Here is a 65293-nt window from a genome sequence, read left to right on the forward strand (position 1 = left end):
GTGAGTGAATCTCGCGCTATCAAGACAACTCCGAGGAGAGTTACATGCTTCCTATTTGTAAAATCGCGAATGGAAAATTTCTAAAACATAGCGTATCGATTAACTTTCTCTCTCTTTTTCTCTCTCTCTCTCTCTCTCTCTCTCTCTCTCTCACTCTCTTTTCTGGTCAGCGTTCACGTTTGCGCCGCGTGACCAGTCGAGGTTTCGAGAGGATTTGGGCATTAGGGAAAGAGTTCGGTTGCATTAATAAGAATTCTAATTGAAAATAGACAAATGAAGATTTTCTAGTCGAAAACATTACGATTCTGGTTGAGATAACCAGAATTCGATGATCGCTATGACAGGAATCTCTGATTTGTCCATGATGTTTAATTAGACAATTTCCTCGATGTGGGAAAAGAGTCTCGTTGCATTAATAAGAATTCTGGTTGAAAGTTGGACAAATCAGAATTTTCTAATTGAACCTATTATAATCTGTAGTAAAGATAATCAGAGAGAAGATTCTGATTGATATAATCTGGTCCATTTTCAACCAGAAGACTTTTCTCAGTGGAGAAGCACAAGGGTGCTTGATCGTTCGTCGCTCGCATCTCAAACGTAAGGAGATCTTGAAATTCACGAAACGAGCTCCGGAGTTATCCGAGCTAGACGACATTACGTTATACGTCGAGAATCGCGGAGTGTGTGTCGCGGGCCAATTTTCCGCGAGTCCGTAGACTCGAGCGGTCGCCAGCGGCGAGTCTCGTGGCACCGACCGGTTTACGTCCCGAGGCGCACGTATTATGGAATTCGTTCGGAATGGATTCCGATCGGAATTATTCCGTTCACCCAGGGGGGGAGCACAATAGAAATCTAGGGAATAATTGAGCAGTTCCTACCGGAATCTATTCCGAATAATTCCATAATACGTACCCTGATCGAAAGTCGGTTTTCCCCGACAATGCGCTTGCCCGATCCCGGGGCACGCGTCATGCAGGAGACTCTTTCTCCCTCTTTCTCCCCATCTGCCTCACCATATCTCTCTCTCTATCTTGCTCGCTCTCAGGGTCCGCTGGCAGGTCTGCTGGCACTCCCGAAATAATGTTCGGAAGAACGGTACAACGCAGGGGAGAGGAACAGCGAGGTGGCGGGCGAGAGCGGGGGAGAGAGATGGGCGCCGAGGGGGAGCAGACTGTGATATCCAGAGGAGGAAGATGAGAAAGGAGAGCGGAACAAGAAACGCCCGGATCGAGCGCGTTACATAATTTTCGTAACCCACGGCGAAGCGGAGAGGGCGACGCGAGGCTGGTGGGGATGTGGGGAGTGGACGATGGTCTACGACGACGAGGAGCTTGCTGCCCCGAGGTGCCCTATGCAAGAGCAAAAGAGAGAGAGAGAGAGAGAGAGGGTGAAAAGATGAAAAAGAGAAAAAGGGAAAAGCGCGACGGAGCAAGAAGAGTGTACATGTGCGCGAATATAGGGAATAGGTAGATGGATGGGTGGATAAATGTTACGGAGGAGACATAGCAAAGAGGGGAGAAGCGCGCAAAGAAAAAGGAGGAGAGAGAAGAGTAAACATAGCTAAATAGACAGATTGTGAGGGAGAAATAAATATATATATTTAAATGGGGAAAAGAAAACACAAAAGGGAGAGCGAGAGAAAAAGGGAGAGGGATATGGGAAGAGAGAAGGGGTGGAAATAGTGGAGGCTCGTGTCCTGGTGGGCGGAATGGCGAATCAATCCTCGACGAGGGGTAGGGGCGCATGAGGGTGAGAGAGGAGGTGGAGACGGAAGAGGGAGAGGGGGTTGATGACGAAGAGGAGGAGGAGAGTGGGTGGGGGGGGGGGAGGCAGTGTGGCGACATACTACTCACCGTGGACGGTGGCAGCAAGATGTCTGCGAGGTGTCTCTTCTTCCTCGACGGTGGCAAGAGAGAGGAAAATCCGATGTCACATACGCCGCTTCATCGGGCCACTGTGCTGCCGCTTAATACCACTCCGCGCGGTGCTCTTCGCCCGCCTTCTTCACCTTCTGCCACTAAAAATAAACTCGCTCGCTGTGTACCGTGCGCTCCTCTCTCTGGCTGCCCCCGCGCGCGCGCTCGCGAATCCTCTCCCTCCCTCCCCCTCACTCACGCACACTCTCGCTCTCTTTCTCTCGTTGTCGTTCGCGTCTCACGTCTGGTAAACGCGACCGACACATTTAAACCGCGAGCTTTCGAGCCGCTCTCTCGGACATTCTCGCGCACCTCTCGCGCTCTCACCGCGACCGACCGACACCGCTCGATTCCCTAGAATCGAGGAGGTGGCACTGTGTCGCCACTCGCCGCCGCTTGTCGCCGCTGCTACCACCACCGCCGCCTCCACCACCGTCGCCACCTCCTCGAGACTCGATCGTAGCCGCGCTGGATGGCGACGATGGTGAGGAACGGCGCGCGGCGCCGATGGCGATATTCGATGATAACGGAGCGACAAGCTCTGCTGGAACAGAGAGATGTCGACCTGTCACGGTCGAGGTCACGGAGACCCCCAAGCTAGATCTTTCTCGCTCCGGAGCGGAGAAAGCGCGAACGGATAGAAAATCGGAGCACGCGCGCGAATCCGCGAGAATTAGAAAGAATTAAGAGAAGAAGATTGAGCACGAGGCGAAGACAATCCAGGCAGCCGACAGAGAGGAGAGAGAGAGAGAGAGAGAGGAAACACGCACGCATGCACTCGCGGTGATGCGGTCGATTGATTCGTTTTGTATTCCGCGCGCCGCAGGGACGGACAGACGCACGCACGCACGTTCTTACCCCCGAGAGAGGGGTGCCACTGCCGTCGTACCGAGAGCGCGGGACTGTCGCGCTCGCGGCGCTCTTCAGTTCCTCGTGGTCTCGTCGGACCTTCCTCCCACCCTACTGGTGGTATCGACTGCGCCGGCGGCAGCGGCGGCGGCGACGACGACGGCGACGGTGCGGGGCGGCCTTTTCTCCTTGATGCCTCTTTTCATATAGGCAAGGCCGCAGCACCGATTACCGCTACCTGGTAGCTCACGTCGGTGGTAGCGCGCGTTACCGCTGGTAGCGACCGGCGAACCGCGACGACGGCATCCGCGCATCGACGACGATGATTACGACGAACGTCGGGGACACGACTACACCGCGACGACGACAACGATTATACTCCGGCTCTAGCTCGCTTCCCGCTGCTACCGCTGGCCTCTGTCTGCTGCTGCTGCTGCTGTGCTGCTGCTCTGCCTCTGTGCGCCGATTGTGCGCGCGCACCTTCGACGTACAGTACACGTATGTACGTGTACAATGGCTCTGCTGTCCGTCCGTCTGTCTTCGGTCTATTTCTCTCTCTCTCCTTCACTGTCTCGCGTGTGTCACGCGCGCTCGTGCGCGCCGTCGCGTGTCCAAAGGCGAACGACGAGGAGCGCGAGTATGGGAGAAGGAAAGAGAGGGAGAGACCGGCGAGGAACGAATGGAAGATAGAGTGGGACGGTAGGAGACAGGAAAAAGAAGAGGGAAAAGGAAAGGAAGGAGAAAGAGAGGAAACGCGGATAGAAAAGCGCGTGTAAGCCGGGAAAGGGTTCGGGGGGTCTTGGTCTATTCAAGATAGGATGCGAATTTGGTGCACTGTCAACGGTACCGCGGTTGCCGTTGGACTATCGTGTGCCTAAATCGAGGAGAGCGCGCGCACACGCACACAAACACACGAACGCAGTGCCGCGTTAAACTGTCGTGCGCCCACCAGCTAAAAGTATTGCGGACGCCCTTTTACGAAACATTGTGATGTCACCTATGGAATACACAATACATACCTTTGGTTCGATTTCTGGGTGTAAATATTTTTTCAATATTTTCTAATTTTTTCGAACATATTTCAGCGCACCCTGAATTGAAATTTTTTTGTATAAACTTTTTTGTTTTCAATTTTTTAAAATATTTTTCAATGTGTGTGTGTGTGTGTGTGCGTGTTTGACTAAAAAAACGTTCTTTCTAGCAACCCCTAGACATTTTTGTCGCCCTGGGCTCAGCCCATGTCTTAATATGGCACTACATACATATACATACACACGGGAATCAAATGGTGCACCCTCCCCGCGGTTTGCGCGCGCTTGTTCTTTCTCCCTTCCACCCCAACTGCTCTCAACCTTGTGACCCACTACCCCCGTCGTCGCGTCCACCACCCTGCGGGACCAGTTTCAAGAACGCGGTTTCGCGGTTTCTCCGTCCAACACCTGAATCCGGTTAACGGCTCGACAACAATGAATCCCGGCGCTTCGTCGAAATAGCCGTACTTCATTCAGTCACGATACCATACTTCGACTCCATTCAGCGACGTGGAGCTTCGAACTAACTTCGAGATCGTCGATCGCGGTTCAGAGTACAATATCGTATCTTCCATTATTAAAACGTAGTTTCATTTCCACGCATACGTGTACTGTTTTTCACGCGACTCGTCTAAAATAGAAATTTTTCATCAGTTAATAACACAGTTCTTTTACGATAATTATATAATTCTTTAATTTGAAAATATCTTTCAACCTCCTCCCATTTTTCTTTTTCTTCCTCTTTCTCTTAATTTATCCATACAGCACACTTTACTAATTACTTAATAGCGAACTCACTTGCATTACCCTAGATTAGTGTATACTGAAAGGTGCTATGTAAAATTAACAAAGTTGAATGCAAAAGCATATAAATATTTTAAAGGATTAAATATTTAATAATGATACCTTCATGTTATCTAATAACATTTTAAAACAACCTGGTTTGGATTAACAACATTACATACTCTATCAATAGTAGCAGCGTGACTCTAGAAATGATTAAAAATATTTTAAATTGGTATAATTTGACATTATGAATTTAATAGTGTAGAATGTTTAGAGGATATATTATAAAATACAAAGATGTCCTTTGAACATCTTTAGGATGTTCCTTGGACATTGTGCTGTAAATCTTTCCGAAGACAAAAGCAAGTCTCATCAATTTCGATTAACTTGATTAGTCGATTAAATTTCAGTATTGCCAACTGCAAAACTGAAAACATAATTTTTTAACATTTGAAGAAGCAAAAACGATTTAATAATTATTATTAATGCCACTATGATATTAAAATATGTAAAATTAATTAATTTAATTACTTTAATATTTTAATTATTTTAATATCATACATTTTCACAGCTGTTAGAAAATAATGTTTTCTGAAATTTAATCGGCCGATTATGTTAATCGGAGTTGGTGAGACCGATCTGAGGTTTGTTTTATTATTGCACTGAATTGTATTAAAACTTGCCTTCTCTCTTTCACCAAACGTCAAACATATTTCACTTTAAAAGAATTTATTCATAAAGAATATATTAAGAGATCTTATGGAGAATTTCAATTGGAATTATTCCATTTCCCTAGAAAACATAATAGAACTCTAGGGAATAATTAACAATTTCGATCGGAATCCACATTTCAAATAATTTCATAATACGTAACTTCCATAATACGTAACATAATACGTAAGTTCCATAATGTGTGTACTTAGTTTAGTTGAAAAAAAAGACCTTGTGACATAACGACAACTTAATATAATTACTTACTGCGTCGCTTTTTATCGCGGCGTTTAAAATCCAAGAAAACGTTACGTCGATAATTGAACGCCTTGTCGGAAGAACGTATGCATTTCGATAACAGGTAAATATTGGACTAAAGTACGCACTCACGAATTCAAATTTCAAAAGTCGACCACCGAACGCCGCGATAGGCCGGTCCGCCATTACGCGAGCGCGATTCGACGGTAGGAGGTGGAAGGGGGAAACGCGTCGGCTGCGAGATGCGATTGGCTCGCGCGCAACTGACGTCCGCGATGCGTGAACGTCACTTCTGTAGTTCAGTAAGCGATCGGTGGTTCGAGAATGTGAGTGTTCGACTACCTGCTCTCGCAATCTATGTCCAAAGACTCCAAACAGTCCGAATGTTGTTATTATGAGGTTATGGCAAACCCTCCAGTTCATGGACTTAAGATAATTGGATGCGTATGAATTCCGAAAAGAAAAGAGACAACGCGCGATAAAACAAAAAATCCCTTGTTCAATCGACTGTATTAACAATCATTGTTGTGTTGTCTTTTTTTCTCTGGGTTAGTAGATTAAACGCTGTATACTAAAGTGTCTGATATCTCCAAAGTGATAAAACACTAGTTGCAGTTTACCTGCTTTTCTTCCTGTGAAACCCTCGTATTAGATCTATTTTTTGTTAAATGAATTAGTGTACATTTTTTGAACTTAAAGTGAAGTAAATAATATATATATATATATATATATATATATGTTTGATATCTGGTGAAAGCAAAAAAAATTTTAGGGTAGTTTATTCCAAGGATAAAAAAAAACAATCTTTTTGCAGATAGTGTCTTCGTGGATTTTTTTTGTTAATGGACTTCGATCGTCTTATCAGTTGCCTGATAATGTTGTCCAAGGTGTGAGAGTGACTATTCTTTGAACAGTGATTGATAGATTTATGATCCTCCTACGTGGATAGCTGTGACGTTTATGAAACGATAAAAATGGTTTCAGTGCAAGAAATCGGTTTGCAACTTACGAAGCCAGTGAGAGAATTGGCACATTGGAATTTTCCTTTTGCTCAGGTATGTCTGCAATAAAATCTTATGTCATTGTGATAGTAATGCGATCTCTGTTGAAATAACATCTTTTTTATCGTTGCAGACTTTGGAACAGTATTGCTCCTTGTTCAATACAGCATGTAATAAAAGTTTCGGCGATGCTGGACTTGTTCTACAAAATTCTACAGCTGTCTATGTTCATAGACTTGATTCTCTCTGGACTGAAGTTGATTATTGTAGAAATGCATTATCAACTCATGAGTAAGTGATTTATTTTAATGTTACTCTCAATTGGTATTTCAGGATATAGAATGGACATTTTTTTAAATTACGTTTTAAAAAGTTGTTTATAACAAATGTTTTCTATAATTTTACTTTTTAGATTACAAAATATTCATTAAATTTTAATCTTTAAATTAAAAAAACATTGTTTAATTATGTTAACTTGAAGCAAAGGTTTAAAGTATTAATTTAAAATATATATAATTCTCTAGTGAAAAAATTTTTCTCAGAATTTTTATATGAACAATTTTTTCAGAACATGCTATATATAATAAATACTCAGAAGATCTATGTATTTTTTTAGAATTTTTTATATATGTAAATTCTGAAATATTTTAAAATTTCTAAAATTTTTTATTGTATGATTTCTGAAAATAATTTTAAAATACGTTTAATGTTTTCAGATTTTATAAGATTTCATCAGAAATTAAAGTCTGAGAAATCTTAAAAATCTTAGAATATTTTAGAATTCATATATGAAGAATCTAGAAAGATATGTATATAGAGAGAGAAGTTTTCTTTATGCTTATAAGAAGTATTCCAATTTATAAAAAAAAATCCGAATAATTTTTTAAAATGTTATAAGTTATTCAGTAATTCTGACAAATTATATAAAAAATTTTTGCCAGGGCAATCTATCCCTAAATACCAGCCAAGATGCCAGTTAAGAAAATTTCAAAATAAGTACTAATTAGGATTTAAAAAATTGTAACAGGAAGAGAAAGGATCTTTTATTTTTTTTGTTAATATTGATTAAAAATTACTAGTTTGAAATAATCCATATAAAACTGTCTTTTAGGCAAGAAGAGGCGACAAAAAGTTCTACTAAAAAGAGAGATAGAAAGACTGACATATGTTTTCACAACTTCAAAACTGTCAACTTTGCGGAAGATGTAGACAAACATATCGATATTAAGAAGAATCATGTTAAACATGAGTCTATCCAATCAAAAAGCCGTCGATTTACTCAATTGGAAAACAGTATCGCACATGTATCTATTGACATTTATGATGTAAATGGGGAGATTATCGGCAAAAAATATGATTTCCGGTGAGTACCATTTTCCCTTTACATTTATTTAAATTTTTTTATTACACTTGGATAAGTTGACTATGCCTAATATCTCGTAGGTGCAATCAAAATTTAAGTCTGGATGATACATTGGTTGATGAGTTTGCGCCTCAAGGTATGTGATTGGTTGTACAGATAAATTTGTAATAATAAATGGAAAATGAATCAATAAATATTAAATAAAAATTTGTGATTTAGTCAAATATTTTTTTAGAATTACTTGCGTTTCAGATTTTTATTGTGGCGACATTTCTGTTAACGAAAAATCTTCGTCCACACTTTTGTTCGATGCTTCGACATTGGATTCCTCTATACACGATAATGGTGATGAAAATGTTAACACATTCTCCGAGTTCGAGAGAGACAATAATTCGACAGAAGAAGAGATCTCTGATTTGACCATGTCTTTGGGCTTGAGCCAACAAAATCTCTCTTTATCTAGAAATACTGCGACTGACAACACGCTTGTCAAAACGCCAACGAATATTTCAAGCGATAATTGCCATGACGTGACTCTCGTGAATACTCTGAATCAGATATTCTCAAATACACGATCCCATACAAGTTCACCGATACTAACTAATATTGATAATACTATTTCATCGAACAATGATTTGGAAGATCAATGCTTGAATAATAATATTAGGGAAAGTATAGACGTTGGCAGTGTATTAGATAGCCCACCTGAATCGGTGAATTCGAAAGAGAGAAGGTATATTTTTGTTATTTTTAGCGCTACTTAATCCTTTTGTTATTACAGGTAGTCGCTTGACGCTTATATTTTGAGATAATATAAATATAAATACAACATACATTTTATCGGCATTGCGGCTTAAGACTTATTTACTTCATGTCCAATGCTCTTTTCTTATCATTAAAATTATAAAAGTAATATATTACATTGTCAAATATGATTTAGGCGTAATATCATTTTGAACGAGCGCGCACGATTCGTATAGCCGTATCGTATAATATGTTTCACAACAGACGACTGTAATGAAACGGTTAGTGTAATAAATCTGTTAAAATTTTGAAATTGCTGGTATTTTAGAATTTCGTCAACAGACGATTTAGCAATGTTAAATGATACAAATGGGTCTCTAGCGCAAACAAATTCATGTATCGATTCTGTGCAAAATACTTTTCTGAAAGAAAATAAACAAATTAAAATGCGGCTACGTTTAAAGTCTACTCCGAAATTGGTATGTTATGTTGCGATTTTATTAATAATTAGTGATATTTCTTCCTGATAATATCCTGGTGATATCCTGTTTACTTGCAGTTGAGACAAAATCCACGCATATTGTCTAAAAAACCACGAAGTATAATAAAGAAAGATCTACATGCTTTGAAAGATTCGCCTTCTTCACGAAGAGGTAAATCTGTTACATTTTGTTAATTGAAATCGTCCAATATAATTTTATCAATTTATACTAAATTACTTGTCTTTCAGATAGGTCAAGTATGTTCAATAAAAGCTCGCTTTCTTATATAAAGAAGTATATACGAGAGTATTATTCTTTGCGATACGAAGAAGTGACGAACGCAGAGTCGAATCTTTTAGGATTTCGAAGAGGTAAATCTGTTACATTTTGTTAATTAAAATCGTCTAATATAATTTTATCAATTTGTACTAAATTACTTGTTTTTCAGATAGATCAAGTATGTTCAATAAAAGCTCGCTTTCTTGTATAAAGAAGTATATACGAGAGTATTATTCTTTGCGATACAAAGAAGTGACGAACGCAGAGTCGAATTTTTTAGGATTTCGATTACTTGCCGATACTGAATCGGACACATATATCAATGCTGATGTAACGACGAATGACAACCGTAACAGAACACCTTCGATCGATACAGAGATTTCAGAACGTCACAGTCCTATGGACATATCACCGAATTCACCACACAAAAATTTCTGTGACGATTGGTTTCATTCAAGTTCGCATTTTTCATCAGTAAGTTAACCGACGGTCAATAAGAGCGGTAATGTACTGGTTGTAGATTATCAGAACGGATTGTAATTTTAGGAAACTGTCGACCAATGGCACGAGATAATGGAGCCTAAATTATGCGATGCCGAAAAAAGATCGATGTTTTGTATTCGCGATTACACTTCGCGAATTATGAACATTCTGGAGACGAATAACCAACAAAGAATCAACTTCAACGACGTTGTTCAACAGGAAAGCCCTTATGAGGTGGCTAGATACTTTTTAGCATCGTTGGACTTGGTGAGAAAGATTATTAAAAGACAAAAAAAAATCAGAATTAATCCATTCACTTTTAACGAAGCTTATTGTCAACAGGCTGCGAAGCAAAATATAGACATAAACGAGAATGAGGATCCTGAGCATAATATAGAAATTACTCTACATACAAAAGGTGGGCAAGGTTCTAACAGCCAAGCGGATTCTCACGATTAACGATCAAAAGTTATTTAGTTCTAATAATCTGTACAAAAATGTACATTGATGAAAAATGAAGTTACGTACCTTTTTCAATTTCGGGAAGGTCCTATACTGTGATATTCTGCTGCTTTTTTAAGAAAATGTTCTTTATTATTATTATCCGATTCTTTCAAAAGAAAAAGACCTTACATATAATGTATATACATATGTACATATAAGGTAGGGCGGGGCTATTCCGTCAGTTTTAACTTTAAAGTAATACGATATCTCTTTCCAGTGACGTGCTTATGGTTATACAGCCATGATTGCTCCTTGAGAGCACAAGCACTACCTTTAAATAATCGACATGTGCTACTTAGAAACATTATCGTGAGAAATGGACAAAAAAAAGCCCCACTCTACTGCGTGCGTGTGTGTTTGAGCGTGTATGTGTGTATTGTATGTATATATACATGTATATTTGTATATTAAATTTTTTTGCTGGATATTAACTCGTTTCTCTTCTATCTTTCGTTTCCGTCCTGATCGTTGAATTACAATTATAGATGCATATGGAATAATAATTATACGATTCATTGGAAATCTATACATCTCCACCAGGCGTGAAGTTCCAATTTAACTACCGTCGAGAGTGGTAATTCGCCGCCGGGCGGTTTATAACGAGCAGTTACGCGAAAGAGACTGTTACAGCGACTGCAGCGTGAAATCGATTTTTTTTCTCTCTTCCCCCCCCTTTTTTTTTTTTAATTAAGACTGGAACGTATCCCATTGACACGCGCTCGGGTGTGCCTGTGGCCGTTGAACAAAACGGAGCGTGCATTCACGAACGTTGCGGTTATCCCGGCTCGTCGGCGCACACCACGACGCAACGCACGTCTCACACGTGCAATGTATGACAATTGGCCGTGGTGTAATACACAGAGAAATGCTCACGCATGCGTCTCGTCGGATACCGAGCCGACGACGGCACCGGCTCACAGTTTATATATTAGTTTACATTAGGACCACACGGACGGACACCGCAAACCGCCGTGTAAACTGCGTTCTCGTTAACGCATCTCGCGCGAGCGTTCCCCTCACGCGCGCCGACGAAGTAAAATACCGCGTGTGAGAGATCAAAAATTGATATTAAACTAAACAGTAAGTATTTTTTTTTTTTTCAGTGACGAGTGCCATAAAAATATGGTCGTCGTTTGGAAAAGTTTGTAGAATGAAAAGGTAGCGTTAAGGATTAACGTTACGGCGAACGGGAGAACGGCGAGGAGGACGTATAGGAGACGGAAGCGTGAAACGCGCGGATGTTGCAGAAATTTAATACACAGTCAATTCCGCTTGATAGTAACCAATCAGACGACACAGATCTATGTGCTTCTCTCCCCCGATCTCTCTTTCCTGCGGCGTGCCAGAGATATCCAATTGAAATAGTTGCGTTCTGCCGCGCGTCGCGTCTTCGCGCTATACACGTCGCCGTGTTATCGTTCGCACGTTTGTGTAACACATCGATTACGTTAAATTAATTAACAATAACAATTCGGCGGAAGCGATCCAATAATATTTAATCGAAATGATTGTTTAAGAAAATGTTCTTTGCCATCTCATCTTATAATTAGAAAATCTGGCACTGAAAAAAATTGTTCTGATTAAATTAACAGAGGGGTACTTTTATTCTTTCACAAGAATAAAATTTTTATGAGAACAAACAAAATTTTTGGTCAGATGATAACCAGAAATTTTCTGTTTATATAATTTCACCAAAATGCTATTTTTGTTGAGTTCTGTTGACTTTAATCGGAATATTTTTTTTCGATGAGAGGATTTTATTTGTTATTTTTCGTTAATTTTTAAAAATACATCAGCGATAATTTTTCGCAATGTAGGGGGCTTTTTCAAACGCCACTTTTCACTGGAGTTAAAACTACGTCAGCATGAACAGCAAGAGTGCATTACTGGTCCAACGCTGGATGCTCCAGCCGCGCGTGTTGCTCGTTCTCGTTTTGCTACAATTTATCATTCACTTTTTCACGTCCGTCTATCTGTATAAGTACATCACGAGCGTGGAAAGTGATTTTCGTCGGGTAAAGAGCCTGTATCCGCCGGAGGCTGTGGCAATTCCACGGCGAAGACGCAGCAGCTCGTTGCCGACCTCCGAGGACAATGCCGTTTCGGATATAGCCAGTCGGGTATGTAAAATATATAGGAAGAATTTATTTTCAAAAATCTAAGGAATATTTATGGAAATCCAATCCTGCGTGAAGCAAAAATTGTAATTCTTTAAATGAAGAGGGAGAGAAACGACTGTAAGGTTTGAAATTTCCTTTTATTACCCTTTACGTGGAAATCTAATTTAATTCCACTAATTCAGTACTGAGAACTAGTGATTGATTACTTATTTTAAATATTAAATGTACTGAATAATGGTATTTTTACTAAAAATAAACAGTTAATAACTACTTTCCGGTATTAAATAATGTTTATAAGGGTAACGAAAAACACAGAAAGCGTATCTGAATTAAAACTTTACGCAGTTGCACTATTTACACGAAATAAAGAAAAATATATGTGAAAAGAGAAAATTATTCTAAAAATTGTGCTGGAAGAGAGAGATTTCGTGTCTTAATTCCCCAGCGTTTAATTTTCCCGAGATCTCTCAACACAGCGGGGCTTGCCAATTTAATTTCTCGAAGATATCTCGGATCTTTCCCTTAATATCGCGGGATTGCTCGGGTCGCTCGGTTACAGATCCGAGATGACAAGGAGATACAAGGTACAAAGAAGGTAACCGCCTCCCCGATGGTATCCGGCTCCGCGTCCTCGCCAACGGTAGCCGGTGGTCAGGATTGGGTCTGGTTGAACGCCGACACACGAATACAAGTCAGTTCTGTGTGATTGTTAGAACTAGTTACCTGTTTCGCGATACATATCCTTGTGAATACTCTCCTCAAACTTGCCGAGTTGTCGCGATGTTCCTCGACGAGTTCCGTCATCTATATAGAACACGTTGCGTGTGTAGAAGATACTTGGAGATAGCGGCTAAGTATCCGCTACACCTATTTTCCGCATTAAAATAATGATGCTAAAATAACGCCGTTAAAATAACACTCTACTAAACTAACAATAATATTCGTGCAAACATGAACTCTTGTCATTATATTATATTGATTTTAATACATATAAGAATAAGAATTTCGATTAGAAAACTAAATATCGCTTGTGTATATAATATAATACATATAAGATCATACTTTAACTAACGTTTAAATAAAAATGTATTCATATGGAAATAATTTGTTTTTAGTTTGAATATTTCAAATGTATTATTTATATGAGAAAGAAATAGCTATATAAAAGATTCTGAAAACTTCAAGACGCTTGCAGAATCAGGCCACGAAAATATTTCAATATATAAAAATAGAAATAACTACAGTTTGAAATAATACGCAAGAAGATTTTATTTGTTCGTTTTACATATGCATATCATATAAAATCGAGCATTCTACGTGCCTGTTTACCTGCATTTCAGTTTGACGCGATCGAGAATTTTTGTCGTTCGTCCGCAAAATATTGTCCACCGGGCCTCCCCGGCGCTCCCGGAAATCCGGGTCCTCCTGGCGAACAGGGTCTGCCGGGTGTCCCGGGAATGGAAGGTCTGAAAGGACCGCCAGGACAGCCCGGTCATCCTGGTGCCAGAGGATCTAAGGGTGACATCGGTCCGCCGGGCTTTGACGGGAGAGATGGGGTGCCGGGTGAGCCTGGTTTGGACGGCATTCCCGGTAGAAGTGGTCTGGACGGTATACCTGGGAGCAACGGTAAGCCAGGTGCAAATGGATTGCCTGGGTCGCCTGGAAGAAACGGAACAGACGGTAAGTTTGAATATAGAATTACTTGACAAAATGTATAAGTTTCAACCGCAACGTTGATGTGAGAAAATGCACTTTGCTGAAGTACCTCAAAGTTTAGGTGTACAGATCCGATCATAATTTAATTGGATCATTAAAATAATTATATAGGAAACTCGCGAGTATAATGAGCAATATGTTACAAGAAGTAACATGTTTGTTTTACAAAAAATTGACATTTAACCAGCTTGAGCGTCCTACATAATTATTTTGATAGTTCAACGAAATTATTTTCAGATCTGTATTTAATTAAATTTTTTAATATTTTAGCAAAGTAATTTTTTCCGTGTACGAATACCAAAATAAAAATTCAACATTAAAAAAATTTTTTCTACAATGCGTATCAATATTTAACAATTATAAACCAAATATTTTGTTACTTTTTAATATAATACAGTTTTTAATTAAAAAAATGTATGTTAATTATTGCGCGTGAGAAATATTTAATTTAATTTAATTTGTTGAATTAAATTGTTTCTATGATCCTTTAAATAGAAGATTTAATTTTCTAACTTAAATTTATAAGAAACGTTATGTTAAAATTTATACTCTTCAATTAAGTAATTATGTAATATTAATAATAGTAAATTATGTAATATTATTAATATAGCAGAATACAAATATTTTTTGTAATACCTCACAAATGAAAGATTGATTAGACAATTCGTATTTATTTAGGAAGATCAGGGCAAATGGGACTTCAAGGACCACCAGGACCTCGCGGTAAGTAACGTCACTAGACCACTATCACCGTTTCTTTATTTTACAAATATTTCACTAAACAGCTCGTTTATTTTTTAGGAGATATAGGCCCACCTGGTCATCCAGGAGCATCCGGAAAGGATGGCAAATCAGGCATACAGGCATACAAAGTGAACATGAACGATTATAACGAGAATGACATATTAATACCGCCATCCATCGTGGGTAAGGACTGCTGTCTTTACTATTTTAGCAAAATCGTTGCTTTTGCCTTTTTTATAAGGTATTGAATGAAAAACACAAAACAATTTTTTTACATATTAACTTATATTTTTACATATTCTTTATTACATTTATTACATTATTATATTTTATACTGTTTATTATATATTTTATATTATCGTAAGGCAGATTAAATAATTCTCCATCACATTGACCATCTCCGATCGTGCGTATCTCCGATCTGCATTTCTTACAGAAGATTTTACAATCTTCGAAAATTGTGATGTTTTACAGAGATTACACCATTGTTAAACTCAAGTAGCGTGATTTCCGTGCAAGAAGGCAACAAAATACGTCTGAGATGTGCCGCGAGTGGGAAACCGCAGCCTGTTATACAATGGACGAAAATAGACGGTTCCATGATACCCATGGGCCCTTGGCATGGTATAAACGGACTCTTTAATTCAATCATACGTAACGAGCAGATAGAGCGGAACTAACAAACCTTCCTATAAATCTTGCGACTCTAGTGAGCTCAGTTACGGGCCATACGTTTAACATCAGCGTGGTGAATCGGGAACACATGGGTGACTATATGTGCAATGCTGATAACGGAATACCTCCAGCACGATCTAAGAGGTTCAAGCTTCAAGTCAAATGTAAGTATATTTCAATCTCAATTAAAAGGAACATACATTTTTTTTTATATTCGATAATATTGTTTTGAAATATGAAATTGTAAAATAAAGTATTTATGACAATATATATATTGACAATAAAGTTTCTTTATTATAACAATTTAAAAGGAATAATATATATAAATATACTATAAATAATGATATAATTATATATTATAATATCACATGAAATAAATATAAATGTATATTTTATACATTAAAAAAAATTGTTTATGTAAAACTTTAGATCTTCATTAATTAGGACTTCATTCTGATTCTGTAATTTCATATTTTAAAACTTTTATTTTTTATTTAATATATGTATATATTTTCTATTGTAAATGCGAAAAATGCGCGATAGAAATGCCTTTAAAAATTCTGAAAAATTTCGCACGTGTCCGCGGGATAATACGCATAAATATTTCCTGGGTTTTGGCATTATATTAGGGTAACTTGGAAAGAAAACCATGTTTTGCTCGAATCAATAGGCACAGATGTGGGTAAAATTGATAATCGATCGCGTTCCAGTTGCGCCGTTCATTCGTATACGCAACCAAGTGGTACTTGTGCGAAACCAAAATCCTGCGACATTGGAATGCGAGGTGGAAGGCTTTCCCGAGCCGGTGGTATACTGGGAACGCAGTGACGGTCGCCGTCTGAAAATGTCGGATAAGTACAGAACGGAGGTTTACGACAGGCGTGATAATTACAAGGTAACCCGTCGAACTCGTATCCGCGGACTTTCGCCAAATCGCTTTCTACGCAATTTTCTTAGAGACTTCTTTTTCATTTTAATAAATAACTTGCACATTTTATCGTATAAATCTCGATAATAAATCGTTTCTGCTACACGTTAGCAACAAATGAGGTGTCTTACAATACGTGAAACTATTCTGAAAAGCTGAAGATGAAGCTGAGAATCGCGAGGGTGACCACGTCGGATCATGGGACTTACCACTGCGTGGCAAAAAACGATTTTGACACTGTCAAGGGATCCTTTATAGTAGACGGTTCGTTTTACCTTATATTACCTCGTATTTCTCCTTGCATTAATAATAGAATTCTAAAGAGCCATTACGGAATTACTAATTAATTACAACATGAAGGATATAGAAGGAAGCCTCTCTGAGTTTGTGAGGATGTGTGCGCTATTATTTTGTATTATATCTCTCAGCGTAATGTGTTTCCAGGCAAAAATATAATACTACTACTTCGATTTTCGATTCAATCTTTAAATGAGAAACAAGAAAATAAATACAAACTATTAATAAATAATTATAAATAAAAATGTTAACAGAATATTACAAATTCTGAAAACAAATGTGAAAAGCACGTTCTATATTCGTCGTATAATTTCACAGATTTTCTTGCGATTGGAAATTTGATTTTTTCCAGCATAATTCTTTTAAGATTGATTCCAATGCTTATTCCTAGGAAATAATTCTGCTAATTGAATTTTTTAATTGACGGTAATAAATAACGCTAGATGATATAAAAGACGTCGAGAAATACAAGTCAAGAAAGGAGGAGCACGTAACATACGGTCATCCTATGCCCATGAGCGTCGATCAGGAGCAAGAATTGTGCATCCCTACACAAGAAACCTGTACGACGTGCCCAAAGTGCACGTACACAGATATAATAGACCATCTGCATGTTCAACCGTTGAGCGATATTAATATTACGCGGCCGCCACCGCGGTCAACCGGTACGTTTAATCAATTCTAACTAATGTATTCCAACGGCGTTCTTGCGCAAGGTAGATCAATTAATTCTAGAGGTGCAAAGCTTCGGTGTAAACGCATATGTAACGTAATATACATTTCCCGACGTAACATAGTTTCAGTATATATATGCATTATGTGTACATATTTTACAAAACGGATGATATTTATCAAGAATTCTTGTTGATCGATGCGATAAAGAAAATAAAATAAGAAAATAATAATGTAAAACAAACAGAGGGTATATCTCTTCAATGATTTTCTACAAATTTATTAGTCACATACATTTTAATAAAATAAATAGAGATCAGGAACTAGCAAACTCGGAATGCAGCTGCCATCTAATCACTTAAATCATTCTTTATCATCTTTTTTCCTGAGTTGACATGAAATTTGTGTAAAATGTAAATGTTTTATTTATGTTATTATATTTTTGCTGCTTCATCTGAAAACAATTGCTATTCAATCATTGTTGCTAACTGAGTACTAATCCAATGTTAAGTTTGTTTTCTTTAAATTTTAAATAGCTTGAACTAAAAAGCAAATATAACTTTCGTAGACTACAAATATTTTTTAAACATTTAAAGAACACGTTTTTGTTTTCTGTTGCAGTTTAAAAAACTTTATCTATTTTTTTATTATCTAATGAATATGTTTATCTCTTTGCTTTGTTTAGATTTTTAAATAATAAATATGTTGCTATATAACTGCATTGGCGTTTACAGCATTTGTATTTGTCTTTGTTTAATAATTGATAAACAAGGATGAAATGAAGCTTATAAAGCGTTGAGCATCAAAGTGAATGTAATTATTCGTTTGATCTAGACAGACCAAAGATAAACTAGTGAAAATAAGAATATGTACTATTTTTATTTTATTTAAATGTTCTTAATTAGTCTGAAACTTTAATAAAGTGTCATTTTTAGTTATTGTATTAGCCTGAAAAGTCTCTTTTCCACGTAGAATTTTGCTGAAGTATTAAAAAATTTAGCTTGATACACACATCTAAAAATAAATTTAAAGAATTATCAAAATAATCGTGTAAAAAATTCAAGCATGGTGATCAATGCTACAAATCTGCAATTTTGACATTTTAGCAACCAGCTTAAGTTTCTCACATAAACGTGTTTGGCGTTTAATAAAACTTTTCAAATCTATATTTAGATTTTTAAAATACTTTAGCACTGTTCTTTCTATGCATAAAGAGTAGTCACAATTTCATTTCTTTTATCCGATGACTGGATAGCCGCGCTGGAAAAAAAGTCATATTTAAGATATTTGTTTTAATCAATTTTACCTGACTGATCGAAATCGATTTTCGATTTAACTTTTAATTTATCTACCTTCGTATGAGCGCGTACATGTGGCAGTACACAGCGGAGAACTCCTTCTTCTCCCGTGAATTAATGACTAAAGGGTCGCAATATCGCGAAAGTTTACGTAATTAACGAACTGACGGCACTCTCGTCAAACACGAGTGTCCGTAATATCGCGAACTAAAAAACGATCTCTTTCCACGTGAACTCTTCCGACTTGAGGACATGAAAGTTAATAAACGACGTTGGTAAATTCGCAGAGGGTTTTATAGAGGCTATAGGAAAACCTGTACTGAAAGGAAACATGGACGACCACTACGGAAGTTGGATGCACGACGCGTCCAACGATATCATGCCCGACAGACTTTGGGTTACTCGCCACAACGAGACGTCCTACATCTATGAATACAAATCGAAGGAGGACTTTAAGAACAATACAGCGCTAAACGAGATAAAATTACCCCATCCTTTTCAGGTCGGCAACTTTAGAATAACAGACAGTGAGATACCTTTAATTATATATGGAAAGGACGGTTTTGCTGCAGAATTAAAAAATTTAACTAGATGTCGATTTGGAAATAATTTTTAAATTATCAAAATATTTAAGTAGGCCACTCGAGCTGATTACTATTATAGAATATTGAAATTTTTTGCAGCTCATCGTGCTTAAGAGTCCTACATTATTTCTGACGATCCAAAATTATGTTCAGATTTTTATTTGTATATAAAAGACCTTTCTCTGATAAAAATTTTTCTCAAAATTATTCATATAATTTTTCAGTATTTATAAACTTTTATGTAAAAATTTCAGACTCTTTTTAAAAATTTCTCAGACTTTTTATACAAATTGGAACGTTTTTCAAAAGTGCCGAGAAAAGCCTACAGCTTTTCTAGACTTTGCATCTTTTTTTGTGTACGTGGAAACAAAGTTATTCCACGGAAACCTAATTTCCTATATAATCATTGCAGAATTTTTTTAGATACTTAAGTAAATCGTTATGTTGTGCGGAAAGAATAATTTTGCTGAAGAATCTAAAAAATTAGCTAGGTACTGATGTAAAAATAATTTTGTTCGACCATTAAAATAATTAGATAGTATACTCAAGTTGATTGCTAAAATGTAGAAACTTTCTACAACATTACTTATCATGCTTCAGAGTTCTACATAATTATTTTGATGACGTAACAAATTATTTTTAAATTGTGTCTAACTAAATACAATTTTAAATACTTCAGCAAAATCGTGTTGTTACACATTCCTAGAATTTTAAAAGTAACTATAATATTACGATATAATAAGGACATGTACATATTTTCTTTAGAAAATTTAACGTTTAACAAGGAAAATGCTTGAAGCAAAAATTGAGTTTGCGGTCGACATTTTCTTCTAGGGTAACGGACATGTAGTTTACGACAAATCGTTTTTCTACAATCCCATTAATCGACCGTCAGTCCTCCGATACGATCTCTATGCGTCCTCGGATCATCAGCGGTGCAAGCAGCTTTCTCCCGAATGCGAGATGCATCTTCCGTGCTTAGAGGTCAACGGCCAGAACTACCTTTACACGCGCAATTTTACCTACACGGATTTCAACGTAGACGAAAACGGTAAAACGAGCAGTACATACAAATATTCGAGCTCTACATATAAAGTGGATATAATTGAATGATTGAAAATATTTATTTCCACGTAAAATGGAATATTATAAATACGAGTAATATTAATGGAACCACATTGTGGTACGAAAATACAATGTGTAATATGCGGCGTTTCTGCAGGTTTGTGGGTCATTTACCCATTATCCCCTAATTGTAGTGGTAAAAATACAGTGGTAGTGAAAATGGATCCCACTAAAATGATCATTCAATACGCGTGGAATATCAGTATCGATCACCGTCGCTTCGGAGAGATGTTTATCGCAGGAGGTGTACTTTACGCTATACGCAGTGTCACCGATGATACTATGGAGATACGGTAACGCGAGTGACGAATTGCTCTTAAAGCTACAATATAAAGTACAAATATCTCAAAAAACTTTTGGATACTTGGGTTTTCAATATTTTCTATTATCTTTAATATCACTTTTAGTCTTTATCCTCAGTAAATGTAGGTAACTATAATAATTTAGAATGTGAGATTGTATCTTATCTTTATTACATTCAAAATATCATTCCTTTATTTCAACAATTACATAATTATAACGTGATTTTCGAGTTAGATAAATGTTATCTTAAGACTTTAGAAACAAGACCGTTTGCAAGATATGAATAAATCAAACTGTAATATGAAACAGCCAATTAAATACAATATTATTCTATTAATCATTAAAAACAAATTAACTTAATAACTTAATTTTATAAAAAATTGTCAGAATATCAAAACTTAAGAAGAATAGTTTAAAAATATTTTAAACTCTTAAAACACCATCAAAAAGGATTATGAAATGAAAATGATAAAAATTTCGATTATGTTAAGAATCCTCTATTCTTTTTTACCTTTTTTATTATTTGATTAGTCAATAATTTTCTGTCAAGTTAAAAAATATTTTTTCTTTTTTTGGAAAAATTTTATTTTTTTTAAATTCGATTACTTTTAAAATAAGAGAGTGATATATCCACGAGTAATTTCATAAAATATTTGTACTTGCTTCTTTTGCGATCTAAAAATTATCATTATTTGTAATTTGATTGATTTGACCTTAGATTTGCCTTCGATCTCTACAAAAATACGACGTTGGATGTAAACTTATCGTTTACGAATCCGTATCACAAGACCACGGCAGTTAGTTATAATCATAAGACTAAGGTACGTGTTTAATCGAAATAAAGTATTTTACTATTTTATCGTTTCGCGATCATGTAATTCGTTTTGTTTTAGGAACTGTACACGTGGAACAAAGGCAACCGATTAGCCTATCCCTTAAAATGGCAGGAGGTAACTGAGAGGGAACCATCTTCACGATACACGCACGTACCTCGAAGAAACGCACGTAGGAGCGTCGCTAATCGTCACGAGAACGTTAATTAAACAAGTTTGACGTGTAACGAGTTTTCTTCCTTCGAACCTTCTCGCGAGCGTATTTATCTTGTAACACGTGCCAAAAATAAAACAGTTTAAATGAGATTAATCAGTGTGTATAATTATTGCTTGTTAAATTCGGAAATTATAATAATGCTAAGAATCATCGGATTTACATTTAAATATATGTATGGTCGTGCAAAATAATACAGAATCATGTATAATCGTAACATAATTTTAAAAATTGTACTTTTAAGAGAATATGCAATAAGAGCATAAAAATATATATAAGAATTAAAAAATGACATATAAGCTTCTTTTTTAAAACGATTAGTTATCGTTATCGATATCCTTATTCTAATAACGTATATGCTATTTATATATAACGTCCTTTCACTTAGTTAATAATAGAAAATTTAAATTTTTTAAATAAATATTCATTATAACTGCGTTGAATAAATGAAAGGAGAATGGAATTATGGCACTTAGTCGGACCGATCACATAAAATATTCTTCTTCTTACGTTAGGTCTCTAGTTACACCTGCAGTGTTACATCTCATATGCTTATGGTGCGCTCGCTGGTTATTCAATCACCATATAACAAGTACATAAAATATATTAATAAATTTTCTTGAATGATCGTCACCCTATTTTTCCCTATATATATTTTCATTTTTAAAATTAACAATGTTAAACAAGTTAAACTTTGCTCTAAAATAAAAATAAAGAAGAATAAAAATTTACTGAACTAAAATATACATTAAATATTGTTAAATAAATTTTTTCCCGAATTTATTAAATTAGTACGCGACATATATTCGCAAAACAAATAATTATCAGTGTTATAATTTCCTACTCAATAATATATAACATAACACATGTTGTACGTAACAGTTTTACATTATTGAATGAGAAAATATATCATTAATGCTAATTATATAACGTAAGAAACTACAACATTATTGATAACGCTACTGAGAATAATGATAATTGTTAGTTTATATTTTACGGATATATTTATGTGAATAGATAATGATATCAAAGATTATCTAAGATAGGCTTTGATATTACGTGTAGTTACGTTACAAGATAATACTTTTCTATATTACTTAACGATTGAATTACTTAAGTGTAGATGATATATTCAACGGTATATAACAGAAGAAGAGGTCAATTGATTGCAACATCTGTGAATTAACACTTTGTGACTCATCTTCGATTGGATGTTCACAGTTACAGTATCATCAAACGCATCTATAATATGCACGCGAGATGCAATTGCAGAGATAAAACCGTTGACGCGTTCTTCCCTTGCGGAGATGCGACTCTTTGGGCTTCCGACCCTTTTGGTACATGATAGATGCGATAAGGTTTCGAAACGCGACGATAATAAGGCATGGATATCCGGTATGATTGAAGTATGACAAGTTAACCATTACTCTCCTACTATTTCTAAGCAATATGGAAGGGGAGCATGGTGACGATATTATATGCAGCACGGTTATAAATACGACCGCGGTAGAATTGACAAATAAGTCCCGTCGACTTAACATTCGCTCGGTTACGGTAGAACTATACGTACAGTCCTTGTTAACCAAGTTGGCCTAGGCTCATCTCTACGGAAAGTCGGAGACGTGACTTCATTGCATCTCGGTTATCGGTACCAGCTCGCGACTCGATTATGGGTGCTACTGTCAGTAATTTGGGGTAGGTTAACAAGAGTGATAAGTAAAAATTATTTCAACGCTTTCCCTATTATACAACTTTATTACGCTCGATTGCCTTGTTCAGATCGTTATAACGTCATGACTGGGAATAGAGATCGCTATCTTGATAAGAACTGGTGTCTACATTGAATCAATGTATTTTATGTAATAATGCTTCTCTAAGACTTTAATAGATAATTAACTTTAAAAATATTAGAAGGTTTTCGGGTTATCGCTGTGTTTTTATTCATCGCTAATGTCAATGTTTCGCGCACTGATACGTGTGCGCTCCTCGCCCTGACGAAGTGAACTACAAGGTTCATGAAACATTAGAAATAGTTAAAGACTCGGCGATAACCCGTAAATCCTCTAGTATCTTTAAATATTTTACATGAATTAAGTGGATAAAAATTTATTGACATCTATCTATGCAAATGTAATAAATGACAAATCATCATATTTAAATTTTAACGTGGATTTCATAGAATAAAAATTGATGTGAATTTATTCATATGAATTTGATATTACTATCTTCTATATTTTATATTTCATCTTCTCGTTAAACATCATTAATTCTACGTGGATAATACGTATTAAATCTATATGAAAGTGTTTATGTATATAAAATAAAATTTTTTATGTTGAATTAATTTTGAAGAAAATTTATTTAATGAAATTACACTAAGAAAAAAATTTTCTTGGATTTAATATTCATATTTGTTTGACTAAAATTTTTTTAGAACCACATATGGGTATACAAAACATTATTTATTTAAATAAAAATTTTGTTGTTTCATTCGAAAAACCTTTATTGTTTGACAAAAGTAATGTTATTATTTGAAGTATATCTTTTAATCAAATATGTATTATTTAGTTATAATGAGTACGAACAATGAAACACATTATTTATTAAAAAATGGCAAAATACAGAGGTTGCTCCATGCAAATAATTGTTTTCTTAGGACAACCATTTTATGACCGAAATTACAGCTTATACACTTATAACAACAAAATTAAACGAGTAGTGTTGTGTGTATCAAATGTATTCAAGCAAATACATACATTGTTTCAAAATCAAACAATCGTATATACTTATTAAGATTCAAACATTAGGTTGTTTGGACTATTCTAAAAATAATATTTGAATATACACAATAAAATTTATGAAATAAATTAAATCTTAAAAAATGTTTTTCTCTGTGTACAATTATATTAATTTATGTGCATATATATCACAACGATGAATTTTTTGTCCACTATCTTTTTTGTAAAATAAATAGATTCAATAAGATACCATAAACCTACTTTTATGATCGGTAATAATTTCGTCAACTTTACAAAAAAATCATGATTTATATTTATAAGAACTTAACAATGTTACAAAGCTATAATAATGTCGGACTATGCGAGATTTATAATTCGAGATTTGCTATTCATATGAGATTTGCGAATAAATGTATAAATATATGTGTCAAATTAATAACTTCAAGTTTTTGATAAAATTGAACAAAATATGTAAATTACTACGACTAATGGTCGATCAATTAAGATCTCGATTACCACATTACTAATTAATCAATTAAAAGATTGATGGTACATTAAAAAATTTTCAGGTATCGATCAGGGTGAGTGAATATGTGCAATCAGTCAATTTACATGTACCTATACTTAATGTTCCATTATACATTAAAACTCGTAGAGTCGATAAATATTATTGCATAATATTTATATGCGTTTAACTTTTTAATTTTTTCAGCTATCATTGACATTATATTTTTCGTATTATTATAATAAATTATTACATTAAATAACAAATTATGAATTAATCGTAAATTCGAAATCATATGAAAGATCTACACTACATGAATGACGAATCTCCGTGAATCTTATACAAATAGTGAATGACAAATTATAAATTGCGCATTTCGACGTTGATTTTACAATTTTAATGCAAGATTGCGATTACAAGTTTATTTAAAACATCACTTTTTGTAGATTTAAATCGTAATCCGATCTACGCTCGCAACATTTATTTTATCCTTGCATTAATAAAATGCTAAATGATGTTCACAAGTATTGTTAGCATAAATGGGACTATGGCTTTGATAAGATACGATGATTTGGAAAGAATTTGCAAGCAATCTACTTTGCTGCAGCAACCGGTTTTAAAACAGTTTGTACTTGAGCCTCATTGTGACAACGGTCTTATATTGTGAAATTTTAATGTGTTATTAAAAATATTCTTTCTTTGTTCATTCTTATTTCTTCTTTTCTATTATATTTCTTTGCAAGAATTGCTTATGTAATGAGATGCAAAAACAGATGAACTTCCATTTGCAAAATAAAGTTCGTAATCAACAGTGACATATAAACTGCCTCGTAACGTTCAATTGCTCTGCGACTGTTTTTATCTTGCATATCTATGTGTGCTTGTGCTTTATCATGAAATTTGCTTGTGTTAGAAATGTAAAAAATAAATGCAGTTACGCCTTCACGATTCCTACGATCTGTTGCATAATATAATGACAGCGATTTCTAACTTTTGTTGTAACATTGTTAAATGGATAAAAACATCTTGCAATTCCTCACTTCTTATGCAATATTTGCACTTTTCATCAAACGATCTTTAAACGATGGCGCTTGAAAAAATATGCAAGTCACTTTCGAAGATACGCAGTGAATGTTTACAAATTCAATTAAATATTTTATATTAATATTCTCTCAATAAGATGTTTAAAATAATGTTGATATTCCTCGAGAAAAACGTTTAACTTTGTCAATAATAAAATAATATATTTTATAAAATATAATAATGTTTTAAGTTTAAACGACTGGACTCCTGTATTCTTTAAAATAATAATAAAAACATATATCAGTGAAAAATAAAACAATTCCACGTATTTCTCTCATTAATATTTAATTCGTCTCTACTGCAATTCATTTTTGCTTTTATGATCATATTATTAATCTTATTTTTTTCTGTTATATAACATTAAGCTTCATAAAAAAACTTTAGAATAATCGCAAGCAATGATACTTCACATCTTGCTAAAATTACTCGAAACTTGGTACTATCGACTTTCAGTTTACAATAATGGAATCAACGAATAACAAAGTCATAAGCGAAATCGACTGCTCGGCTCGAGTGTAATTCAGGACAAAAACGTCGATATATCTATTCGCCACGAGACATGCAACATGCATCGGAAATATGAACATTTAATAATCTCAACAAGAGTTTTACGATAACATATATAAGAAGTGCACTTTTTATATTAAATATAATCTTCTTTTAAAAAGTTAAAGTTTAGATTCCGATAAAAAAAATTATCATAAATAATCGTAGTCTCTAGTTTTTATACTAGTATACTAGTATATAATTATGTAGAATTATGTATAATTATATATCATTATTTACATATGTTTTTACATCATTTACATCGTTTTTATATTGTTTTTATTGGAATTATAAATATCACGATTTGTTATAAAATAATCCATGATGTGCGTGTCATTGTTTTAATTATCTATCTCCTGCCTTTTTGACAGTTTTCTGATATGCTTTTGAAGTTTTTAAGGGTATTATCTTCAACGATATCAGAGGGTTTGCTGAGTGTTTTTATCCATTATTAATGCCACCGTTTCATGAACATTCACTTTATCAGGACGAGAAGCGTACTAATACAAAGAATTCCCTTTATATAGACAAAATGCCCTCCCCCCTTCACACATACCCTCGTCCTCAACAGTTTTCTGATATTTTTATATCTTCCTTTATATCACTGTAGCATTTATAGTATCGGAATTGCAGTTATCAAAAACTGCAATTGATATAATTTCAGTGAACTCATATATTTCGAGATATGGAAAAGTTATTTATACACATATTCGTATGTCTATACGTTTTCCCTATATTTTCAATATTGAACATAGAAATGGAATCGATATATAGGTATCAATTTTTTATTTAGTTTAATTATTTAACGCTCTCATCTGTGTATGCATCTAGTTCGTACAACAAAAAAATTGATTCAATGTTGAGCAAATGCAACGAGAATATTTCATGTATTTTTGTAGGAAACGTAATGGAAAAAAGGTATCAAGGGGAATAAGTGCATGCAATATAAAAGACAAATCTGTTATAATTTTTTTATTCTTAAGCTAAATAATAGAAAACAAGTAATTAATTGTTTTTCAATCTTCCTAGAGTGAACTCTTCTTGTTTATCTTTGTTGTTCCATATACAGAACAACAGACGGATTAAAGTAAATGGCGTGGTGAAGTTAATTAAATGAATATCTCGCTGAATATAGTATAAATTTTCAAAGACTGTAAACAAAAATTTGTACTGAATGTTTTAATAATACATAACTAAAATAAAATTAATAATAATGGTAATTTTATACGTATGTATATATGTGTATATATCTTTTTCACACATAATAATTACGAAGTGTAATCCTAAGTCTCTTTTTTTAGTTAAAAAGAGAAAACAAATTATTGAATACAAATTTCATAGTCTAAAACTTATTTTTATCATAATGTTCAACAAGAAATGGACAAAAAATAATACGTTGTAAAATCAATTGCCATTTGAAATTTTTAAGACTAAGACTGCGTAATAAAGATTTACAAAATTTAAGCTTGTACAGATTCTTTTAAAATTGTGCTTCTTGCACAGCTTAGTTAGCATATTATATTGCAAAATTGCGCAATTGAGATTAGGCACCTTTTGTACGGATGTGAGTTATCATCATATGTCAGCGTTATGATCTTTAGTTATTTCCGCATAACAATCAAGTTATTTATGAAGCTGAATACATAGGTACTACAAAGTATGAGTTTATGCTACGAGTTAACCATACGATCCAAAACAAGTTTCTTACAAGGTGAATACTGATTCGCAAATGACAAAATTGATTGTTGAATTATAGCTTAGAGAAGAAAAAAAACGAGTATTATATGGTTACTCTTAGGAAAGAAAAATTATCCTATTATTTGTTAATGACATTGGCAACCATTAATCATGCGATTGCAGTACATAAATGCTTTCGTGACGAATTACGCATCTCACGAATGATGGAATATTGTAACAAGTATATGATTACGTAAACTCGTTAGATCGCATGTTTTATCATGCCACTATACGTACATTATAGATTCGAGATCGAGAAAATCACTCGAACTTTGTTATGCTTGCATATGCTATGCAATTTTTTTTACTTCAAATATCTATTGTTTTTAAACAAAATGATGTCAAGGGCGATTAAAGAGTCAAAAAGAATTTTCGTTAAACAATAAAATATATAATTAGTCATTTTCAATAAAATTAAAACATTGTTTTTACACAAATCTTTTCTTTAATCTTTGGTTCTAGTTTCTAAAAATTCTTATACTTATATAACATCAGCGAATACTCGGTCTTGTTATGATATTATTTAGTTTCCAAGTTTTTTCATTTCGTATTATTCCTCGTTTCTATTAAAAAACCTATTACACACATTACTGAACTACACTGTAAGACACTATGTTTATTGAAAACTAAAACCTGATTTTTTGTTATTGATCTTGAGTTTAGTATCACGCGGTTTCATATTTCGGATCTTCGCCCTTTTTTCTATTGCATCTTATACTTAATTTTATTATACACAATTAATCGATTAATTTCTCTCCCTTCTCTTCTTATATTCGTATATTATTCTGTATTTATATACATATATATATAGGACGTTCTTCGTTAACGGGGACAAGCGTCTGGGCAAAATTTGTGAAGTCAAAATAAGACGTTCAAGAGCTTGAAATTTTTGATTATTAGTTTAAGAAAAAACGTGGCGTTTTTTAAAATTCAAAACGGTTGTTCTAATATAACGGTTAGAATGAATAAAAATCGATATTTGTGGATTTTTCGAATCACTAAATCACTCATAAACAATCCGTAGTCATATTTCCAAAATTCGAATTAATAGATTCAGTATATTAACTGTACTAAATGAAGAACTGATCGGAATTTTAGTCCAAAATTTATTCAATCTTAAAAATTGAAATCTGAAAGTTTTTCGGATTACTCATAAATAATCCACAATCAGATTTCCCAAATTTAAAATGGCATATGATGACTGCAGTGGAAGAAGAATTGACTGAAACGCTTAGATTCTTAATCATGTGATTAAAAATTGATTTTTCTCGGATCTTTATTCCGAAGAATAACAGTTTTCGGGTAAAAAAAAAGATATCGATTTTTAGGATTGAATAAATTTTGTACTACTAAATTAATGATTTTAGAATTCCAGTCAGTTCTTCATTCAGTACAGTCACTATACTGGATCCGTCATTTCGAAATATGACTACGGATTGTTCATGAGTAATTTGAAAAACCCACAAATATCGATTTTCATGGAAATTGAATGAATTTTAAACCACCTGATCAATGAAATAAACGTTTTCAATAATTTCCATAAGTTTTTTATTTATTCTAACTGCAATATTTTGGAGCATGTAGCCGCTTTGAATTTTTGAAACGTTTTTCCTTAAATTATAATATAATACATATAAAAATTATATATAAAAAAGAAAATTTTAAGCCTTTTTGAACGTCTTAATTCGACTTCACAAATTTTGCTCAGACACTTATTCCCATTGACATGGAACGTCCTATATATATCATTATTCCATGTATAAAAGTGCGTTTACAAAAAAATAAGTATACGAGATATTTTTTAGATAAAAAGTTAGAATCAAGACCACATATATGAATAGATCAATTAATTGTAAGCAAGAAAAACCGTTGTTATGATATACGGTCAACGTTAGCTGTTGGAATAATAATTTCTCTTTTTGTATGAAAAACTCGAATTGTGTGTAAGATAATTACATAATGATCTACAGATTACTCCACAGCATTAAATTATATTTATAATTGCATATAATCTTAAAGAATCTTTTTATGTTTCTGTTGCAAATTAATGTTACATTGTGCTGAGTAAGCCTATGGCTCGAGGCAACAACTCCTTTTCTTGTATGTTGAGTTAATGTCGCGTGTTGATTTGTAGTTTGCGGCAATAAATTATGATTAAGAGTCTTTCCGTCTCATATATTTGTATATATATAAGGCTGCCACATCCGTCCTTTTTTCCCCGGACATCGTCCTGTTTTTAGGGGGATTTGCCGAAGGTATTCGAGATAATTACGAGCGGTAATTCCTCCAAACGTTCCCGGATGCTCTATAAGAAGATAGTATTCAGAGAAAAAAGAGGACAGATATGGCAATTCTAGTTTTAATGCAATTTTATCTTTATAATAGAAAGATGTAAAAATACATACAATTACAAAAAATATAAATATTCCTATATCGTAATATTTGTTACACTTAAAAAACAATAAATAAATAGTCGCTTGAATACGTGAGATGAATTACCTTACATGCAACGTGTTCGTATAAACAGCAGTATTATATCATACTTATTTGAATATTCATAAATCTTACAATTTACCTCGAAACATTAATAAATCTTATAATAATTGGTAGATGAAAAATACTTTCCCAAAATGGCGAGACTTTAGCAATGGGATTATGTCAAAGCAAAATATACGATTCATGCTAAATGTTATATCGTTTTTTAATAAATTTGCATTTAAATGACTAATATCAGCTAAATATCAGTTGCTAGTTCAAACTTTGGGGTTTTGTCAGTTAAAAGCGTACTTTAATTCAAGTAGCTGAGTAAGTGGTAACTATATATTCCTCACTATATTTTAGTTGTACTCCATTTGCAATTGTTTCTGGAATGTTGCCGGCTGCTTGCGCGTAAATCGTATTAGTAACATTGTGTGTCAACTATTAAATAATATATCAGCTATTAAATAATTTTTTTGGTCTTGAAATACAAACTGAGTTATTGCAGTAATTTCATACAAGATAAATTGACTAGCAATTTAATAGTTTATAAGCACTTTAAAATGATCTTAATAATGTTGAATGACCGAAAAATTACTTTGGCGTATAGTTTAAACATACATACTATAGAAATTACACACCGAATTATTTGAGCATGAAAGATCTAACTTCGACTATTATGAGCTCTATTTCCTATTAGTTATTTTTTAATGTATGATTCAATAAAATTCTTATGCTAGATTAACAGCATTAGCCGACACTACCGACAGCATCTAATTAGAAATAATCTTGTTAATTTGTAGTATTAATAAAATAAGTACGCCATTGTGCAATACTCTTAAAAAATTATTTAGTAATACTCTGTTATTGAATAAAAACAGGACTTTTGATTAGATTACTGTTGGCAAATGCTGTCAATACATTTTTTTCTTGAGTAACAATACATTTTTCAACGTAATAGCCAATACAAAACTCTACTATCAAATTTAATAGTTGAAGTGGCTAAAATTTAGCACTAACAACAAAACATATATATGTATAATTTCAACTAAAATTCCCAATTTTGCTACAAATATTATTAGTTTCTATTGTTAAAAGAAATTACCTTAACATGTTCAGCTAAACATTATTTTACTCTAGCAGTGAGTGTTTTTTTGCTGTAGTACTTAAATTTTAGTATTTAATAAATTGAGCTTTAGCAGTATATAACGACACTATAGCTATCCTTATTATAAAGACACATTTTAATTACTACGGCTGTATTTTAGCCGCATTAGCTAATCTTTTCTCTGCTTGTACTTATTGTATTCGATAATTCATGCTTGTTTAAGTGATGGTTTTAATTTTTTATTCATCACACGTGCACAATGCATAATTTTCAAAATATTTTTATTCAATAGCTATGAAAAAATCATTTTGCGTTATTTTGCACACCTGCGCTAAAGACTCAAATAAATATGATATACTACATAAACTTATTTGCAATTAATTCCAAGAATAATGCATCAACATGTTTTCCTTGCACACGCTTATCATCTTTGTTACTATAATTATTGATTGACACAAATTGAGAAAAACAAGAATGTTAAAAGAATGCTAATTTTTGCTCCCGGAGTAGCAATTAAAAGTGATATGTTTTTCATTTAATTTTATTTAACATTTTATGTTTTTTATTTAGTTTTTAAGCTACAAAATTTGACCTTCAAAAAATTTAATTTTGTCGGGTAAATATTAAAATCAGTATAGCTATTATTAGCTTTAATAAAGTTATTAAAGTTATTAAAGATCTATATATTATTGTAAATTATAATTACATTTGTTACTAGCAGGTATAAATATATTAATATAAACATATAGTTTGTGTTTTTCTACTAAAAACATGAACTATTAGAGATAAAAACATTTTCATGTTTTATCTCTAATAGTTCATGTTTTGCTTGATAAAGAACGTAAAAAAATTATTAATATCTATGAAAAATAAGGGTAAAATCAACAGAAATTATTTTAAATCTTGAATCTGAGAGCGTTGTCGTTTATAGCGCTCAATTTTTCAAGATTTTCTTTCTGCTCACATACTTAGCAATAAATAACGCTATCAGATGCTATTATGATTTTAAATCAAGATTTATATATAAAATGTTTTTATTAATAATGCTTTTATTGTTAAATATTAATAAATTTTATTCACTTTTTTAAAAAATTAATATATTAAAAGTTTTATATACTGTTTTTATTAATTCTCCACCAAATAAAAATTTATTAATGTTATAATTAAATTATACAATTCATAAGTTATAAAAAATGTACTTTACCTAATGCTTTTACTTGCCATTTTAGGGACAAAAATTGGTACTTTTAAAATATACTTCCTATATAATATCTGATAATTATATCATTTCTCCGTATTTCAAAAGGCATACGAATATCTAATAAGACTCTTGTGTAAGTTGGTGGACCTTTTGCCAATCCTTTGATTGCCAGTGCGTGCATTGGCAAAATAGACGAACAATGCCAACAATAATGTAAGTTTTCATTATTGCCATAAAAAATTCAGTAATAATATTTATATTATATAGTTATATTACAGTTATATTATATTATTTATATTCAGTAATAAACATAATCAATATACAAATTCGTGTTTACCTTTAATTTTTAGAAGCATTTGACTCTTGATATACATATATTTTACGATACAAATTCTAAGATAAATACTTTTCACGTATTTATATAATTTCAATTATACAGTAAACTAAAAGGTGTAAATATGAAAAAAGAATTTTTATGTGTTTTGTAACATCTGTATTATGCTGTCATATTTTCTTGATCAATGATAATGATAACATTCCATTCAATCTAATTTGTGCTTTATTGCAGGGACAGTGAAAAATCCATTAAATTTACTATAAATGGAACACCACACATGAGTATGTATTCTTCAAATTTATAACATATAATTAAAAGTTAAATTATAGAAGATTCTTTTATTGTTTAAAAATAAAAAGTTTCGATTCTATTAAACAGCGAGCTAAATAATTCCGTTATTTACACGGCGGCAGAAACTATAGAATTTAATTATATGCACGTAATATAATTATATAACGCAGGAAAATGTAGTTACATTGGTAGAAACTATTACATTTCAGCTATGAAAATTTAATTGTGATGGCAGAAGCTTTAAACATTCAATTGTAAAGATTTAATTATGACGGTGGGCTTTTGTGAAATATCGCGTCAAATTAAAACCCTATATATGTTACTCATATTCGTGCTTTATGAACCATAACTATCATTTCGATTTTACAATCGTTTTCAGTATCAAGAGATATACCGGCTGATACGTCCCTCAATGTCTACATTCGCGACTATGCAAAACTCCGCGGCACAAAAGCGATGTGCCATGAGGGTGGCTGCGGCGCCTGTATCGTGGCTGCGGAAATCAAGGGCAAGACAATGGCTGTAAACTCCTGTCTCATACCAATATTAATCTGCGACGGGTATGCGTGAATTAATCGAGATATTACATTTAAATTTCACGCTAAAGAAATTAATAAAACTTTATGACACATCTTTTTTCATTAGAAAATAGTCTTTGACATGTCAAACCTATATATTATATATATATATATATATATATATCAGGGTTTATTTATTTAATTTCTTTCAACTTTATTAAAACTATAGTTTTAAATAATATCTATATATTGTATAATAATCTGTAAATAATTTCACAGATGGGCGATTCACACGATCGAAGGTGTCGGAAATAAACGAGACGGTTATCACTCAATTCAAGCCGCACTCGCTGGAAAAAATGGTTCGCAATGCGGATATTGTTCTCCTGGCATGGTTATGAATTTTTACAGGTGTGTGTGTGCGGTAAAGAAATTAATTAAAATTGTTTTAATAAACTATTTCAATCTCAAATGATATAATATCTGAAAAAAATTATTGTAATTTCACACAATTATGGTCCAATTCACGCAAAAAAATAAGGCCGCGTTCTAATATCATAACGATATCATTCAATCTATGCTGTGACATTTAGTGTGTAAATGGTTGCCTGATCGATGTTTTCGTGCGTGTGAGTGTTTAGATCACAGTTGTGGCATAGAACCATAGTTATGAAAAATTACGGTAATAAATAAATCGTTAGTCAGAATAAAAATAATAATTGAAAATTATATGCATAAATAATGATGTAAATTAATTAAAATTGTCATATTAAAAAAATAATAATTTTAGATATATAAAATTTTCTCGAAATTGTTGGCGTTGCGGTAAATTTTTGTTAAATAATACATAATAGAGAAAAATTTTAAATAAATTATTAGTTTAAATTATCGAATATAATTAAAATAATACATATATAAATAAATCATAAATTAAAATTAATACATAAATAATGATGTGCGGAAGCGAGCACGCTTCTATATTTACGTGATATACAAATTGAAAATTAGAATTTGAAATTGAATAGATAATTTTAAATTTAATTTGTTTCGTTGTAATTGGTTGAGTTGTAATCTCTAATTCACAATCCTGATAAGAGCTTAACAGAATGTAAATAAATTTGCATATTATTGCATTTTATTATTATATATATTTTATTATTGGAACTTTCAGTCTTGTGCAGGACAAGAAATTGACTATGCAGGAAATCGAGAATTCCTTCGGTAGTAACATCTGTCGGTGTACAGGCTATCGTCCAATTTTGGATGCGTTTAAGGGATTTGCCAGCGATGCATCTCCACAACTGGCAAAAGACATTCGTGATATTGAGGTATGTAATATGGAACGAAAAATATTTTATTTCATATCGGTAAAGATTTTACTTTTATACTCTCAAATTTATTCCTAAAATTTGATCCTATTTCCACACAAAAGTCCATTTTGTGTATAAGTTATTATTATAATATTATGGAAAATTGTCTATATTGTTTAAATATTATAAATTCAATGATATATTTTATAGGAGATCTATAAAATTAAAACCTGTCCAAAGAATGGAATGCCATGCAAAGGCAATTGCGCCGATAGACATTTCTCAGATGGAAATACGCTGGATATAAAGTTAGCGGATGCGGAATTCTATAAAGTTTACTCCATCGAAAATTTATTTGCGGTATTTCGAGAGAAACCAGATGCAACGTACATATTAAACGGTGGAAACACAGCACATGGTAATTTGCTTTCAATTTGCACAATATATATATGTATATATTATATATGTATATCAAAACAATCTGATAGACAAATATATATAATATATATATAATATATTAAATATAACAAATTAATAATTTTTATGGATTGAGTTGTTCCAAAATAATAATTGTTAATACATATTATTACATTTATAATATGTTGTAACACATTTATTATTGGTAACATCTTGTTACAGTTTGTTTTTAAATTCAAGCAAAATGAATTTTTTTGTTTAAAGGACCATTTTATTTTATTAATTTTATAATAAAAGTTTTTATTTAAATGGGAATAAATGGAAACACATTTCTGATGTATTTATAAAAAAGAGCGTTTTACTACATCTCATTTTTCCATGTATTAAATGTATCATTAAAAAATAACACCGTGAATCACATATAACACATACATATATAATAAAACATTTATATTTTTATTATTCTCATTTAAATGATTTTCTTCTTACATAATGGTAATTCCGCGATTAATATTAAAATGAATATTTAATATTAGAAAAATGAAAATATTAAAAAATTTTTATTAATTTAAATCAACGAGCAATCAATAAACTAGTTTTGTCATGAAAAAATATATATAATATTGAGAGTATAATCTTACAGGCGTTTATCGGACGGGCAAAAACGACCTCCGCATCGATATAAACGATATCCCGGACTTGCGTCGCATCGAAAAGACTAATGATTCTCTAATCCTGGGCGGAGGCGTATCTCTCACCACGGCGATGGAAACCTTTCAGAAGTACTCGTCAGAAACCGGATTCAAGTATCTTCATCATCTGGCCCATCACATCGATTTGATCGCCAGCGTGCCTGTGCGTAACATCGGCAGCATCGCCGGCAATCTGATGATCAAACACGCGTATCACGAATTCCCGTCCGATTTGTTCCTGATGCTGGAGACTGCCGGTACTCAAATACATATCATCGAGGCACCGGGAGTCAAGAAGAGCATGATGCTGCAGGACTTTTTGAAGACAAATATGCACCACAAGATCATTTACAGCGTGGTGTTGCCGGCATTATCTGACGATTACGAATACAGGTCCTACAAGATCATGCCTAGAGCCCAAAATGCCCACGCTCATATCAACGCCGGTTTTCTCTTCAAACTTGACGGCACCGGCAAGGTAATGAATAAATAATCCTTTTGAATTATTCATATATTTATTGGGTTATTATTAATTAATACATACTTATGATTCACAATATTCGCAATATTTCACGAAAAGGTACTGGAGAAGCCTAACATCATCTTTGGTGGTATCAACAAGCACTTTTTGCACGCGAAAAACACAGAGCAACTGTTGATTGGTAAATCTATCCTCGACAAGCAAGTGCTGAAGACAGCCTTAGAAACGTTGCATAATGAATTGCAACCCGATCATGTGCTGCCAGATGGTTCGCCGAAATTCCGCAAGACTCTTGCCGAGGGACTATTCTATAAGTTTGTGTTGAACATCAAACCGGAGAACGTAAATTCGAAACTTCGCAGTGGAGGATGCATTTTAAAACGAGGTCTCTCTTCAGGTATGTATAAAATAATCAAACAATATATCTTTGCTTTTTAAACAAATTTTTTTGCCTTTAAGCAACATTCTATGTATATGAGGAGTTAAATTTGTTTTAATTCTTTTTTATACATATTTTATAACAGGATGTTTGACAATAGATGGAAGAAAATTTAATAAGTTATTTTAGATGATAAACTTGGGCGAAAATGAAAAAGTGGAAGTAAAACTTCATTTTCAATTATAAATGTTTAGATATTTAAGTAAAATTGTCTAAAACACATAAATATTTAAACATTGAATTATAAATTCACAATTTTGTTATCTCTTCATTTCCGTCTTACTTTAGCATTCAAAATAATTCCTTAAATTTTTCTTTTATCGCCGAACATTCTATATACACATGCATATGTACATTTTATAAATCTACATTTTTATACATATGTATAAAAAAAATATTGAAATATATAGTAAAATATATTTATAATAAAACAAGATAGAGAAATACTTCTTATATTAGCTTATTTGTAAGAAATCGTGAGGTGTCTCTGATTGCTTTAATAAAGAAAGGGACTCCTTATGTTAAAATAAAACAAAAATATTTAATAAAAATTTAATAAAAAAATCTGATTACTCTAGGTACACAAGACTATGACACAGACAAAAACGTATGGCCGGTGAACAAGCCTATGGTAAAGTTGGAGGCGATTCAGCAGACATCAGGTGAAGCTCAGTATTGCAATGATCTACCACCGTATCCTGGAGAAGTATTCTGCGCTCTTGTACTTTCCAAAGTCGCTAGTGGCAAGATCGACAGCGTAGATGCGAGTAAAGCACTAGCTATGAAGGGTGTGGTGGCATTCTTCAGCGCCAAGGATGTACCCGGCAAGAATCTGTGTATCTCGGCTAACAACCATCTAATGATGTTGATAAATGACGAGTTGTTATTTGCTGAAAATGAGATTCTCTATGCCGGTCAGGCGATCGGCGTGATTGCCGCCGAGACGCATAATCTGGCCAATGAAGCCGCAAAATTAGTAGAAGTCAAATATATCGAGACTTTGGAAAAAAAGCCAGTGTTAACCATTGAAGATTCCCTCGCCACGAAAGACGATACCAGATACATGCAAGGCATTAGCGTTCCAGCGAAAAAGAAAGGTGTGATTGATACTTGAGTAAAATAAGAGAAAAAAATTAGAATAAAGAAATTCCAATCACAATTATAAAAGAATAAAACATAATTTAGAAAAAGAATAAAACTGAATAACTTAATATTAGTATTGATAAAAAATAAATCGTATAATTAGCTGTTGCTAATTATCTGGAAATGGTACAGCAATTTTCTTCCTTAAACATATTTTGCTCTTTACAGGAGATAACGTTAAACATAAGATAAAAGGTGTTTTCAAAACCGGCAGCCAGTATCATTATACCATGGAGACTCAGTCCTGCGTGTGCGTTCCTGCGGAGGATGGTATGGACGTTTACCCAACGTCGCAATGGATGGATCTCATTCAAGTATCGATTGCAAATGTTCTCGGTGTTAAGAACAATAGGTAATTTATCTTCCGCGACTATCTTGCGAGTATCATTAATTTAGTTGTGATAACGTGATTTCCATTTTAGATCGATAAGAATAAATTAAATAAGAGGAATAAACTTAAATTAGCATAATGAATTCAATTTTTGTAGTATCAATGTCCACATCAGACGAATTGGCGGCGGATACGGAGCGAAACTCTCGCGGAATGTATTATTCTCATGTTCCTGCGCATTAGTATGTCACAAACTGAATCGCCCAGCACGATTAATCACGTCTATCGAGAGCAATATGCAAGCACAGGGCAAAAGAGTTTCTTCACGCCACGAATACGAAGTCGGAGTAGACAATGAAGGAGTTATTCAATATAATGACTCGAAATACTGGGCCAATGGAGGCTGTAACTACAATGATCCCCATTCTTGGGCCTTATGGCACTATTTCGGAAAGTATGCATTAAAAAAAATGTATTTTCTAATAATATTTTAATGTTAATCGTTATTTATATATAATATATATATATATATATATATATATATATATTATATATAAATGAGAAATCAGTTTATTACATACAATTCATGTTAATTCTTTAAAATATTATATCATAGCGTTTTTTCTTAGTCTTATTAATTTTTCAAGTTCTTAAGTGTGGATAATTGTTACCGATTATTTACAGTTGTTACACATCCGATAATTGGGCGTTCACTGGATTTGATGTACGAACTGACTTACCATCAAATACATACTGTCGAGCGCCGGGATCCACAGAAGGAGTGGCCATGATCGAGAATATAATGGAGCATATTGCGAAAGTAACGAAAAAGGATCCATTACAGGTCAGATTGGCGAATATGAACGATGAGCATAAGGCCGTATTAGAATCTATGATAAAAGATCTATCGAAATCGGCCGATTATGAGATGCGGAAGCGGGCTGTTGAGACATTCAACAATGAGAATCGGTGGAAGAAAAAGGGCATCGCTCTGATACCAATGAAGTATGCATTCGGCTTCTGGGGTCAATTCAATGCTATGGTATCGGTCTGCGCTCGCGATGGTACGGTTTGCGTGACGCACGGAGGGATTGAATGTGGCCAAGGTATAAACACCAAGGTACGCAAATGAAGTATTTTTCTTTACTTTAATTTCTAATTTGCCTAATTTATCTATGTTTTAAGAGAATTTATAAAATAATTTATTTTATAATTAATAATTTCGTCAAACATAATTAAATGTAATGGAAAAGAAATTATATATCAAAATTTAGACATTCGCAAATTTTCATAAACCTTTTTTTTTATATAGAAAGACTGTAAAAGAAAGGATTAATTTTATTCCAATTATATAAAAATAATACTTTTTTATGTAGGTTGCTCAAATAGCTGCTTACACTTTAGGTATCGATGTAAACTTAGTCACCGTGAAACCATCCAATAATTTAGTAACGCCGAACAATTCAGTTACCGGAGGCAGTGTTACTAGCGAATCCTGTGGATACGTAAGAATTTAATTTATAATTTGTTTGCAGTGTTTCAACGAAAATGACCCAATGCATAAAAATTGATCGTTTGATTTTAGGCCACGATGCAATGCTGCAAAGAAATCTTGAAAAGACTGGAGCCAATAAAAAAAGAACTGAAAAACTCAAACTGGCAGGAGCTTATTTTTACAGCATATCTAAAGGATGTTGATTTATGTTCACGTTATATGTAAGTATTTAAGTCACTTTTAATGCAATAATAATACACAGTTTTTTTTATTAAAAAAAATAATTATTATATTCTTTCTATGAACTAGTACAATGTGCAGATTAAATGTTCTTGAACAATATTGACACCATAATAATTTTAGTTCAGTTTTGATGTATAAATAAATGTAAATTGCATATTTTTTATGTTGAAAAAAGATGCGAAAATATAATATTCTTTAAGTTGCTTATTAATTCTATCTTATATCGAAAATATAATATTTTTTAAGTTGCTTATTATCTATATCTATCATTTATTTATTATAATTATAATTTATTATACTTACCTTTACAGGTACGCGCCAACGCAAAATGATACACTCAAGCCTTACAATGTTTATGGTGTCACCATTGCCGAAGTAGAGATTGATCTGTTGACCGGCCAGCATATTATCAGAAGAGTCGACTTGATGGAGGATGTCGGTGTAAGCTTAAATCCGGAGATCGATGTCGGTCAAGTGGAGGGAGCTTTCGTGATGGGGATAGGATACTGGACTTCTGAAGAACTGGTGTACGACCCTAAAACAGGAGTATTAACGAATGACAGAACTTGGGTACATTATCTTAAGTTTTGAGCTAATAACATATTAGCAGAAAATTGCTTTTATTCACTAATTACATATTAAACAAAAATGATTAACTTAAAATATTTTGGCAATGTAAATAATTAATTTTTTATTGCAAAAAATATTATCTCGGCCGGGAGTCAAATTTGAATCTCTGGCATTCTGTTGCCTCGATATAGTCTAAAGCCTTAGGACTTTTGCATATTATTAAGCTCGATATAAGATGCATAAACAGCATCAATAATCGTTAAATTGTTAGTCAATTTAATTCGTGATATTACTGCGGTAGTTTGTTAGTGTTGCGTTTCAAGTCTGAAAAAAATTTCGGCGCACAATCAAAAAATAACATACGTAGTATATAAATTCACACGCAATTATTTAGAAGCACCCGTGATCCAACTTAGACCGCTACGGGATTGTCTCATATTTAGTTTAAAATATTTTATTTTTATTTGCCGTAGAACTATAAACCACCAGGAATAAAAGATATTCCCGAGGACTTCCGTGTATCTTTCCGCAGAAACGCGCCTAATCCATTCGGTGTTCTTCGATCAAAAGGTAAAATTAAACTAACAATTTTCGTATTTAAATTCTTATTATCTATAATATTTTAAAAAATTAAGAATTTATAATTTTTTTCTTATGTATTTGTGTGTGTGAATTTCTTCATATTAAATTAACAAATCGTTTGTAAAAGATAACAATTTTGAAAAGATTGAAAAATTTAATTTTTTTTGCAGCAACTGGTGAACCACCGCTTTGTATGGCTTATGTAATTCAAATCGCGATCCGCAATGCATTGAATTCTGCTAGAGCGGAAGTGGGAAATAAGGATCTATGGTATCAGTTAGGTAAGAGCACGAATGCAAACAGTACATTCGTATAGTTGATAACATACAGATGGAGTCAACTTTATGGCTTACATTATTTTGTGCATTTTTTACAATAAAAGCAAATAATTCTTCACTATAAGATATAAAGTTTCTCTCTCTGTCTCTTCTTTTTTAAACTGGTCATTTTTTAATATAATACATCATTTTAATGTATGCACTCATTTATTACTAATTTTTGCAGATGGATCATGCACCAATGAACGCATACTTCTAAATGGTTTAACCAATAAGGATAACATGGTGCTGTAAGAGTAAACATGAAATTTACAACAAGCTAGTGCTCTCAAACCAAATCGTATGCTTATTATAGCTTTATTCGTCTAATTTAGAATAGAGATCCTGATTTAAGACAATTTATTTAGCCTTTTTTTGTTGATAAAGATTTTAGAATAAAAATAACTGTCAGGATATCAATTAGTTATGCTTTAAGCCATTTACTGTAAGTCATTTCTTATATGTTCAATACTTTTAATAAATATAATTTATTAAACGTCGCTAATATATTGCAAGTAAAAAATATTATAATAATATCTGCAACAAAGTGAATAATTGATATTAATAATAACATATATAATATAAAATAATTGATCGTAATAATTCAATATATAAATAATATCTTATGAAATTTTCTACTTGTATTATATTTACTATCTTTTCTAGTATCATTTTTTAATAAATATTGTTTATTAAGTGTCTTTCCCGTATATAGAAAATCGCAATATCTGCATACAGTTATAATATTAATAACCATTAATATAATAAATGTATTTTACTCGTACCTTTTAAGAATCTATCATCAGAAACAACGGGATGATAAAGTTAGATGAAACTGTATATAATATATGCAAAATATTAAACATATTCTTTGCATTATTTGTGTAAAGCATAAAAAAGAGGCAAAAGAATTAAAAAAAAACGAGATTAAAGCTCGCTAAAAGTTTAATTTGCAAAATTAATTATCGTATAAAGTGCACCGAACAGTTTTTGTTGCAAAATGAAATAAAACTTCCGTCAATAAAATTCTTTCTATATCATGCGTACCACTCTGTGGCATTCTATTCATAGAAATAATGTTATTTATATTTTATTCATGTCACGCTTCTTGCGAAAAAAAACATACTAGACGTAACTCCTTTTTTTCTTTGAATTATTTATACTCATACATAGAAATAAATTTTAAGTAACAAATTTTGACGTATTTGAGTATCATGCTTTTTTACAATGTTAAATTTTAACTACATTTTTAAAATTGTAGTTCCTATATAATTTAAGAGTTTGAGTTTTTGTGTTATTACTGAACATGTTTAAGCAAAAAATATTTACTTTTTTTATTCATTACACTTTACATACAGCTGAATAAACTTCTAGATGTTTAATTATTACGATAAATTTTCATTCGTAATTACTTACGCTTAAAATTGTATTTTTTTAAATAAAGCATGCAAGTGAAATGAAAGATACAATAGATAATAATTCTTAATTTATTATTTTTTAAATAAAATTTATACAATAACATCTTTATAGAAAAATACGTATATAAATCGTTTTATAATTTATACGCCATTTTCTTAATACTTATATAACTTGAAATATTACACGTATACATTAATTTTGTCTCATGCTGTAAGGTATATATTACGTCATTTAGGCTATTTTTATTTTCAATTTCTGTTTTGCATTCAATATGATAAGAGCATAACCTATAGTAATAATGTAGTAATACAATGATAAGAGAATGCATGTTATAACATCATAGTATATATTCCTTAAACTTTTTTTAAAATAAATTTTTTACTTATTAAATTAAGTTTATTAAAATTATTTATTTATAAAATTGTCAAACATCTCTTAGCTTTTTTTTGTTTTTTAGCTCTTTAAGTCTGTTTTGTTTTATACTTACAGAGCCTTATTATAATAATATATATTATTCTTTTTTGTTATTTAAGACTAAATTTCTAAAGTATATAATGAAAAAACATTATTAAACAAAAATATGCAACGACCAAAATAAAGCGCAGCTTCGAATAACTTAAGAAAATATGTATATTATAAAAAATGTTTATTTTTATCATATATATACATACATTAACATGTTATTTTTATCATATGATAAGTTAATCAAATATAAAATGAGATAAATAAGCTTTGAAATAATTGATTAGTTGACATGAAATAATTAATTGCGATTATACCGTACTAATTGATTTACAAAATTAATTAATGTGAGCTAAACCATTGCCACGAAACAATACAATATATCTTGTCTACAATGCTATGCATGCTATTCTTAAGCCATCTCGTTGAAAATAATTCTATTTATTTATTATTCATACTACGCTTTACAAAAAGAAAAAGTATAACGAACTTATCTTTAAAGAAGTAAAACCCCCCCTTCAAAAAAAGAATAACAATCTGTTACTTTTGTTTAAGAATGCAAATATGTATTTTCTCTCTTTTTCATACCTTTTTTCATGAAAATATAAAATTGCATGATTAAAATCAGAATAAAAAAATTAATAATTCTTTCTAATTTTTAAAAATGCTGTTAGCACAAAATAAGATGTAACCTATTAAATTTTTTTATGTCTATATTTTTACTTATTTTTTATTTATTTTATATTTTTATTACTAACTGTAAATGTTAATAATATAAAATATTGATGAAGTGTTTAGATTGATATTAGGTATCTACACATACACACAATCGGCAACTTTCCTTTACGATAAATATTTTTTACAAAATGTCTAACGTGGACGAATGTTTTAATAGAAAGAAAAAATATACATATACCATATGTAAATTCACTGGAATGTGGTGATAGTAAGCCAAACTTTGGATCTCCGAGATGAATAAAGTGATAAGAGAGGGGGGAGATCCCGCTCCTATAGTGACGTATTTTCCTGTTTCTTGTCCCGCAACTCGTAAACTCCCTACTCGTTTATCCTCTTCAGAGCTCCTGAGTCAGAACTGGTGTATATATATATATATATATATATATATATATATAAACTATCCTCGATGTCAAAAAATAAATGCAAATTGAAAAAGAAAAAGAAATTAAGAATTGCCTAATGACAATACGAACTGAACAGAATATAAATACTTTGGAACATATTATAGCAGCAAAAGAAAAAATGTTTGTTAGTTTTGAGACAAACATTAGGAATGAATCAAGTGAAGAAAAAATAAGAAGAGGTCAATCAAGATTCCTATATGTGATACAAGGTAGAAATGTGGAAAATAAAAGAGAGAAAGTCAGGTACGTTAAGAAAACGGTAATTAAGTTAAAAACCAAAACAGAATTCTCTGGTGAAAAATCTGGATCATTCTGCTTATTGAATCCATGATGTTGTATTTTAATGTCACACACACATAGACTCATCATTATCGCCAGTGATTACCTATATGATTTTGAAAGACATTCAGGAGTCTATTCCCAATTATATATCTACTATAATCTTCTGTTTATAGAAACTTAGAGGATATTACTTTTTTACTTGCATACAGCATCAATTAATTATCTATTTAAATATGATATATTAAAGATTTTTAATTCCTTTCACAAACAATTACAATTTATAAAAATGAGATTGGCCATTGACGATCAGCTTTCTTGATGTAACTCTAATAGTGGATAATATAGTGCTAATAAATTATAATACTAGACAACATAATTGACCACAAAAGACAATTAAAAACTAAGATCAAAGAACATTTCTCAGATATTAACAAATCGCATTTTTAATTTATTTTAAGAAAAACACATTTAAAGTTTACTGATTTTTTATCTTTCATAAACTTATAAATTGGAATTATATCTTTAATCTGTAATGCCTACTGTATATAAATGTCTTTCAGTTTCTTCATCTGCCAAAACCTGTCTTTTGAAAATTTAAATTACCTTCCATTCACGGAGCTTGGCTGACGCGACGGCAAAATAAAGCGAGACAAGATTTTGGTTCTAACAGAATATACAGTTGAGATACCGACTTAAAACTATTGAAATATTATTCTTAACAATCAAACTATAAATTTAAACAAAAAATTCTTGATTTTTTCAAACCTCAAAGGTCCCACTTAATATCATGATAAAATACATATTTTTTTAAATAATAAATTCTTTAATAAGACATTGTCTCACAAATTATCTATATTAAGAATCACGGATTAAACAAGCAGAATGTAGGAATTTTAATATTAATATGGACCTTTTAGAGAACTATCTTTCGGTTATCTTAATCTATTGGTTCCCTCCAAATGTACCTGATTTTCCCCACTCTTCTACCGTAACATCGAAGCCTTCTAAAAAGTTGACCTTTTTCTTATTCCTTCTCCTTAATCCATTCCAATTATCTCTCTTAAAACTAACACAACACCTTTTCTATAAAATCGTTGACGACATTATATTCAAAATTTCGTTCAGTTTGTGCTCGTATTTTACAGGTAACTATATTTTTTCTTTTTCAATTTATATACATATATAATTTTTGAAATCAAATTACATTTAAATGAGTTTTTCTTATATTTTCTTCTTTCTGTTAAAGCATTCACATTTGATCTTTTGTGTGAAAAAATTTTATTCTGATTGTATATATTATTTTTATAGTCATCGTATTGAAAAACCAAATTTAATCCTTTTTTTTTTTATAACAAATTTGAATTAGAAATTAAAATCAAAATGCTTCTTTTATTATTCCAACGTGACAACTTAATAATAATAAATTTTTAAAATACAATATGTTACATAATATATTTTTACTTACTCTCTTTCTTGTGTTTATTACGATAATGTCACAATTTCGTCACAAATTAGAAATATCATAAAAAAAACATTATTGCAATTATTTGATAAGAATATGAGAAATACATGCACTTGGAATACGTGTAGTGATAAAGTTTTTTACAATCCATTTATTCTAGAAACTATTTTTTTTGCGACATACAATTTATTAAATAAATTTATTTGACATATAAAAAGTCTTTTAAAATGTTTATTCTGTAGAGCAAACGCATTTTAGGTAAAAGTATTTTAGGTATTTTAGATAAACGCTGAAATATTAGATTAACTATAGCAAACTTCACTCAGAGTAAATTCTTATCACATTAAGTATACTTTATTAAGTTCTACAACTTTGCTTTTTACATATTTTTTATTATACTCAATTGTTTTCGAGATAACTTAGCGTTTTCGAACTTTTTGGTGTCCCTGTATATTATTAAAATAGGTCAAATATGTTGCATATTTTCTTTGTTAAGATTACAATTTTCCAAAAAGTTTCTTATAAAGAAAGACAAAATATTAAGCGAAAATACGTAATAATCAGTAAGGAAAGTTAGAGTTCTGAATGATGTTAAAGTATACAATGTTACCATCATTTATTAACATTTCAAGAATAATCTCATACCGTTAAAATATTTCTTTTTTGAGCTATAATGACAATATGTTTGCAACAACATTATAAAATATATTTAAACTCATGTTACTTGAAAATTCTGCAAAATATGCTATTTAAAAAAACATTAAAACATGAAGTAAAAATTTATTGCAAAAATAACAGTTTTAAAATAAATTATCAAGTTTGTTATCGTACTGGACAGCACATACGCGCGCTTTGCGTGTACGTGCTATACTTAACCTTTAATTTTTTACTACTTCATATATTTTCTTAAATGCTTATTAAATGCGTACAATTAATATTATATCGTTATTGTTGCGTAACTCCATTCAATACTCCATTCAATACTCAACTGTAAATAATTAGAAGTATTTGATGGTATTACATTATAATCATTAATATGATACAAACACTCCGTGCTTATAACTATGAGTATATCTATAAACGGTGTAGTCATTATATTAAAATGATATACGAAATTTTCATATTGTTACTTTTAGTATAACAGTCTTATCATCGCCAATGTGTAATTATTTGACTTTCGGAAAGTAAACAGAAATTGAAATATCTGCTAATTACTATTTTATCAGCATCATTCTTCCGAATAACGTTTTGACATTCCGTGAAAGTGTTTTTTTATTCTGACACTCGAAGGTCAGCATTAAAATGGATCATATCGTCAAAATTGACGCTTGATACTCGCCACGTTGAATTTTTGTCACGTGACTTGTTTCGACGCTAACAATGCACGTCGAATGTCAGTATGAAAAAGCACTTGAAGAGTCGATACTTCTTTAGACAGAGGATTGCTAGCACAAATGTCTCGTCGATATTGGTATAACTGACAAATAATAACACAAACAGAAATAACGTATTATATAAGTTTTTATTACATTTATATAATTTAATAAAATAAAAGTTCAATTTTAAAATTCAAATTTATTAGCTTTAATCATATTGTTTTGGAGGACATGGAAGAATACAAAAAAATTTTACTCTACGAGAATTAGATTCAAAAGTTATGTCGAACAGAATTGTATCATGTTTGAAACTATAGGTGTAGAATATGATTGTATACAGTTTCAAACATGATACAATTCTGTTCGACATAACTTTTGAATCTAATTCTCGTAGAGTAAAATTTTTTTGTATTCTTCCATGTCCTCCAAAACAATATGATTAAAGCTAATAAATTTGATTTTTAAAATTAAACTTTTATTTTCAAAATAGCTATTATAAACACAAATCCATTTACGAATACCTATTTGTAAATGGATTTGTGTTTATAATAGCTATTTTGAAAATAAAATTCATAAACATTTGATTTGTATTAGCGCTTTCATTCAAAGTCTTATCATTGTTACTGCCTAATTTTAGTGACATCAATGTATTATAAAAGAAGCCGTATTATCCAATAATTCCTAAATATTATATTTTCAGAAAACGTTTCGACATCTCATAACAATTAATAGAACTTGAACAAGAAAAACGAAATCTTAATTTTATTACGTTGACACAACTAAAGAATAAACATGGAAACAGCAACAGAATGTGAAGAAATTCATATAATGTAGGTGCATAAATTTAAGAAATTATAATATTTTTACAAAAATATCGTAAATTATATATTTCTTATCCCCTTAATATTTATTTGTATATTGTCCAGTATCAAATTAAACAGTAAAACATTCGTAGAAAATAGGATCTACATTTTTGGAGTTGATAATAACGTTAAAATGTATCCAATGTAACTAAAGTTTAATTTCAGAAATAGAGACTTAAAAGACTATGTTAATTTTACAATTAATGGAGTTCCACATGCTGGTACGTATTATATTAAGAAAATATGGACCTTTTTATTGATATTTTTATATTAAAAAGTGAAATAATTTAGATTGCAATAAAAATATATTAAAATTCAATGTTCATATATTATAAAAATCTAATTTAAAACTTTTTTATCAAATATATGTTATGACAAAAATCATTATATTGTGAAAATTTTACGTAAAAGAAGTATTATATACATATATTATAAAAATTCATAAAACTATATAAATTATAACATTGAGTTTAGAAATAAAATGCAATAATGTAAATGTTATATTATACAATTATAAATTTTACTTCGATTTTATTTGCAAAGTCGTTTTCAGTATCAGGGAATGGAAACGATTGTCACGTTTGTATACAGACTTGCATATCCCTCAACATCTACATTCGCGATTATGCGAAACTACGTGGCACAAAAGCAATGTGTCACGAGGGTGGCTGTGGTGCCTGTATTGTAGCTGTGAAAATTAAAGACAAAACAATGGCCGTGAATTCTTGTCTAGTACCGATACTCATATGCGATGGGTACGTATGTTAACTTCTTCAGATCGTGCATACATTGCATTTTATATCCAAGAAAACTTCAATCATTAAAATAATTTAGTTTTCTCATCATCATCTGAGTCCAGATGTACGTAATAATTTTTTTACATAAATTATTTTTAAACATGTTCTTGAATTATAAAAGTTTGCATCGAATGCCAAATTTTTATAGGTGAATTGATGTTATGACATTACTGTTATACTTGACACCAGAAATTACTCTTTTAAAATATTAAACTATATCTCTTTATATTTATATTGTTAATTCACATCTTACTTTCTTGAACTTATCAAATTTAAGCTAATATTAATGTTTCATGCACTAATATTATATATCAAATATTGCAGATGGGATATTTATACTATTGAAAGCTTAGGTAACAAGCGAGATGGTTATCACACAATTCAAGCTGCACTGGCTGATAAAAATGGTTCTCAATGTGGATATTGTTCTCCTGGTATGGTAATGAATCTGTATGGGTAGGTATTATTAAAATAGTTAATTAATTTGTAATTTTAAAGGAATATTATATACTTCAGATATATTTCATTTTTTTCTTCTTGATGAAATCTGTTTGGAATTGCTGGTATTACAATAAAGTCACATTTAAGACTGTACTTTTCAGAAAAATGAACATACATATGAATATATTATTAAATGAATTCCTATATAATTATTAATAATCCAATAATAAACAAACAAGTCATAAATTAAAATAAAGTGTCAACAAATGTTTGTAAAACAAAAACAGCGTAAATATATATATATATATATATATTTGTTGTTTATAATTCATAGTCTCATGCGTGACAAAAAGCTGTCTATGCAACAAATCGAAAATTCATTCGGTGGGAATATTTGTCGATGTACTGGATATCGTTCGATTTTGGATGCGTTCAAGGGATTTGCCAATGACGCACCACCATCGATGGTGAAAAACATCAACGACATCGAGGTGCTTGTGTAAAAAGTTTTAATGTCTTTACAAAAATTTAATTTTTATATCAAAATTTCTTTAATTTTGTCAAAAAGGAAACTTCATTTTATTATTGTGATAATTATTATTTAGTCGTGACTAAAAAATTTTTTTTATATTGTAATATTAAGTTAATCGAAACCGCTATATAAATAAATCAAATAAATAAGAAAAGGGCCAATTTATTCAAGACTAGATCTTAATAACTTAATATAATAATTTTTAAGTGTAGATAGTAAATATACACCCATTATTACGACTAATGCTACTTAGACTTCATAAGCTATAGGCCTCCGCAATCGAATTGGAAAAGACAAAACTGTCCGGCCCCTGTATTCTGTAACTCGTTAAGATAGTTAACGATATGGTTGCGCAGCTTTTTATACCGGCATAAGATATCTGCGCAACGATGTCGTTAACTGCCTTAACGATAGTTACAGAATACTGCAGGTTTGGATCTTGATTGAGTAATATTTTTTACAATACGTTCTTTGCAGTATTCAAAATGCTGGCATCAAATTCGGAGATTTAATTTTTTATGGTGGGGATAATAATAATTATTTAATAATATTGCAAGGCCGAAAGTAACCGTCACGCAGTTGCATGTTTGAGATATATTTTTGTATAATACATTCTGTTATTTATAAGTATAATAAAACATACTTCGCAGGAATTGTACAAGATCAAAACGTGCCCGAAATATGGAATGCTATGTACAGATAACAGCTGCGATAAGCAACTATCACGTGTAAACATGATATACATAGTATTGGAGGACGCAAAATTTTACAAAGTTTACTCTATCAGAGATCTATTTACAATATTTCAACAAAATCCACGAGCTACTTATATATTGAATGGAGGAAATACTGCGTATGGTAATATTCTATTGAAACGTGTCATTACTTTTAAGTAACTGAAAAAAGTATATTTTTTTCTCATCAAAATATTTTATTACGAAAATGTAAACCCTTCAATAAAATGAAATATTAATATTTCTGCAATATAATTAATTCGTCACATAATTAAAGAATCCATATATAATTATATATACATATATATAATATATATTTTCATTACGTCAGCCTTCAGTAATAATTACACGCTGTGTTTATTAATAATTTTTTTTAAATTGATACTGACTTCTCTTGTGATAACATTGTAAGGTTTATTAAAATTTACTAAAGAAAATAAAAATCTTTAAGAGGTTTCGATAATTTTAATTATTCTATAATGTCATTTGATAGTACTATTAATTTTCGCGATTCATTAAATGTAAAAAGTAAACCTTAGTTTATATAATATTATATAAATTTAATTTTGCAGGTGTTTATCGCTCGAGTAAAAAAGATTTATGCATTGATATAAACGATATATCAGATTTGCGTAATATCCAAAAAACCAGAGACTATCTGGCCCTAGGAGGAAATGTAACTCTCGCCGTGGCACTAGAGACCTTCCACAAATATTCAACCGAACCCAACTTTCAATATCTAAATAAATTAGCCGAACATGTAGAAATGATCGCAAACGTACCCGTGCGAAATACCGGTAGCATCGCCGGTAACTTAATGATCAAACACGAGCACAATGAGTTCCCATCTGATATATTTTTGATATTAGAGACCGTTGGTGCTCAAGTACATGTTCTAGAATCACCAAGTAGGAAGCGAAGTTTGTTCCTTACGGACTTTCTGAAGCTTAATATGTTCCATAAAATCATCTACAGCATTATATTACCTCCGTTATCCAATGATTATGAATTTAAATCTTACAAGATCATGCCGAGAGCCCAGAATGCTCACGCACATGTCAATGCCGGCTTCCTCTTCAAACTCGATGGCGGTGGCAAAGTAACAAAATATTTTTATAATGTTCATACAATGTTACTATTAATTACCTGTATTTCATGAATTCTTGTTTATATTTTTAATGAAAAGGTATTGGAAAAACCTAACATCATCTTTGGTGGTATCAATAAACAGTTTTTGCACGCAGCAAATACAGAGCAATTTCTGGTGGGAAAATCGATCCTTGATAAAGAAGTACTGAAGGTAGCCTTTACTACATTGCATAACGAACTGCAACCTGACCATGTGTTGCCGGACTATTCACCGGAATTCCGCAGAACGCTCGCCGAAGGATTATTTTACAAGTTTGCGTTAAGTATTAGACCGGAAATTGTAGATCCCAGACTTCGTAGTGGAGGCTCGTTGTTAGAACGAGGTCTATCATCAGGTATACAACCAAAATATTAATTTGAAAACTTTTAATGCTTTTAATAATTTTGATACTAAAAAAAATATAGAAATATGCCTATATTATAATTGATAGATATGTATAAATTAGTGATATATATGTTCTGATTGTTCAAAATGAGCATACAAAATATATATATATATATATATATATATAAATAAATTAGCCGAACATGTAGAAATGATCGCAAACGTACCCGTGCGAAATACCGGTAGCATCGCCGGTAACTTAATGATCAAACACGAGCACAATGAGTTCCCATCTGATATATTTTTGATATTAGAGACCGTTGGTGCTCAAGTACATGTTCTAGAATCACCAAGTAGGAAGCGAAGTTTGTTCCTTACGGACTTTCTGAAGCTTAATATGTTCCATAAAATCATCTACAGCATTATATTACCTCCGTTATCCAATGATTATGAATTTAAATCTTACAAGATCATGCCGAGAGCCCAGAATGCTCACGCACATGTCAATGCCGGCTTCCTCTTCAAACTCGATGGCGGTGGCAAAGTAACAAAATATTTTTATAATGTTCATACAATGTTACTATTAATTACCTGTATTTCATGAATTCTTGTTTATATTTTTAATGAAAAGGTATTGGAAAAACCTAACATCATCTTTGGTGGTATCAATAAACAGTTTTTGCACGCAGCAAATACAGAGCAATTTCTGGTGGGAAAATCGATCCTTGATAAAGAAGTACTGAAGGTAGCCTTTACTACATTGCATAACGAACTGCAACCTGACCATGTGTTGCCGGACTATTCACCGGAATTCCGCAGAACGCTCGCCGAAGGATTATTTTACAAGTTTGCGTTAAGTATTAGACCGGAAATTGTAGATCCCAGACTTCGTAGTGGAGGCTCGTTGTTAGAACGAGGTCTATCATCAGGTATACAACCAAAATATTAATTTGAAAACTTTTAATGCTTTTAATAATTTTGATACTAAAAAAAATATAGAAATATGCCTATATTATAATTGATAGATATGTATAAATTAGTGATATATATGTTCTGATTGTTCAAAATGAGCATACAAAATATATATATATATATATATATATATCGTCACTATAGGTACACAGGATTACGATACAAATGCGAACATATGGCCAGTGAATAAGCCTATAACGAAGTTAGATGCCATTAAACAAACATCAGGCGAAGTCCAATATTGCAATGACCTCCCTTCATTTCCTAGAGAAGTCTTTTGCGCTTTCGTCCTCACTGAAATCGGTAATGGCAAGATAGATAGTATAGATGCAAACAAGGCGCTTAAAATGAAAGGCGTAGTAGCGTTCTTCAGCGCCAATGATGTACCGGGAAAGAATCTGTGCATTTCCGCCGATAGTGAGTTGTTATTCTTGCAAGAGGATGAATTACTGTTTGCTGAAAATGATGTTTTGTACGCTGGTCAACCGGTCGGCGTAATTGTCGCGGAGACGCATGATTTGGCAAATGAGGCCGCGGCATTGGTGAAAATTACTTATAGCGAATCTCTGGAAACGAAGCCGGTGATAAGTATCGAGGATGCTCTAAAATCACAGGACAATCTTAGAATCAGGCAAAGCGCCAACATTCCAGCAAAAAGTAAAGGTAGAAATTAATACAGTACCATACTAGATTTAACGTTCTTAATTATATTGTTTTCTTGTTAATTTTGCAATTATCAGAAGAAAATTAATACAAATATATTTCGCAATTATATTGGGAAAAAGGATGCGATAAATTATATATTTATTGTTAAACTTGTATAATAGTATTAGTAACTATTACTATATTAAAAACGAAAAAATAATACTAGAATAATAATATATATAATTGGAAGATTATTTTCTATTATTTTTTAGGAAACAATACCCAACATGTAATAAAAGGCGTTTTTCAATGCGGCAGCCAGTATCATTTCACCATGGAAACTCAATCTTGCGTGTGTGTTCCTGCAGAAGATGGCATGGACGTCTATCCAACGTCGCAATGGATGGATCTTACTCAAATATCGATCGCGAATTGTCTTAATGTTCAGAATAATTGGTAACTAATCAATTTATTGAGACGACCTTATCTATATGTCAAGTGTCTTCTTAAACTCTCACATAAATCTTTCAAAAATGTTAAAGTATTTATATCATTAGTTTAATCGTAAAATGTAATCCGTATGAGTTGACAGTGTTAATAAGGTCTTCTCCAAAGCAATAAGCTGATGTGATCTATATTTAGTATCTATACCATCACTTTATTTTTTATATTTTAATTTACTCTTAACGCATCGTGGAAATTATAAGAAAAAGTTACCTAGATTAAAAATTTAAAGTGATTATACCTATAAAGTAAAATCATAAAAAACGATTTCACTTCTCCAATAAATTAAACAGGTCCGTCACAAATGTATTTTATAAATTAAAAAAACTAATCTTTAATTCTTCTAGCATCAATGTGTACGTCAGGCGAGTTGGTGGTGCATTCGGATCGAGAATCTCACGCAACGCGCACATTTCATGTGCTTGTGCATTGGTATGTTACAAATTGAATCGTCCAGCACGATTCGTTATGACGATAGAGAGCAACATGCTATCGGTAGGTAAGAGATATTCTACGCGTCAAGAATATGAAATTGGAGTGGATAATGACGGAGTTATCCAGTACCTCAACTCAAAACACTGGAGCAACTGCGGTTCCAATTTCAATGAATCACAAGCTGCCATAGTGGTTGGCAGCATGCAAAGGTATTGAAAATATAACAAAGTAGTACCTGTATGAGCAAATACCATATATAAGCAATTTATAACTGTATATAAAAAATTAATTAATTTTTTCTGCTAAAGTTTTTTTTACTTGTCAAATCCAATAAATAAGTATTAATATTAAAAGCATTTTTATTATACACTGTATTTTTTGTATACAATGGTGATATTAATTTAAATAAAGTTATGTTATAATTAACAATCAAAATAATTTCTTAAAACTACCTAAATCAAATTTAGAAAATTCTATCTATATCATTTTAATGCTTATATAAGCGTAATTTTCTAGTTATTTTTAGTTTTCAATTAGTTCATATACAGTATACACAATTAATATTTTTATTATAGTTGCGGCTATGCGACCGATACTTGGTCGTTCAACGGATTTGACGTACGAACTGATTTAGCGTCAAATACATTGTGTCGAGCACCAGGAAATACGGAAGCAGTAGCGATGATCGAAAATATAATGGAGCACATAGCAAGAGTGACAAAAAAGGATCCGGTAGAAATCAGATTATCAAATATGAATGATGTAGATAAAAGTGTATACGAAACTATGATAAAAGATTTGTCAAAGTCGGCCGATTATGAGGTACGAAAGCGAACCGTTGAAATATTCAACACTCAGAATCGTTGGAAAAAAAAGGGAATTGCTACAGTAATAATGAAATTTCCGATAATATATTTTGGACAATTCAACGCAATGGTGTCTATTTGCGCTCGTGACGGTTCGGTTTGCGTGACAACTGGCGGAATTGATGTCGGTCAAGCAATACATACCAAGGTATGAAAATATATTTATTTATTGAAGCAATTTCTTTTATTCTTTTCATCCAATAATCGAATAAACAAATAAAGAAAAGGCAATTGATAAGAAACAGATTTATTTCAGTATAAAATAAGATATCTATTTAAAAAAAATAATTATTAAAATTTTGCTATTCGATCTTTTCGGATTTTTGTACATGGTCTATTGTGTGGATACATTTTTTTTTAATTTTAAATAAAAATTATTTACATAGTAGAGTCGTTTATATAGAAAGTACTACATTTTAATATAAATACAATACTTCATATTTTTAAATACTTAAAAATATATTATTGATACTATTATAGATTGCTCAAATGGTAGCTTACACATTAGGAATCGATCTGGAATTAGTCTCCGTTAAACGAAGTAATAATATAATAGCACCCAATAATGCGAATACTGGAGGCGATATTACTACACAATCCTGCGGATACGTAAGTATTTACATCACCTCTAACAAGAAATCGCAGTAGCTGTTCAAAGTCGATACGATTCTTTTTGAAACAAATTGTTAAACACAATAATCTATGTGACACGTATTAGCTCAAAATTAATGAAGACAAAAAAAATCAAAAAATGTTAGATTTTAGAAAATTCAAAATACACAGTTAATCAAGTATATAAAAAACTTTTAATGTTTTATCTAAAACACTTTTTGACATCTTACCGTTTCGTAGATAATTAATAACAATCAAATCCAAGCATTAGTTTTGAGGGAATGTATCATGAATGTACCTCGAATTAAAGACTAGATAATCATAAGAAAGATGTATCTCTTAAGGTCTTATGATTAACCACTTGTTTTAAGAAGAATCAAATTTTTTTCGGACATTTGTGTGTGACAGATGATTTAAACTCTTACGAGACTTAAAAAAAAAACAACATAAAATATACACATTATCATATTTAGCGATGATATAAATAATTGAATTTATGCCAGGCAACAGTTCAAGCTTGCAATGAGATTTTGAAGAGACTTGAACCAATAAAAGAAGAAATGGGAAATCCGACTTGGAAGGATCTTATTTTCGCAGCATATAAAAAAGACATTGATTTATGCGCACGTTACATGTAAGAGTCATTAGGTCATATTTAAAATATCAATTACACATTATATCATTCAAAATTTTCATAAAGTACTTTAAAACATTTTTCTAAAAGTATTGTACATTTGTTCAGAAAAAATAATTGCTATTTTTGTTTGAAATAAATAATAGATTGTGAAAGATGCAGTTTAAATATTTCATTCGTATTATAGCAGTAAGCATATTTACAGTATGCCTTCAATACAATTTTAATAAATAAATACATGAGAATCTTGTATTTACAAAATGATAGACATGTCTTGATATTAAATAAGTCATTATTTATTGTATATAACTTATTTCTTGGCAGGGTGCCAACCGGGCCAACAAAAGACGAGTTAAAGCCTTACAACATTTATGGTGTCACCATTGCTGAAGTAGAGATTGATGTATTGACCGGCCAGCATATTATCAGAAGAGTTGATTTGATGGAAGATGCTGGTGTAAGCCTAAATCCGGCAATAGACGTCGGTCAAGTGGAGGGAGCTTTCGTAATGGGAATAGGATATTGGACTTCTGAGGACCTGGTGTACGATCCTAATACAGGAGTATTAACGAATGACAGAACTTGGGTACGTTATATTCGTCAAATTTCAATTGAGCTGTTACTTCTAAGAAGCAAGTGCTTCGATTCATTGAGAGATTCTTAAACATTTATCTAAAGAATTCAATTCTTTCTCACAGAATTATAAACCACCAGTAGCGAAGGATATTCCTGAAGATTTCCGCATATATTTACGCAAAAATTCGGTCAACACATTCGGTATGTTTGGTTCAAAAGGTGAGATTAATACGTTTTTATTTAAACTATTATTTCCTATTAAAAGCAAAACTTAAATGTTTTCTACAAATTATATTTATACAATTGAGTCGATGAATGCAGAATAGAGACAAAACATATTTATAATTTGTCAGTATTACCAAGAAATATTCAATTATAATTTCAATGAAAACACTAACAAAATTAGATCAAAAATTTAAATATGGTCTTCAACAATATTTTTAAAACGCTTCTGGTTCTTAAAAAAATTCGTCTAAAATAAAAATCATAAATTTCAAATTTGCACTCGAACTGCACTCTAGCTATACTTGATCCTACAAAAAAATAAAATATAATTTAAAAAGTTTAGTTTAAATAAACTATAAATAGAATCTAAACAACAGAACATTTAAATAAATCTGCTTTAAGCATATAAAAATTAAAAACATTAAAGAGTCCATTCCTGCCATTAATCATGGAACATTTTTGTAGCAACCGGTGAACCATCGCTTTGTATGAGTTGCGTAATTCCGATAGCGATCCGCGAAGCACTGAATTCAGCTAGAGCGGATGCAGGGAATACGGATGAGTGGTATCGACTAGGTAAGTTTTAAGTCGAAATATATTTGTAACATTAAATGTATTTGTACAATATTATACATCACAATTTTATGATTTGGCTTAATAACCCCAGTTGTTTCAATAAGAATAAAATATAAGGAGCAATAATTTAAAGGAAAAACGTTGGAACTTATGATATCTAATTAATTCCTTATCATCTTTCTAAAACAATAAATAATACTTATATATAAAGGATATTCATTTCATATAATAATCACGCATAATCATATTGCTCGATGTTAACCATAAACATATCATATATATTATAACTATTAAAATAAAATATATTATTTTGTGGAATTACATACGACTCAGACTTAATATAAAATCACTTTTCTCTAATTGTAAATTAGAATATATAAGTACTCTTGTAAAATATTATTAGAACAAAGTATCATATTACAATATATATACATACATATATGTATAATTTGTAATGTTTGCAGATGGACCATGTACTACAGAACGTATACTTCTTACCAGTTTAACGAGCCAAGATGACATGGTGCAAATTGATAATAAATATGAGAACTGCTTGCTACTATAAATCGATATTTAAAATGTATACTATAATCGAGTTATTATTTTAATCACTGTATACCTGGAATAAATTAAAAAATCTTGTGTATATGAAAATATAATTATAAAATATATAGAGGGTGTTTTATAATATGAGTCATACATTCAGAAGTAAATTCAAGACACAACGAATATCCATACATACATCTGTTTTATTTATTGTTTACCAGTTACAGACTTTTTATATAGGTATTATGTGAACTGAACGGGAGCTGTAGGGTATGTCTAGAAGAAGCATTTACTGATACTAAGGAAACGCGAGAACATAATAATATTGTAATCTGAAAACTGAAATTGTAACAAAAATTAGTAAAACACGTACAAAAACGGTCGTTATTTGAAAATAAGGTTACATAAAACAAATAATACATAAAAAATTTAATTATTTTTACATTCAGAATTATTTTCTGATGTTGTGCCCATACAGAACATTATGAAATAATGGCCTAGTTTACATCCAACTACTATACCTTGACTTTTACCCCACCTAAGGGAGATCTCGAACGGAGCGTTTATCCCATATAGACCTATAATATTTTTTAGCCTAATGTAGGTCGCATTTAGTCCTACGTGAGTACCACATCTATTGAATAAAATAAAGGTGTTCTTAATATATTTTACACCTTTAGACTGTCTGCCTGCGTTTACACGCGTTAAAGCTAACTAGCTTACCTAACTGGTCGTGTGGCCTAAGAGAGGTCAGAGATCTTGAAAAAGATCCCTCATCTAAGCGAGGTTATAGCTATTTACATCGTCGCGACTTGTCGTGTTTAGGATTTAGAGAATAGGTGGCGGCGTAAATTTACTGAAATTATGTATTTAGAATTATCTAACACCTCTTAATTCTTTTTGGTTAATTAAGATTATACAAATTCCTAGAATATACAGTAAAAGAACAAGATTATCAAACAAAAATAAGCAACTAACTAAAATGCAACTTCGAATAACTTAAAGAATATGTATTATAAAAAATTTTTATTTTTAAAATATACGTATATTTACATTTGCGATGCCTCCTACGTGGGCAAACTAAGAGAAACTTATGTTAGTACGACAAAAAATGAGCATATGAACAACGTGATCAATCCAGACATTGTATCATTACGGAACACATTTTACAGTTCAATCATACATAATTGATTGGAATAAAATTAAAATAATTGATTCTGAATCAAATTATAGCAAAAAGGTCATTTCTGAGACATTACACATCAAGGAACAAAAAATTGACCAATTTGAAAAAGATATTATTGAATCTCTGGATGGAACCTACATTCATTTATTAGAATCAATTTCCAATAATACCATATAGCCAATTTTCATTGCTGCTCTCTATAGACAAGATATAAGTTATTGTTTTGTTCCATTTGACATGTATTATTTGAAAAATGACCACTTTTGCTATAACATTTCATAACTCAATGAAAAAAAAATTATGCAACGCTCATTAAAAAAAGAAGATAAAGAGTCATTCTTTCGACTACTGCAAACCGCATTTTTGTATGACTTTTATTTCACGTCATAGATCTTTGTAAAATTTGTACAAAATTTTCTGATGTGACGAATATTCCTTTGTGTCCGCATAACTCCGTCATAAGTCAGATTAAAATATCAATTACTGATTTCTAAAGAGAAATCATACCTTCAAATGCTCTTTTGATTTTTTGTCTATAATGATTTTTCATCAAATTACTATGTTCTGAATGTTGCGCAATTTTAAGCAAGTTTAAAATTGTGTCTTATTTTCTGTTAAGTAGCGTATTTTCATTGCTTGCGTTTATTACGATAAGTGCACAATTTTGTCGCAAATTAAAGTTGTGATAATAAAGAACATTATTCCAATCATTTGATAAGGATATGAGAAATATATTTGGGACACGTGTAGTGATAAAGTTCTTTTTTCAGTCCATTTATTATTGAAATTGTTTTTTCGCGACTTAAGCTAATTCTACAATGTGCTTTTTGTTTTCTGTTTCTTGCTGTTTGTCTCTTGTCTTCTTAATCAAAAAGGCAAGAGACAAACAGAGACAAATAGCAAGAAACAGGAAACAAAAAGCACATTGTAGAATTAGCCTTATAATTTGTTAAATAAATTTATTTGACATATAAGAAGTTTTTAAAATGTTTACTGTAAGGTAAATGCTTTTTAGGTAAACGCTAATGGTAATTCTACAATGTGCTCTTTGTTTCCTGTTTTTTGCTGTTTGTTTCTTGCTTTTTGGTCAAAAAGGCAAGAACGAGCAAGAGACAAACAGCAAAAAACAGGAAACTAAGAGCACATTGTAGAACAATTGACTATACACAATCCTATAGCAAACTCCATCCAAAGTCAAAATCATATCACATCAAATACATTTTATTTGCTACAACTACCAGTAGTTAGGAATAATAATCTACAACTTTGCTTCTTACATATTTTTTGTTATAGTCAATTACTTTTAAGATATTTTAACGTTTTCGGACTTTTTAGAAACTCTATATGTATATGTATACAAATTGTAAAATATGTTGTATATTTTTTTCGTTAAGACGAAAAAAAATAGAAAGTACAAGTTTTTAGCAAAAATATCTGAATAATAATGTACATTAATGTACATTATTATTTAGATATTTAATGTGATTATTAATACGATATGAATATTTACATAACTATGAGTATATATCTATATAAACGGTGTTGTCATTTTTAAAATGCTACACAATATTTTTCACATTGTTACGTTTACGTGCGGTTACATTTGCGTCTTATCACTGTCACTGCGTATAATTACTAGACTTTTAAGAAACAAATAGGAATTGAAATATTTGCTAATTACTATTTTATCAGTATTATTCTTTCAAACAACGTTTTGATATTCTGTATAGGTGCTTTTTCGTGCTGACGCTAGAGACTAATTTTTAACGTCAAAATAGATTACATGATATTCGTCATTTTTTGTAACATGCTCTGTTTTGTCGCTATCCTGCCTGCACCATACGTAACAAAGACGTGCCATTTTGGTAGCAAAGTCGCAGAAAATATGATACGTCTTTCGAACGTCGCTATGACGTAACATAAATAATTTGACTGTTTTTGTTTTAGCTGTTTGTCAAATTTTTTAGGATATTGTCGTTTATATTTTAAAGATGAACAATATTTTCTCTTATTTTATCTTTATTTAATAAAATTTCATGTAACACGTAATTGTCACGTCGCAAAGACGTTATATAGAATTCTATATTACAATTGGTATATAAATATATATAATAATAATTATTATTATTATATTATATTATTACATTATAATAATTATATTATAATATAATTGCAATATCAAATATTTTTATATGCATGTACATATTTTTCTTTTTTTTTTTAATATAATAAATCGATATCTCGAATACGTTTGTGTGGTACACACAATTGACTAATAAACGATACAATAGTTTATATGGAAAATTAAAATAAAAAAATTTATTTGACTTTTAAATATTGACATCTTTTAAATTGCATAGTTTTGTTCGTTCTTACATTATTAAAAATCTTCATGATATTATTATTAACATCTAGCGAATTATTATTAAATTATATATTAAATACGTTAAGTTCTTTGTACTAAGGATGGTCAAAAATTGACCGAAACGTTTACTTTTATATTTTCTTTTTAAATACATGACTTTGCGAATGACATCTTGCGTTGTGGCTGTTGCTCATTTTTATTTATGTTTGTATATATATGTATATATTAATATATTATTCTTAGAAATATATTTAAATATTAAAATAAATTACCGTTGAGAGCCAACACAGGATGAAAGTGTGTAATAAAATTTATTTAGTTACATAAAATCGCATACGTTTCAACCTTAGTCCAGGTCCTTTTCAATGCATGAATTACACTAATATTAAAAAAATTCTTTGATGGAATAAATGGTGTCAAAAACAATTACAATGCGATTTTATGTAACTAAATAAATTTTATTACACACTTTCATCCTGTGTTGACTATCAACGGCAATTTATTTTAATATTTGATTTATTCATAGGAGCCTCTTGTATATACATATATTGTTATTAAATATATTTAACTTCGTGAACCATTTAGAGCATATAATTAATATATTAATAGAATATATACATTTATATATCAATACATTATTCTTAGAAATATATTTAAGTTCGTGAATCATTTAGGGTAAACGTTGAGCTTCGATTCTTATTTCTTATAATAAATTCATCCATAAATGCTTCTATATCTAAAGTCTCAGCAATATCGGAGTGCACGTGAAATACAGCTAATGAATTCAAAATACGTAAATACGTTTTCAATCTTCTCAAGGCAGAGAAAGAACGTTCTGCAGTACACATCGTCACCGGTATTGTTAATAATATTTTAATTAGTTTTGTGTACTCTGAAACTAAGTCTCTCACTGATCTTTTTGAAGAATCGTAATAACGTCTCCGAGAGATGTTACAAAGTTCCAAAAAAATTTTTCTATTTTTACTCAATACTAGTTATTTTCAAAAAATAGTTCATATGTGGAATTCCACACATGAAAAATTCTGGCGTGTGGAGTACTCCACACACTCCCCGCAAAAGTTGGCGCCCCTGCATGAAGTTACAAAGCACCAGGGCTGGGTAATATTTAAAATAGTTCCATTTTAAATACATATTTAAATATGTATTTAAAATGGAAATGTCATTTTGCATTTTCCATTTTAAATAGTTTTTTGGAAAACCATTTCCATTTTACATTTGAAATGGAATCATGTCTATCATTTAACCATTTATAAAATAGGTAAATGGTTTTTTTATGTATTCATAAATTTTCCCTTAAGAAGAATCAAGTATCGTGGTTGGTGAGAACACAATTTCTTCTATGACGATGTTGTCTGATACATTTAAAAAACAATTGTTACTCAAAGCAAATAGTGCGTTTATTAAATTAAATAAAACTGTATTACTGTAAAATGTATTTTTTTAAACAAATATTAAAATCTTTTTAGGACTGTATAATGATAAACAACAATAAGAAGAAGGAAGTTAATAACAGTCAAAGCTGGATCACAATGCTTATTATAATTATGTGTGAATTTTGTATACTGCGTATGTAGTACTCCCATATAAATATTATTTATCATTATACAGTCTTAAAAAGATTTTAATATTTGTTAATACACGTCGATCCTGAAAAAGACGTTATTCCTA

The 65293-nt window shown here is 31.4% G+C and overlaps 3 protein-coding genes across 4 annotated transcripts; all 3 read left to right on the forward strand.

Moving 5' to 3' along the window:
• The first annotated feature begins 6041 nt into the window (after nucleotides 1-6041).
• LOC108773245 (uncharacterized) lies at nucleotides 6042-21977 on the forward strand. The gene is made up of 24 exons (XM_018538993.1): nucleotides 6042-6099; nucleotides 6366-6606; nucleotides 6686-6843; nucleotides 7664-7915; nucleotides 7996-8051; nucleotides 8168-8648; nucleotides 8988-9138; nucleotides 9219-9312; nucleotides 9390-9512; nucleotides 9590-9894; nucleotides 9967-10014; nucleotides 13868-14207; nucleotides 14922-14966; nucleotides 15045-15170; nucleotides 15462-15611; nucleotides 15698-15826; nucleotides 16373-16557; nucleotides 16746-16854; nucleotides 17331-17552; nucleotides 19145-19359; nucleotides 20276-20492; nucleotides 20664-20859; nucleotides 21588-21690; nucleotides 21763-21977. Exons 2-24 carry the CDS (start codon nucleotides 6526-6528, stop codon nucleotides 21910-21912), a joined length of 3936 nt encoding a protein of 1311 aa, XP_018394495.1. The 5' UTR covers nucleotides 6042-6099; nucleotides 6366-6525; the 3' UTR covers nucleotides 21913-21977.
• A 1517-nt stretch (nucleotides 21978-23494) lies between these two features.
• LOC108773240 (xanthine dehydrogenase/oxidase) lies at nucleotides 23495-42884 on the forward strand. 2 transcript variants are annotated; one of them, XM_018538984.1, is made up of 19 exons: nucleotides 23495-23611; nucleotides 33418-33525; nucleotides 33881-33930; nucleotides 34320-34500; nucleotides 34738-34869; nucleotides 35630-35786; nucleotides 35979-36186; nucleotides 36829-37355; nucleotides 37458-37755; nucleotides 38376-38894; nucleotides 39109-39292; nucleotides 39429-39725; nucleotides 39956-40391; nucleotides 40648-40776; nucleotides 40857-40987; nucleotides 41321-41579; nucleotides 42053-42149; nucleotides 42332-42442; nucleotides 42666-42884. In XM_018538984.1, exons 2-19 carry the CDS (start codon nucleotides 33512-33514, stop codon nucleotides 42731-42733), a joined length of 3798 nt encoding a protein of 1265 aa, XP_018394486.1. In that variant the 5' UTR covers nucleotides 23495-23611; nucleotides 33418-33511; the 3' UTR covers nucleotides 42734-42884. The 2 variants fall into 2 exon arrangements, with proteins under 2 accessions (XP_018394486.1, XP_018394487.1); XM_018538985.1 differs by lacking the exon at nucleotides 23495-23611 and having other exon boundaries at nucleotides 33317-33525.
• Nucleotides 42885-50120: 7236 nt separating this feature from the next.
• On the forward strand, nucleotides 50121-60072 carry LOC108773237 (indole-3-acetaldehyde oxidase-like). Its single transcript, XM_018538981.1, has 16 exons — nucleotides 50121-50239; nucleotides 50606-50737; nucleotides 51057-51213; nucleotides 51905-52112; nucleotides 52561-53087; nucleotides 53175-53472; nucleotides 54579-55097; nucleotides 55352-55535; nucleotides 55931-56227; nucleotides 56594-57032; nucleotides 57365-57493; nucleotides 58000-58130; nucleotides 58455-58716; nucleotides 58829-58925; nucleotides 59397-59507; nucleotides 59972-60072. The coding sequence occupies exons 1-16, from the start codon at nucleotides 50136-50138 to the stop codon at nucleotides 60070-60072; spliced, it is 3696 nt and encodes a 1231-aa protein (XP_018394483.1). The 5' UTR covers nucleotides 50121-50135.
• The last annotated feature ends 5221 nt before the right edge of the window (nucleotides 60073-65293 follow it).

This window comes from Cyphomyrmex costatus, unplaced genomic scaffold (genome assembly GCF_001594065.2).
Source record: "Cyphomyrmex costatus isolate MS0001 unplaced genomic scaffold, Ccosl1.0 scaffold20, whole genome shotgun sequence".
Classification (NCBI taxonomy): domain Eukaryota; kingdom Metazoa; phylum Arthropoda; class Insecta; order Hymenoptera; family Formicidae; genus Cyphomyrmex; species Cyphomyrmex costatus.

Bases quoted from the DNA above. Each gene is read 5' to 3' on its own strand.
- LOC108773245 (XM_018538993.1), top strand. From the start codon at position 6,526: ATGGTTTCAGTGCAAGAAATCGGTTTGCAACTTACGAAGCCAGTGAGA. The intron at 8,649-8,987 runs GTATATTTTTGT...CTGGTATTTTAG, and splicing joins GTGAATTCGAAAGAGAGAAG to AATTTCGTCAACAGACGATT. The intron at 14,208-14,921 runs GTAAGTTTGAAT...GTATTTATTTAG, and splicing joins TGGAAGAAACGGAACAGACG to GAAGATCAGGGCAAATGGGA.
- LOC108773240 (XM_018538984.1), top strand. The intron at 36,187-36,828 runs GTAATTTGCTTT...ATAATCTTACAG, and splicing joins CGGTGGAAACACAGCACATG to GCGTTTATCGGACGGGCAAA. The intron at 38,895-39,108 runs GTGTGATTGATA...TGCTCTTTACAG, and splicing joins CGTTCCAGCGAAAAAGAAAG to GAGATAACGTTAAACATAAG.
- LOC108773237 (XM_018538981.1), top strand. From the start codon at position 50,136: ATGTGTCACGAGGGTGGCTGTGGTGCCTGTATTGTAGCTGTGAAAATT. The intron at 58,717-58,828 runs GTACGTTATATT...TCTTTCTCACAG, and splicing joins TAACGAATGACAGAACTTGG to AATTATAAACCACCAGTAGC. The intron at 58,926-59,396 runs GTGAGATTAATA...ACATTTTTGTAG, and splicing joins CGGTATGTTTGGTTCAAAAG to CAACCGGTGAACCATCGCTT.